The following is a 71,132-nucleotide window of genomic DNA, read 5'->3' on the forward strand; positions in this document are numbered from 1 at the left end:
TTGCAGATGGCCGCCTTCTTTGGGTGTCCTCACCTAGTGAGGAGAGAGAGAGGGTAATCTCATGTCTCTTCTCGTAAGGGCACTAACCCCATTCATAAGTGCTCCACCATTATGACTTAATCACCTCCCCAAAGCCCCACCTCCCAATTCCATCACACTGGGGATTAGACTTCAATGTATGAATTTCAGGGAACATAAACATTCAGTCCATAACAATCATTTACTATGGATAAGATCTGTTCCCATGTGTCTAAGTGCACTATATGTTGATTCTTAAAGAGCCCTGTGGATGGGAGGGACTGTTTTCCACAATTTAGAGATGAGAAAACTGAGGTTTCAAAAGGTTTGACAACTTGACCAAGGCCACTCAGCTGGCAAATGGCAGACCCAGGCACCCTCTGGGTTAATGCTTCACCAACATTACCAAGAATATCCATTCATTCATCATAATGCAAAAACATCTGATGTTGGTATAACCCTCATTGTTCTTACAGCTTGCACATTCATTTTCTTATTTCCTCACCAGGACACCCACTTGAGAAGGCATGATAGGTTCTATTGTTAGCCATAGTTTGTCAATTCCATTTCCTCTGGGATAAGGAAACTTGCTGCAGCAGGTTAGGGAAGAAAGGAAGGAGCAGAGAGAGACTGGGGAGAGACTGAGCTGAAGGGAAAGGGCACAAAATAGAGCTGAATTCATTATCAACAATAGGCAAACTATGGAGAAAACCCAAATGTCCATCGACTGATGAATGGATAAAGAAGAAGTCGTACATACATACAATGGAATATTACTCAGCCATCAAAAAGAATGAAATCTTGCCATTTGCAATGACATGGTTGGAGTTAGAATGTATTATGCTAAGTGAAATAAATCTATCAGAGAGAGACAAATACCATATGAATTCACTCATATGTGGAATCTAAGAAACAAAATAGATGAACATATGGGAGGAGCGAGGAAGAGACGAGAGGGAAACAAACCACAAGAGACTCTTAAGGATAGAGAACAAACTGAGGGTTGATGGAGGGAAGTGGGCGGGAGATGGGCTAGATGGGTGATAGATATTAAGGAGGGCACCTGTTGTGATGAGTACGGGGTGTTGTATGTAAGTGATGAACCACTGAATTCTACTCCTGAAACCAATATTGCACTATATGTTAACTAAAATTTAAATTAAAAAAAATTTTTTTAAATAAAGCTGAACTCATAGATACAGAGAACAGATTGGTGGTTGCCAGGGGCAGGAGGTGGGGGTAGACAAAATGAGTGAAGGAGTTCAAAAGGTACAAAATCCCAGTTATGAAGTAAGTCCTAGTGATGTAATGTACAGCATGGTGACTGTGGCTGACAATACTGGATTGTAGGTTTGAAAGTTGCTAAGAGAATACATCTTAAAAATTCTCATCACAAGGAAAAAATGTAACTATCTATGGGGATGGATATTGACTAGAATTGTTGTGGTGATCACCTTGCAGTACATACAACTATTGAATCACGTTATACACTGAAACTAATATAATGTTATATGTTGATTTCTCAGTAAAAGGAATGGAGCTGGGTCCTCTCTCTTCCTCCAGCACCTGCTCTGCTCACACAAAACACTGTCGTTATGTTTGGGTAACAAGTCCCCAAGGATGGTGTCCCACTTTGAGAAGGAAATCGGTAAAATAAAAAGCCACTGCAGAAACGAGAAATACACTCCCACTGAGATTCACAATGAATTAAACATAATCATAAGCAGAATAAGAGAGTATAGTGTTAAGGCTTTCACTGGACCTCCCTGAAGAGGAAGAAAAAACTCTTACTGGAGTTCCAGCTCGATTGTAGGTTTTAAGTTGATTAAGGGATGGGGCATCTGGGTGGCTCCACCAGTTGAGCAGTTAAGCAGCGTCCAACTTCAGCTCGGTTCATGATATCACGGTTTGTGAGATCAAGCCCCACATTGGGCTCTGCTTCAGATTCTCTGTCTCTGTCTCCATCTCTCTCAAAAATAAATAAACATTTAAAAATAAACAAATACTGGGGCGCCTAGGTGGCTCAGTCAGTTGGGTGTCCAACTTCAGGTCAGGTCATGATCTCACAGTCCGTGAATTTGAGCCCCACGTGGGCTCAGAGCCTGTGTTGACAGCTCAGAGCCTGAAGCCTGCTTCCGATTCTGTGTCTCCCTCTCTGCCCCTCCCCTCCTCACGCTCTGTCTCTCTCTCTCTCTCTCTCTCTCTCTCTCTCTCTCTCAAAAATAAAGATTAAAAATAATAAATAGGGGCGCCTGGGTGGCTCAGTCGGTTAAGCATCCGACTTCGGCTCAGGTCATGATCTCACGGTCTGTGAGTTCGAGCCTTGCGTCAGGCTCTGTGCTGACAGCTCAGAGCCTGGAGCCTGTTTCGGATTCTGTGTCTCCCTCTCTCTCTGCCCCTCCCCTGTTCATGCTCTGTCTCTCTCTGTCTCAAAAATAAATAAACGTTAAAAAAAATTAAAAATAAATATAAATAAATAAATAAATAAATAAATAAATAAATCAAATTGATTTAGAGAAATTTGCAATTCTAAGATATAGAAATCTAGGGCAATAAAGGAAGACAAGAACTATTTCAAATGTTATCAGCAAATTGGTGACTCATTGTCTACATTACCATCAGTTTCTCACAACAGCTTTACGAAGGAAGAATTATCAGCTTCATTTTCAGACCAGGATGCTGACATTCACAAAGTCTAACATATAGCTAGAAGTTTCTGTTATCAGAATTCGACACCAGGTTTGTCCTGCTTCAAAGGCTGTGCTCAGTATAATGAAGCTCCCAGATCAGTCCTACCTTATTTTTACATAGAAGAGAAAGCATAGACTGAGTCCACAATTCATGTGTCTCTAAGTTACCCCACGTACTGCCTCAAGGATCTTAAACTGCCTTGTTTAGGGATAGAGAAGCATGTCTACATACAAGGAAACCAAATTCCCTCGAAACACAATATCAGTTTTAGCTTTAGTCTGAATTTTTTTTTTTCTGAGAGTACAACAGTGGCTTTTGAACTTCTTTGAACTCGACCCACAGAATGAAAAGCCCTTTACGTTACACCCTAGTACCCACAAACACACGTGTATGTAACAGAAGGTTCACAGAATAATACTTATACACGTGAGAAGCACTCTGACATTTTCGATTCTAGTCTTTCTTTTCTCTCTTACTGTTTTCTTTTGTTCACGGTCTTCCTCATGATTCTTTTTTCAAAACAATGTGGTAAAAACATTTAACATGAGATCTACCCTCTAAACCAATTAAGTGCACAATACAGTGTTAACTGTAGACACAGTGTTGTTCAGATGTCTAGAATGCATTCGTCTTGTGTAACCGAAGCTTTCACGAGCCGTGAGATCATGACCTGAGCCGAAGTCGGACGCTCAACCGACTGAGCCACCCAGGCGCCCCGAAACAGACATTTTAAAGTCCAAAGGAAACCAAAACTCAAAGGTTAGTTCATCTTCTGTGTCTCAAATGATATTCATCAGCTCGCTTGCTAAAACTAGGGCAAGTCTACCTCGGAAGCAAACGCACCGAAAGAGCATGGGTATCACTATCCGCTAGATGGCGATATAGAACAGGCGTAGCCCCTACCTTAGCCTTGTTTACGCTGACCTGCGGGTTGATGTATGCTGCAAAAGAATTTAGAAACCCACGGTCGCCCAGCAATTCACTTGAATTCAGCCTGAAAGTTTACTCAGTGCTCCTGTTGTGTTTCTGCCTTTTCTTGGAACCTCCCAGATTTTAGCATCCTTCTTGATGACAGGCTAGCATTTACAATTAGCAATATCCAAATTAATTAATTGAAATTAAATTAGTAATATCCGTGGCTACTTCCTTGTGGCTGTATAGATGAACTGCTGCTGTATGAAGTCAAAGCCATCATAATGTCTGTACTTATTAATGATCTGCAAAGGTAGCATATGCCATTAAGCTTGCATTCCTTGCCTCTTCCATGTGACATTTAAGAAATACCATGGGTCCTCACATCACTTTCCTTGCTGACAATTTCTATATCTCTTAGTTGTTCTACATATGGTAAAGTCACTGGAAATATTTAATGGATATTTTCGTTCTTACTGTCCAACTGAAAAGGATGGTCTTCTCAAATATACATCGGCAAGCCATTTTCCTTGAAAGAACTAGTAGCCAGTAAGTTGAAAAATGTATCATAAACAAAAATGTGTGCTTTTTGCAAGGTAGAAGTAGTCTTTTGAAATAATCCCATGTATGAGAGATTTTTAAAATTCTCATCAAGTGCTGCCTGTGTATATGACTTGTTTACATTTACTTGGTGGTCTTACTTATTTTTATAGTCTTTTTGATGTAAGTAAAGAGAAGATATTTATAAATGATTTTCTCTTGCTACTTATTATAGTTATATATCATTTGCATTTTTATGAATGCATTTTATTTTTACAACTGGGGAAATAAAGATGTTTTTGTCATTAAAATAATAGGCAGCTATGAGGAAAAACATAGATTTTAGTACAGCATCACCCAGAAAGGTATTACCAATAGATGGGTCGGATGCTCGCACAATTTAAGCGCTTCATAAGTTAATCCCGACCGTGGATTGCTGATTTAGGAAATGATATTTCTGAATTTAGGTCGTGTCCACCATGTCCCACCTACAATTAAGTATTGAAAGTGGAAAGAATATCAAGTTGTTCATTATTCTAATTGTAAAACATTTAGTAAGAAACTGGTAGCAGAGCGGTCAGTTGTTAAAAACAGCAAATCAGTCTCTACTATTTTATTGTCTTTCAATAAAATAAAAATAAAATAAAATATAAATAAAATAAAATAAATATAAATATAAATATAAATATAAATATAAATAAAATAAAAATAAAAAATAAAATAAAATCAGTCTCTACTATTTTATTGTCTTTCAAGCTGCAGAGTAAGCCCTATGCTTGTGATAGTCTACAGGCAGAGATGGGAGAAACACTTTCATTTACATTAACCCATTAACTAATAGCTGTATGACATAGGTGGGGCATATCAAGTTTCTAAGATATAAATTCTCCATACGAGGTCCTATATCTAATAAGCGACAGAGCCAGGAACAGCCAACCATGTGCTTCTGAGTTCAAGTTACTTGCCTTTCATTTTTGTGGGCTTGAAGACTATGCCCACAAACGCTTCCCACATGAGGAAGAGGAAGAGGAAGTCTTTTTAACAGGCACTTAAAGCATTGCTCTTTCTTGCTTTTCCTTTACCCGCATGCAGGGAGTGAGTCAGGAGGCAAGACAGGAATGACTCAGAACAGACTGTGTGTTCCAGTCATCCTCACGCCCCGCGTTGAATGGGTTCTTGGTGACGCCTGTGGGGAGGGCTGCACACGTCCTAATGATGCTGAATCCTGATGCCCCGTTGATTTATGCCATTATACACGACTGTTCAAACTGTAACTCTGTGAGGCACACCTGTGTGTTCACTGAACTGATAAGTGGGTGTTGCTCACCTCCCCAGTGCCCAGGACTCATGATAGGGCCGGGGACACAGAGATGAGCACAGCAGACACGGTCCCTGCCCACACAGAGTTTGAAGTCTAGCAGGGGAGACAGACATCAGCAAATAAGTACACACACAAACATATAATCACTAATTCTACTGTGAGACAAAAAGTGAAAGCTTTATGACAGACAACAAGAGAATAAGGCATAATTTAGATGGGGGGGGGATGTGTCAGGAAGTTTCTCTCAAAGAGCATTATTTCAGCTAAGACCTAAACAATGAGTAGGGATTTACCAGGAAAGATTGTAGGAAACATTCCAAGAAGAGGGAGTGCCCTCTACAAAGGCCATGGGGTAGGAAAATACTCAGCTTGCTAGAGGACCCAAAGCTCATGTGACCCCAGTCGACTGAGCCAAGGGGAGGTGATGGGAGACAGGACAGAGAGGCAGGCAGAGGCCCCAACATTGGGACCTTGTTGTCCATATGAGGAATTGTGTATTTTAGCCTAACAGCAGTGGTAAGCCATTAATGAGGTTTTTTAAGTAGAGAAGAGACATAATCAGATTTGTGTTTTTAAGAGATGACATTGGTGGCTTTGATCCAATGAGAATGGAGTGAGGGTCTTGGACCAGCTGGCAGGGCAGATGACGGTCACTGCAGTGGGCAGGGCGGAAGGGGGATGCGCAGGAAGGTCAAGAGAAAGAGAAACACTGTAGCTGAGGATCGAATAGTGTGGAAAGGATGTGCATTTAAAAAAAAAATTTTTTTTTATGTTTATTCATTTTTGAGAGAGACAGCATGCAAGCAGGGGAGGGGCAGAGAGAGGGGGAGATACAGAATCCAAAGCAGGCTCCAGGCTCTGAGCTGTCAGCGCAGAGCCCAACATGGGGCCCGAACCCATGAACTGTGAGATCACAGCCTGAGCTGAAGTCGGGTGCTTAACCGACTGAGCCACTCAGTCACCCAAGGGTGTGCATTTTTTAGAGATGAGTTCATGGGGACATTCAAGTGGAGATATCAAGGAGGCAACTGGCTTTAAGAGTCCCTTGTTGAAAAGAGAAGATTAGTCTGGAGTTACGGCTTTGGTAGATGTCATCTCTGAGATGGTACCAAAACCCAGAGAGACCCTCTTGGGAGAAAGACTGCAAGGAAAAGAAAGGAAGGCCCAGAACTCACCCCAAAGAAACACCTATGTTAAAAAGTAGTTAAAGGAGCCTGTGAAGGAGCCAGCAGAGAAGTGGGAGAGAAACCAGGAGGGTGTTTTGAGGAGGAAGTGGCCAGTGATGCCAAATGCCGTGGAGAGGCCATCAAGGTAAGGACCATAACCTGTGTCTTGAGAACGCACCCAATGGCAGTTCACAGAGAAGAGCAGTGCATAGTAGAAATGCAATTTCAACTACAAGGAGCTGGTATCCTTCTATATTTTCAAGGAGGGCCTTTCCCCCACATAGCTCTAAAACTAGCCTAACCGGAATATTTTATTTCTGAGCATCCATATTTCTGGACTTTTCTGTAGCATCCAAAATTGGTATGAACTGTCAGCTCCACCTTTTTTCCCCTAACATTTAATTATGAAAAATTACAACCATACAGAGAAGTTGAAAGAATTATACAATGAACACTTGTGTATCTATCAGCTAGATTCTACACTTAACATTGTGTTCTACCTGCTTTACCACATATCTGTCCACTGAATCATCCCTCTATCCACCCACTAATTCATCTTATTTTTTGGATGCATTTCAAAGTGAGTTTTAGACATCAGAACATGTCATGGCCAAACAGTCTAGCCTGTATGTCATTAATAAGAGTTCGATATCTGTTTAGGGCTCTATTTCTTTTGATGTGTTAAAAGAATGAAAGGTTTAAACCTTTTTTTTTAAAGTAGGCTTCATGCCCAGCGCAGGGTTCAGACTCACGACACTGATCAAGACCCTGAGATCAAGATGTGAGCCAAGATCAAGAGTTGGACACTCAACGGACTGAGCCACCTAGGGGCCCTTGAAAGGTTTAAATCTTAAATGTGCCAGTGGATGCCTTTTGACAAACGCATTCCCTTGTGTATCCATGCTGTTAAGTTATAGAACGTTACATCACTCCAGAAAGTTTGTCCCTGCTGCCTTATCTTTCAGAAAAGTGCAGACAATATAGGTAAGGAATCCTAACGCGGGGCTCATGGTAAGAACACAGCAAGAGTGAATGCCCTTCTCCCTCTGCGAGGGGGCTCTGTAGCACTCCTATACATTCACCCACATTTTCACCAAGACAGAAATAGACACTGAACTCTTCCTAAAAGTGCTTTTGTAAACATTTCACAATAAACCTTTTGTAGAGAAGGACAATGGTGTCCAGTGAACCAAGCCCAACCCTGGAAATCATAATTCCTCACTCAGAAGCTTGCTCGGCTGGTGCTGAGCAAGCTTATGTCACAGTCCTCCTATTTGTAAAACAGGAACAATAACCATCCATATCATACAAGTGTGAAAATTACCTCGGTATTTTAATACAGTGGCTAATATAGGCCTGGGAAACCAGGTCAAAAGACTCTAGAGCCAGGTTGTAAATATTATGACTAACCTGCCACATTTTCACAGTTTGCCCCATTGGTGTCCTGTCCTCACTGCATGGCTAGAGTGAGAATAGGCTGAATCAGGGACTCTCTGGGTGCAGGGTTACCTCTGCTTAGAGTTGGGACCAGAATCAGGACTGGAGTTGCGAACCAGGACTGGAGTTGCTAACTTTGTCTTACCAGTTCAAATACCTGTTGTTAACAGCCCCTGAAAGAGACCATGGGGTGACTTTATTTGTTGATCTTCTTTATAACTCTGGGCTTCAGGAAGGTCATGCATGAGACTGATTTGTTGGAATGAGTAGAGGGTTTCTCAATCGCTCACCCTATGCTGGTTTTAAGGAACCCAGAGATAGAAGTTGAGGTGACAACAGTTTTTAAGATTTTTAAAAAACTTTTTTAATGTTTTTGAGAGAAAGAGAGAGACAGAGCATGAACAGGAGAGGGGCAGAGAGAGGGATGGAGACACAGAATCTGAAGTAGGCTCTAGGCTCTGAGCTGTCAGCAAAGAGCCCAATGCAGGGCTCAAGCCACAAGCCGTGAGATCATGACCAACTCAAGTCCAACACTTAACCAACTGAGCCACCTAGGCGCCCCAACAGTTTTTAAGGTTTAACCAAAATTTTCTAGGGACTCCTGGATGGCTCAGTTGGTCAAGCATCCAACTCTTGATCTCAGCTCAGGTCATGATCTCATGGGTTCATGGGTTTGAACCCGTGCATTGGGGTCTGCATGCATGGCACAGAGCCTGCTTGGGAATCTATCTCTCCCTCCCTCTCTGCCCCTCCCCCACTCATTCTCTTTCTTCCTCTCTCTCTCTCTCTCTCTCTCTCCGAAAATAAATAAATAAACTTAAAATTTTTTTGCTTGAGCTTTCCTCCCAAGCTCTATGAAAAGTCTAATGATCACCTCAGATTTACTCATTAATTATTGAGATTGCACAGGCTTGTGTTGACTTCTAGTTCCAAAGTCCTGTTTCAGCTGAACTCACATCTCTCTAGGGGTCCACTTCTTTTGTCCTGCTCTGGGCCAACCCCGACAAGGAATTCAGCCTCTTTTCTTTAGGGGTCCACTTCTTTTTTCCTGCTCTGGGCCAACCCCGACAAGGAATTCAGCCTCTTTTCTTTAATTTCCCCTATGACGACCTTCCTAAGCAAAGCCCTGTGGAGTCCCATCTCTCTTCAATCTCTCCCTTGTACTCTCTCAACTCCCAAATTCCTCTTGATGATTAGATTCAGATTGGTTTAGCTGTGACTTTATTTCCATATATTCTTCTATCTGTAGCCCCAGGGCCTTACTTTCCAACCATAAGTGGATAATCATGGTATTTTTCCAAACAAAGGTGGTTCTCTAAGAGGATCTCAGTGCGAATTCTTTAATGGACATACAGCTGACCCTGGCACAACACAGGGGATAGGTGCGCCCACTCCCTGGCACAGTCAAAAGTCTGTATAACTTTTGACTCCCCTAGAACTTAACTACCAGTAGTCTACTGCTGACCAGAAGCCTTACCAAATACATAAACAGTTGATTAACACATATTTTGTGTGTTGTATATTGTATGTACTGTATTCATACAATGAAGCAAGCTAGGGAAAAGAAAGTGTTTCTTCTTTTGAAAAATCATAAGCAAGAGAAAATACATTTACAGTACTGTACTGTCTTTATCAGAAAAGATCTGTGTATAAGTGGACTCGTGGTTCACACTGGTGGTGTTCAAGGGGCAACTGTATACATGCACACAAACACACACACATACTTGTCTCATATGTGTTTATATGTAAGTCATACACACGTAGATAACATACAACCGATAAAAATACATAATTACATGAATGCGTGAAACTAAAAACATAATACCTATCACATGTACATCCATGCAAACACCTCATTATACCCTATGACATCCATCCACATAGGTCTAAACCACCTTCACTGTGGAATTGTTGAACACTTCAGCTCCTGCCACATGCCCTTGGATTCTCATCTCATTTCTGCGTTGCCACAGATCCTCCTCTAGGACTGAAATGGATCCTATCCAGTTTGCCCAGTTTAGTTGAGAAAATGAGAGACAGGAAGTATCTGTTCAGTCACTCATTTGTTCAATCACACATTCACTCCACGTATGATGATTGAGCACCTACAATAGAATACCATATGGGATCCTCTAGAAGAGATGAGATGAGCAAAGAAAGGAGGGGTCCATGCCTTCAGAAACTTAAAATCCAGCTGGGTGTGCAACACGTCGCACACATGAGACAAAACATCCTCAAACGCACAATTCTCATCAGAAGAACAGCAAATTAGAGCAGAAAGCTGAAGCCTTGCAATGTACCCCAACGCTGCTGTTTCAGCAGAATGAGCAGGAGGAAAAAAAACCACTGTGGTCAAAAGAAACTGCTGGCTTATGGATTTTTTTTTTTAATTACAATTTGCATGCTCTTCTAACAGTGTTAGTTCTGCTTAGATGGCAGAGTGGCTTTCATGAAAGTATGAGCTCAGCCTTGTCTTACGCCTGTTGAAAAAAAAGAGGTCAGGTAAAATGACTGTAGTAACAGCACCAAGCTAGCTGAAAACCACAGTGTCTTTCAGATGAGATCAGAAGAAGAAAAAAAGAAGAAAAAAAAACCTGCACACTGGAAATTTTTTTGCTTGCTAAAAACCCCTTGAAGTTGTCTCAGAAACACGCACATAGGCAATTTCCTCTTTTCTTCTTAGGAGTGTCCTCAAGGAAAACAGCTTTCGAAATTCAAAGCATTGGAGCAGTAGAGCAGTTTGGCAGCCTGGGTTAATTTTGATGGAGCAGGAAGCACGTGGGCAGGAAGAACTTGGAGCTGGTCAGTGTCTGGATAAATCACACATGCTTGAAAAGAAGTCGTTCTGATTCACCCAGGTCTGCACACACTCAGAAATCACAAGTACCGGGAATCCAGTCCTGGGCTAACACACTAGCTATACTTTGGCTTGTTGCTTTCTTTTCTGACAATTTGGTTTTAGAATGTGGCAAAAGAGAAAGCTGTAGAATGGAGACGAGGTAAAGTTAGAACAGATGTATCTACATGGCTATATTTGGGAAGAGGGACTTAATCCTTATGTAGCTCTTCCAACTCTCTTCATATAGTACTGCAATTTATAACTGAACTCTACACTGCATATTCTTATCACTTAAAACATTTCAAATCCCTTTGGAACAGAAATGAGTAATGTCTGAATACGTTTTCAAAAACCCATGCCATATATACCAGAGGATGCCTACATAAAAACTGAATAACTTCATCAGTGTTCATTAGACATCAATGTGGGCACAAGGTCAAAAAACAGACTCTCATCCTACATGCTGATAGACATGGCCTATACGTGGTTCTGCTTATTTTTAATTAAAACATCAAATGTATTTTTAATGTGTGCCTCAAAGAATTTACTTACAAATTTTGTGAAGAATAGAAAATATTAAGATACTGAAGGGTGATATTTGTGTATGCAGAGGAAGGATACGGTCTTCTATTTCTTGGTGGTACTGAAATATGATAAATAACTTTTCATTGTCAACCAAAAAAAAAAAAAAACCAGGCAGAGCTAAAATAGAACAAAACATTTCTTTGGGGTCTCACAATTGCAATTTGGGGAACACAGATTTGGGCAGCAAGCCAAATAGCATCCTGTCGGAGAACAAAAGTCAAGTGTTTTTAAAGAGGAAAGGGAATGTTTGTATAAGTTGTTTACAAAGAATTTTGATTGGCGTCGGTTGTAGAACATGAATCGAGGCTGAACAGAATTGGTTGCTAAGACTACCACTAAGCAAAAGTCTGTTACTGCAGCAGGTTGTAGGTTTTCCAGCTGGGTCCTCAGAATATTTGCAGTTTGGCCCAGCTCAAAAGTTCACGGCTCCACCGGTGAGGATGAAGACGTGCACAAGGCCTACCTCCTTTATGGCCTCCTGGCTCCATTTTAAACCCTTTGACACAAGGTACTCCATTTCATTTCACCTTTTACACCCTAGAGCTTCCAAGATGGACTGATGCAAATTTTCACATTCTATCCAAGTTAGACAGTGCTTTTCTAGGAACTGGCTCTGTTTTTCCTTGTCTACTTCTGTGACAACATTTAAGATAAATTATTTATTAGAAGAAGTACTAATGGTCTTAATTTGAAAATATTTAGCAAGATGAACCTTGCATACTGGGCATGATACTAAGAAAAATTACGCTTTTGCTTCATAAATTTGTAGTCTTTGTTCTCATATGTCCTCAAACTGGAGGACAACAGAGCTGGTTGTCACTGGAAAATTCTTACTTTTCATGTGCTGCTCCTACTTATTCTGTTTACTTATTTACGCTGCTTAATGAAATCAGGCAATCATGTGATATACTCTAACTTGAAAACCCTTTACACGGATACTTCAAATTCTACAAATTATATCCAGATCTAGTGTTAATTCTCTAAGTTTGCCTGAATCCTAGAAAAGACCTCTTTCTGTATGACTGAGGTGGTACCATAATCAAGTGGAGGAGAGGACAGACTGTTGATTAAAGATGTTGAAAATATCAATGATGACTACCTTAGGGTAACAGGCTCTCAGGTGACTTTTAATGTATTTCTTCATATGTCAAATAATTATTCGAATTTTCACAGTGATCATGAGTTGTTTAGGTAATCAGAAAGCCATTTCCATTGTAAAAAAAAGACAGTATTGGAAAAATTGGCTTCTAGATATAAATAAGTAAAATTAGATTTTTACTACCTAACACCCTATGCACAGATAAGTTATAGAAAGAATAAAGATCAAAATATGTGGAGCACAACTTTTATACTATTAGAATGAAATATACAGATAATTGCGATGACCTTGAGTTAAGCAGAATTTCTCTTTTTTTAATTTAAAGTTTTTTTAATGCTTATTTTTTGATGGAGACAGAGGGTGAGCGGGGGAGGGGCAGAGAGAGAGAGAGGGAGACACAAAATCTGAAGTAGGCTCCAGACTCCGAGCTGTCAGCATAGAGCCCAATGCGGGGCTTGAGCTCACGAACTGCAAGATCATGACCTGAGCGAGCCGAAGTCAGATGCTTAACCCACTGAGCCACCCAGGTGACCCTAAGCAGAATTTCTTAAAACAAGGTAGAAAACACATGAATCATAAAAAAAAAATAAAAAAAATTATAAATTTGCTTGTAATTTTTAAATGATGCCAAAATTAAAGCTTAATTTTTAAAATCTGGTTAAAAACAAGCCATAGACTTGGAGAAGATATTCATACTATGTATTACAAAGTATTTAAGATATACAAGGAGTTAAGATTAATAAGAAAACAAAACCCCAAGTTTTGAAAATGGGCAAAAAATATGCACAGGAAACAGAAAAGGAAAACAAAACCAGCAAAATTTACAAAAATATGGTCTTCCTCACTATACTGGGAGAAATACAAATTAAATTAGATCCCACTTCATATCCCTCTGATTGTCTACAAATTGTTTGATCTGACGATATGAGATGTTGGAAAGATGAAAAATAGGAACTTACAAAATCTACTAATGGAAGTGAAAATAAATACAACTATTTTGACATCAGATTAACAACATCCAGTAAAAGGGTGCCTGGCTAGCTCAGTCAGTGGAATGCGTGACTCCTGAGGTACAACTCACAGGGTCGTGAGTTCAATCCCCAAGTTGGGCATAGAGCTTACTTAAAAAATAAAAAATAAACTAAAATGTCACTGTTAAAAAAAACACACACACACAAATTGAAAAACCTCCAACATACAGCAAAGCTAAAAATTATATTCCTTGTGCCCTAGAAAAGTCCTCCTGTAGAGAAACTTGCAAATATGTGCATAGGAAACAGCTATAAGAAGCTGGGAACAATCTGAAACCCATCAGAGGGGTTTGAAATGAAAGATAAAGTTTGTATTCCCAAGAACATTGGAATAGCAGATTAAAAAGTGAACTAGGTGTCCATGTATTCATGTTGTAAGTAGATCACAAAAATATACCACTGAGAGGGAATAAACCAGGTTGCAGAAATATCTAAACATATGATACAAATTATTTTAAAATAAAAAAAAAACTGTATAGATTGATGATGGACACACACACATACATGCACTGGAGACACTACCAGGGGAGGATCTGGGGAGGAAAATGAAGAAAGGTAATTGAGGAGGGGGGCAAAATGGATCTGAATTTTATCTGAATATCGTATTACTTTTACTAAAATATTTATAAAGCATACTGCAAGACATAAAAGCAATGAGCTTAGACTCTCGCTGCTTGTCACAGACCCTGACCAGATGAGCAGAATCGCAGTGTCTGGGCTGTAGGAAGACAAACTTTAGGGTCCTTGTGTGGAGCCACGCTATAGCAGTAAGGGCCCTGAGCAGTGTTCAGCCTCAATTTCTGTTTACAATCATGACTTCTGTTTACATTCAGTAGTGCTCTTACTGAATGCCCAGCATGAATCTAGATGATGCCACTCAAAGAAGACCCACTGTGAAGAGCCATCTCACTCACAGATACCACAAGATACTCACAGAGTTTCTGAAATACGCACCAATACCATTGGGTGGGGAGGGCAAAACAGCTCTCAGCCTGAAGATTACATTGAAAGAGGAAATCGAAAGCATTTTGAAGAAAAACTCAGATCAGACATGGGGCTGGTCAAGTTGGTCTGAAAAATCCCCCCTCCCCTCCAAAAGACCGTCTCTAAACATGGAAAGCACACAGCTTCTCTCAGCATGAGGAAGGAACACACATGTTTTGAAGAAAGGGCGGCATTTTCTCAGCAAAATTTCTAAAGGTTTTTCTTCCGTCTCTGGTACTCTCTCACATGTGCTGGCCATTGGATGCGGACCTTTGTCAGAAGATGTCCGATAACCTCTGTCAGCACCTTTTGATGAACACTTGGGATCTGACTTTGCTCATAAAGTGGAGGTTGTCTGTTAAAGACTATACTTAACCAGGCTATTTATTCTTGGAGAAGCAGGAACTCGAACACCAAGCGGCAAATGCAAACTCCACAATAGAGGTTCATACACTAAAATGTGTTTGCTTCCACATACAATGACTGAAACTTCCAATTGTGACTCACTTAAGTAACAGTTATTTGTTAGTTTTCTGTCTGAGGCAACTGTCCAATCTGTTTCAGACCTTTCCTCACTGTAGTTGTTGAGGCAACTGTCCAATCTGTTTCAGACCTTTCCTCACTGTAGTTGTTGTATTTAACCGTATCCTTTGTGCTGGACTTTTTTTTGGGGGGGGGGGGGCTCTTTGAATCCGTGTTAATCTGTGTGTACAATAAAAAACAGGAAATAGAAAAACACATACATCTTTGCCAAATCCTTCAGAGATTAGTGTGTTTGCGGATGGTTTAAAACCAAACTTTATAAAAGCTTTTGATTAAACCAGAAGAAAAGGAATTTATTTAAAAATAAACATCCGTACTTCTCCAGTGCTACTGGGGACCTTTAGGACTTGGTTTGGGTCATTATAACTGGAGCCAGGTGCAGCAATGGAAGTGATCCCATTTTTGGCTTTTGCCATTCAACAGCTGGAAGGGCTTAGGATGTCAAGAGGCCAAAGAAAGAGCATAACCAGTTCTGGGACCTTTCTGGACCTTGCTTGGGGCAGAGCTGGGGCCTGATGAGTTGACTTAGACATTCTCCCAGCTTTGCTGAAAGAAACCAAGCTCTGGGCTGATTGATAGCTATTGGTGACTTTTTTATTTTTTTATTTTTTTAAGTAGGCTTCATGCCCAGCATGGAGTCCAACAAAGGCTTGAACTTGTACAACCCTGAGATCAACACCTGAGCTGAGAGCAAGAGTCAGACGCTTAACCGACTGAGCCACTCAGGCACCTCTCTTAGTGACTATTTCATTTGTCAATATTCTAAAATTTATTGAAAGTCTGTGTCATTAAAAAAAAAAAAAATCTCTCAACTCAGTCCCCAGTGTTCACTCCAACCCCATGAGCAAGTCAGCTTCCAAGTACTGCCCTCCCTACCCAGGCTTCCCATTGGATCACACTTCACTAAAGTTAGGCCTAGTTCTTTCCTGAGATGTTTGAGCAAGACAGCTTCAGCAGGATTAATTCAACAAGATTCAAACTTAAGCATCCTATTTTAGTTTAACTGTTCATCACGTTTCCTCAGAAACCAACTTTGAGACAAAGATTTGAGTCCGAGCAGTTTATTTTGGAGTGACCCAAGAAAGTGCTATTGAGTAGGTTACCCCTGTGAATGCCTGGGAGTCAGTGCCACTGGGGGCTATGGGTGACAGCATAGAACACACCTCAGAGTCGTCCCATCAAAACAGGGCAAGGAAGATTGGGGATTTTTCCTCCCATTCAAATGTCAGCAGCTGAAGGTTGCATCTGCACTTCTGGCTGAAGCCTGCAAATGGAAAGTTGCAGGAGGGTGCTCTGGAATACACTGTGATGGCCAGTACCTAGGGGTTATAGGCAGAGCACAGGCAGCATCTGCTGTTGTCAATAAAAATAACCTTCAGGGCTCTTGTTTTCGTGATTCTGGAAAGCTTCTGGAGGAAGTATATAGTGTCATGGTGAATATCACCTGTGGAAGTCTTCTAAGGCTTCTTCTGTTTGGCTCATGAACTGTGCATCAGAGCCCTGTATACGACTGCTTTGGCACCTCCCCACCCCATCCTATTTCCAGTACATGTGCCAGAATTCTCAGGTCTTTCAGGAAATGAATGCATAAGTCTTCCACGTGTTTTTTGGTCTTTTCCTAATTGTGAGAATATAGTTCATCATTCATATTTGGTGAACCCTCCCCTTATATGAAAGGGCATGTGAAAAAGCACTAAGTGTAAAATACTCTTCCTACCCTCAAGGGCTGTGTAGGTCAGTTGGTCAATTACAGTGTGTATCATTATTCTTTTCAGGTGGAATACAGGGACAGAATACAGGGAATAAAGGGACAGAATTGCTCGAGAGCTTTTCCAGCTGGAAAACCTATAAAAACAGAAATCAAGTCAACTTGAGATTAGAACTGAAATGCCAGAATCACAGCATCCAGTCCTTGATTTAAACCTCTGCCAAGTTACTGAAGATGGCACTACTTTAAAAATTGGGCTATAGTGTTTTGTCTGACTTCAGCTATACTGTCAACTCCTCAAGTGTGAGGATAATTTCCATGTTAGTTATCTCCTGCTGCATAGCAAATTATCCCTAAACTTAAAACAAGATGGATTTATTATCTTACAGTTTCTGTGATCAAGAATCTGGGCACAGTTTACCTGGGTCTTCTTTCTCAGGGTCTTTCAACAAGGCTCATGTCTCATTTGAAGGCCCAAATGGGGAAGGATCTGCTTCCAAGCTCACGTGGTTGTTGGCAGGATTAAGTTCTTCACAGACTGGTAAACTAGGGACCTTGCTTGGAGGCCACCCTCAGTTCCTTCACAGGTAGGCCTCTCCAATGTGGCAGTTTGTTTCACCAAAATGTGCAAACCAAGAAAGCACTAGTGACTGAAGTCACAGTCTTTTCTAACCTAATTATAGAAGTGACATCCCATCACTTTTGCCATATTCTATTGGTGAGAAGCAGGTCATTCAGCCCAGCCCATACTTAACAGAAGGAGATTACATAAGACCATGAATACAAGGAAGCAGGGACCACTGGGGCCATCTTATGAGTCTGCCTGCCTTACCACTTGGTATAGTAGGTTCTCCATGATGTTTATTATTTTGAATGTTTATTGTTCCTAAAACAACAGGACAAGTTGCAAAACCGCATCACAGCAAAAGCACATTAGATTTCAGAGGGAGCAGAGAGAGTTTGGAGTTGTACATTCTCTTCAGTGGACAAATCCACCTAAGAACTCAATCATGTACTCATATCAAGACTGTGAGCTCCTTGGAGTGGGTCGGACTGTGTCCTTTATCTTGACATCTTCAACACTTACTGCCCTTTCCCTGACCCATGAAAGGAACTTGGCAAACATTGAATGGATCGAGGAATGGTTTAGTGAATGACAAGTTTTGTTCCTCTTAGTATTTTTCCCCTCAGGTTACACATTTAACAAAATGTTATGCCAATTTAGCAAGCAGTCATGGGGCCATGGGGAAGTTTACTATTGCAGAAATACTAAACAAATATTTGATTAAATGAATGTCAACAAGGCATTCCCCTATGTTGGCTCTGATTATCTTTTTTTTTTTTTTTTTAATTTTTTTTTCAACGTTTATTTATTTTTGGGACAGAGAGAGACAGAGCATGAACGGGGGAGGGGCAGAGAGAGAGGGAGACACAGAATCGGAAACAGGCTCCAGGCTCCGAGCCATCAGCCCAGAGCCCGACGCGGGGCTCGAACTCACGGACCGCGAGATCGTGACCTGGCTGAAGTCGGATGCTTAGCCGGCTGCGCCACCCAGGCGCCCCTGATTATCTTTTTTTTAATGATACCTTTCAAAATACTAATCTGGGAAAACCTATAATGTGGACACATAGAGACTGTCTCCAGTAAAAGCTCCACTTGCTAATACGTCTGACTGAATCTCTGTAGCACAGGCATTGTAAAGGTAGAATTTAGAATTTAGTTTCATTTAGAGGTTGACTAGCAAGGATTTGAGTGCTGGATGTATTCTGGGGAGTAGCGTCTCACAGAGATTTCAAGTTGGAGTTCAGCAGAAGAATGAATCCATGTAAAAATTAGTGCAAACCTTTGTCTACACAAGGTCAGCTACAAATTTTTTGTACGCCCTTAGAAGTCTAGGATTGCAGTAGTTTTTAAGAATGTGTCAGATGAAATGCTGGTTACAAAAGGAAGTGCTTTTATTCAGAGAAATTAATCCTTGGTCTCAGAACTGACGTACATGCTCTCATTCTTTCCTCTCTCTCTCTCTCACTCTGTCTCTCTCTCTCTCTGTCTCTCCTCTCTTCCTCTTCTTCCTCCTCCCTGCCACCCCCACCCCCGCCATGTCTATATCTCTATCTCTATCATTTCCTCTATCTCAAGGAAGAGTGATTTCCTGAGTCTATACACATAAGATATTTATGGAAAGTCACAAACATTACTAGCCAATTCAGCCTTCTTATTCTGTTTTGGGTGATTTAAACCATACATATTAATACTAACATTCCTTGGATGTTGATAGATGAGTAAGAATCAGATTGTGTACTTCATAAGAACGACAGGGGGGTTCCCAAGAGCTACAAATTCTGCAAAACAAATCCCTTAAGTAAATAATGGAAAATGATAGTTTATTTTAAGCCCTTTGAAAAGTTGAAAAATGATGTAAAAGGAAAGGGCTCATCTGTTCCTAGTCAGCTTTTGACCTTTGACTATATAAACACAAGACACACTTGAGCTAAAGCTCGGAAAACAGACCATTATTTCTCTGCTATTCAGATGGATGGAATGAGTCTTCCCATTAAGTTTTACAGAGATATACTCCAGCACTATTACACTGAACATTACATTTAATAATTTATTTTTAAAGAAGGCAATTAAGATCTTTGGCAAGCTCAGTAACTTTTTAAAAATCTGTACAGTGAGGTGATTGGACCAGATCTTTTCCAGTCTTTCCTGCTCTAAAATGCTAATACAAGGACCCACTGAATCAGGCTATCTCAGAATCCATGCATTAATTCCTGTCCTTCTACCACCTTAATACCACAACCTCTTCTAATTCTATCACCTGCCATCTTCTAATATTTATTTTTGACAGAGAGAGAGAGAGAGAGAGAGAGAGAGAGAGAGAGAGAGAGAGAGATTGGGCATGAGCAGGGGAAGTGTAGAGAGAGAGAGGGAGACACAGAATCAGAAGCAGACTCCAGACTCTGAGCTGTCAGCACAGAGCCCAAATGTGGGGCTCGAACCCATGAGCCGTGAGATCATGACCTGAGCCGAAGTCAGGCGCTTAACTGGCTGTGCCACCCTGGTGCCCCTATCACATGGCATCTTGACATTAACACACAACCATTAACACACAGTAGCGTGCAAGTCCCTGCCAAAAGCATCTCGCTTCTAGAAAGGACAATGAAGACCCCAGCACCAACATCAAGTGTCTTTGTTACTATGAACTGAAATTACCTGGTAGGAAGTGGGCTTCTGAAGAAGCAGGGAAATGTCTCCTCTAAGCTTTTTTATTAGCAGGATCAGTTTACAAGTTTAGTTATTTGCCACTTTGATCTTTCAGCTTCTTTCTAACAATACATATCTTTCACTTCTTTCAGGTGAAAACTTATCCCCAAGAAACTATTTATGGCAATTCCTATGTAGCCTTCCAGTCTCTGCCTGGCATGAACTGCCCCAGGAAGACTTTGGCACTCCTTCCTCCAAGCTCCCATTTCATCTTGCACACATACTCTGTATTATGCAGTGTGTTAGGTCTTCCCAAGAAGGGACTACGGTCTTCCATCTATGTATCTTCAGTGCTGAAGATAATTGGGGCTGAAAATATATTTGTACAGCACATGAATGAATGAAAGACTTTTCTAACCAATTTCACCCTGCTCGGGTTACTCTTTCATTACACAGCTCAGGCTGTTTATACCATACCACACAAGTACATGAAGCAAATGAACTACTTAGCTGCAATATAATATTTCTTAGTCAAGGAGTATTTTATATGAGCAAGGAGAATTGGCTATTTAAAGAAATTTTATATGAATCTTTTTGTGACTGGTCAAGGAAGAAATGAGTTCAGATTTGCACAGGAATTTTAAGGAACAGCTTTGTGGGAGAGTCCAGAGCTGTTTCTTCTGCCTAAAATTAAAACTGCCCAAAGATCCTAAGAACTGGCTCATTTCCCTCTTCCCAGTCCACACTCACTGATGCCCTAAATTAAAACTTGAATTAATAGCAGCATAAGGAATTCTACTCTGAAGAGTAGACCAACTCACTAAAAAGAAGTGAGTATAAAAGAGAGTTATCAATTTTTTCACTTTTATATTTCCTTTAGTACCCTGTTTCTAAAAATGAACACGGCTTTATTTTCTTGCAATAAAAATAACACGTTAATTGAAATAAATTGGTAATACAAAAGGTCTAAAAAATTAAAATTACCTTATATTTCAACACCCAGAGAGAACTCTTATTAACATTTTTTTTGTTTATTTATTTTTGAGAGAGAGGAGAGAGAGAGAGGACAAGTGGGGGGAGGGGTTGAGAAGGGGGGTTGGATAGAGGATTCTAAGGAGGCTCAGCAGAAAGCCTGACAGGGGGCTCCAACCCTCGAACTGTGAGATCTTGACCTGAGCCAAAGTTGGATGGTCAAGCAACTGAGCCACCCAGGAGCCCCTATTAACTTTTTTTTTTTTTTTTTTTTTTTTTAAAGCAGGCTTCACGCCCAGTACAGAGCCCAGCGCGGGGCTTGAACTCATGACACCAAGATCCAGATCTGAGCTAAGATTAAGAGTTGGACACTTAACTGACTGAGCCACCCAGGTGCCCCCTCTTGTTACCATTTTGATATGTAACTTTCCCATATTTTTTTCTATGCACATACAAAAAGTGTGGTCATGTTACACATGATGTTTTGTAAAATTTTAAAAATTTAAAAAATTAAACTTAACACATCATGGGCATCTTTCCTTTAAAATAAATACTGATCTTTGTTATTACTTTTAAATTTGTAGAGCGACATCCCATTGTATGGTTGTACTGTAATTTGTTTAATCAATTCTGTTGATGATGATCATTTACATGGCTTCCAAGATTTCAGTATTATGAATAACGCTGTGATGAACATATTTGTTTGTACAACTTTGTAGACTTTCCTAGTTATTTCCTTAGGATAAATTTCCTTAGTAACAAGCGACTTGAATCTGGTAATGGTTTAGGTGACATTCTGCTTATTATTTTTTTAGACAGTCTATTCTTGAGGTTTGTATAGCTAAGTTAGTGGCTGTTTTGATTTTCATTTTCCCTTTTGGTCCCACATATCCCAGATTAACTTGAGAAGAATTTGGAAAGATCATGAAGAAGTTGTTCATTATTCTAATATCCCCCCTCACCTCACAGTGCAACAGCATGAAGCAGGTCTAACACTTCAGTGTACGAATGTGACTATATCACACTTTTTGCACCCTCAAATTTCCTACTTGAAGGACCTTTATTCCTTTCTCTCTTGAAAACTCTTTCTTATTCATCCAGCAATAGTCTTATCTCTTTTTCCTCCTTCCTTTGAGTTTTGACTCAGTCCCTCTTCTTCCCTCAAAACAAGACTGGACCTACGCTTCATGTTATGTTAGAAAACCTAAGGCCAGTCAATATGGTTAGAGTAGGCCATGTGGGAGGCAGAACATACTATAAAGTGCCTGAGGCTGCTTTAATAAGTATGATGTGACCTAAGAGAATGATTTAATGTTCTAATTATACTTGAAGAAATTGAGGACCAAAGCTTCGCAGAATCTAGTAAGAGATGAAGTCAGAATTGCAATCCTAAGTCCCTCTGACTACAAAGCTCATGGTTTTCATCATACTATGTCCTCACTAGAGCCTGTTTATGTTGGTTTAAATGGAGAAGAAATCATAGAAATGGCAGAGCACAAGTTCCCACTTTTGGTCATTCCCCTCAACTTTATCCCAGTCCTCCTAGCTCCCAGTCCCTCATTTCCCCTTACCCACCACCTCCCCACCCCAAACCCACACACATTTTTTACTCAAATGGTTGATCACTATAGTTAGGGCCAACTTCCCTGGGCTTAAGGTAGTAGCACTAACTTAGAATCATGGGATATGTCTAACCAGGCAGCCATAATATTCATTACAGTATGTAATCAAGCCAATTTCAATCAAGCCTATGGGGTTAGGTAACTAACATTTAACATCACTGGCATCCATGTTGGTCTGTGCCTAGAAACGATGGCTTTGAGAGTAGCGATTTTTCAAAGAGCCCCCACAATTCTATCCTAAAGACTCTGGGAAGAATAGTTGTGCATTAGATTACTTTATGAGTGGGGTGGCTCTAGAAATGAACTCACATTACCAGGTGTGAAGAAGATTAATCCTAATGTTTTCACTTGAGAATTATTTGGGTTAAGGATAAGCCAAAATCATGCTGGACATTAACAGACTTTTTGGATGGTTGAACAAAGCGGTATTACACTTACTGGCAGTGGAATGACTGTTGAAAGCATTTACTTTCTGTATCATCTTCAAGGAAGTGTTAACAGGCTAGACTAACTCCTTTAGCTCTGATCCCTAATGTTTTAAACATTACTCTTTGCACTCTTGGCCTGTAGGTAACAGAAATTAGGGATATCTGCTAAGTCCTTGCTGGGACTATTAGACGCCAATGAGATATATACCTTCTCTGTGAACTGTGAACTCCACAGATGTTATTCCATTACGGAAGACATCCAAGCTAACATTTACTGAGCACTTACTCCATGCTCAGTACTTTAAAAAGAATTTCATAGTTATTAACTCATTTTATTCCCAGCATAAAGCAATGAGGACGGTACTATTACTAAACAGAACACTGGAGAGACTCACTTGCCCAAAGTCACATAGCTAGAAAGCAGTAGAGATAGGGTCTGAACCAGCAGTCTCATTCTAGAGCCTGTTCTCTTAACTACCATGATGGGTATGCCAATGAGATAAAAGAAGTCTTCTGGAGGAACATCTGAGACCCCTGAAAGGAAAGAGTTCTTTTTCTTCCTGGGAAGGTTGTAATCTGCACATGATATTTGGAACTGCTACAGCCACCTTGTGACCATAACAGGAGTCACAGCTCCTGAATGGTTGAGTAGAAAGATGGGAAGGCTCTCAAGTTTTTAAGGACATCCTTGAGTAACTGAATTACCTAATCTTGGAACTGTTCTACCTTTGGAATTATTTTCATGTGACATAATGAACTCATTACTGTTTAATTTCCTTCAGTTAGGTTTCCTGTTACTCGTATCCAAAAGCGCTCTCACAGATACACATGTTTATAAAAGCATAATCCAACCAGAGACATACAACCCCTTCAGAGTCCAAATATTTGTACTATGTGCAACATTTTCATTCAGTTTCCAAGTATTGAATGCCTTCCATATATCAGCGAAAGCTGTCGAATCAAACAAGTTGGGAAGGGCAGGTTTCTACATCTATGGAGGTTATAATCTGGTGGTAAATGTGATAATGAAAATGGAGGCAGGCATCTATAAGGAAGGTATCATGGAGACTTAACCTAGGGTCAGAGAAGGCCCTAATGGAATCAAGAGAAAGCATGTATACCAGATTCAGACTCCATGTCTTACTAGTATCATCCATTTGTAATAAGTTTGTTATGTATTTAATTTGTGATATATTTTGGTTTTAGTTGTATGAGGCCTACAAGAACAGCTTATGTGCATAGTAGTGTCACGTACATATATATATAGGTAAATTTATAATACCATAATTTAATTTTTTAAACAAATTTTTTATTTTTAAGTTTATTTTTTAGTAATCCCTACATCCACTATGGGGCCCAAACTCATGATCAAGAGTCACGTGCTCCCCTGATTGAACCAGCAAAGTGCCCCTGTGAAACAATAATTTAAATCAACATGGAGATCCAGAATAGTTTTCCTTTTGAGAGGTAAATAGTGAACCAGTTTAGGAGAAGCAAGCTAATATAAAAGGTAAGCAATGAAATGGGAACCAAAGCACTTCTAGCTCACTGGCTGTCAGCCTTCTTGTGACTTACATTTCATAATTTGTACAATATGACTCATAAGTGGTTATAATGCAATATTTTATTAAAAAATTTTTTTAATGTTTATTTATTTGGAGAGAGAGAGAGAGGAGTATGAGCAGGAAAGGGGCAGAGAGAGAGGGGGACACAGAATCCGAAGCAGGCTCCAGGCTCTGACCTGTCAGCACAGAGTTCCTCCTGGTGCTCAAACTGGGAACCCAGAGATCTTGACCTGAGTCAAAGTCAGGGGCTTAACCAACTGAGCCACGCAGGCGCCCCTAGAGTTTCCACATGAAGAATAAATATTTAAAATCCTTATACTGCTGTGAAAGTTCCAGAAATCATTCACAAGTTTAGCAGGGAAAATGGGCAAAATGAAGGGGTCTACAGGACATGACACGCAAGAAAAGAAGGCAGTGAAGGGAAAAATCAAGAGGCAGTAAAGTGCCTGGTAAACGCTACACAGCAGGAAATTGCGCTGTGCATATTACGGCTGTTGCTGAATAAAAATACCTGGAATTTCCAAAGATGACCAAACAAACATCAAAAAGGAAGTGGCCTTTTTTTTTTTTTTAAGTTTTATTATTATGGAAGATTTCTAACATGTACAAAAGTACCGAGAATAGCCATGAGAACTACCACAGCTTCGACAGTCACTATTCATGGCCAATAATGTTTCATTTCTCTATGTCCATTATTCTGAATCTCCTTTGTTCTGAAGCAAATTCCGGGTTTATCATTTCACCCTTAAATATGTCGGCACACATCTCTAAATCAAAAGAATGCGAAACAGGGCATTTGGTGTCTAGCTCACTGGGGAGCAGTCTTTTCCATCTTCAATCCTTTAACTTGTAAAATATGATTTATGGGGGGGGGGGGGCGCAACGGAATTTTTTTTTTTTTTAAGTAACTACAATAAAAAAAGGAGGTGGTAATTCCCATAAAGCTCTCCAGGAGGTAAGCTCACCCCATAAATCCAGATCGGCGTTTCATTCCCTAGAGGCCCAAGGTACAGCTCACTGACGCTTCCTTTCAAGGTCGGGACCCCACCGGCGGCCTGCAGGACCCAGCCTTTTACGGGCCTGGCTGGTCTTCGCCGGGCCCCGCCGCGAGGAAGTCTCCGCCCACTGGGCCCCAGCAGCCCCCGCGCACCTCCGCGCGCCCCCGCCGCCTCCTAGCAGGGAGGGGCGCGCCACCCTGGACTCGCTAGGCCTCGGCTCGGGAGCGCGCACGCCGTGCGTCCCAGGCTCGCTCGGGATTCTCGCCTGGTGCCGCAGGGAAAGGCCAACTGTTTGGTCCGCCATGTTCTTCTCCGCGGCGCTCCGGGCCAAGGCGGCAGGCCTCATCGCCCAGTGGGTAAGGAGGTTCGGAATGAGCCCCGGCACTGCCGCCACTCTCCCCTATTTTTCGGTGTCTCCTTTTGTGGTGGGCACACGAGAACCCTGGGCTCTGGACGACCTGCAGGCGGCGGCAAGGACACTGCGGCCTTCGTCCTCTCTCAGGGAGGCCGCTGCAGCTCCACCGCCGGCGAGGAGCTCCGAGGGAGGGTCGCAGACGTAGCTGCTGCGGGTGCGTGGCCTCCCCCACAGGACTGGGAAGTTTACGCCTAGTGTGGTCAAGGAGAGGAAGAAGGAGGGGCCGCCGGTGGTCTGTTGCTGTTTCGCCCCAGCGCGGAACGTAGGCCTGGCCTCGTCGGCCAGATAGGTTTCTAAGATCCCCCGCCCACGAAGGAGGCACCTTACCTTGCATATCAAGCCTGGTGACCTTGTTGCCGGCCTGTAGTAGCGCACTGGAAATAGGCTCTGGCTTGCTGGTTGAAAGCTTAAAGAGCGTTTCCTTAGGGCACGGTGTTTGATTTACTGCAGTTGTGTTTTGCATATCGGAAAAGTTCGATAAATAATCGTGTCACATTAACCCTATGAAAGAACACCATCAGAAAAACTGCACCCAGAAGGATTTAGAACTTGAATGGGCTTCTGAGATCCAAGTACATGCTCTTATTTTAGGCAAGGACGTTGAATCGAAACACGCATTCAAGTTAACTTAATGGTGATTTCCAGGAATGGCGATTTTTACAGCATTTACTGGAAGGAAGCCTTTTTTTTCCCCTAGCAGTAAAATAGAGAGGTTGAGTCAGTTTTTAGCAGAAGAGTGGGAGATAGTGCATAGTAGAATTGAATAGGGCTTGAGAATTGGACCTGAGTTTAGATAGTGGCTTCACCGCCTTTTCTAGCTTTGTGACATTGGGCTGTAATTTCTTGCACTTAGTTTTCTTGGTCGTAAAACGGGAGGAATATTCCAATTTGCAGAGTTTAGTCGTTCAATAAACATTTGAGGTTCGACTTCACTGCTGGGCTGCAGGAACAACGTGGATAATAGTGATAAGTAACATTTGGTGATTACTTTTCATGTGCCAAGCACTGTTAAATGTTCACATTCTGAATCTAATAGTTGGTACTATTTCTTTATATTACGGATAAACAGACTTAGTCCCTGTTCTTGCGGAGTTGAAACTTTAAGGTAAATATCGTACAGTGTTAAGAGATATGAATAAAGTCAATTTGGTTTGAAGGTGGTATAAGATTTTTTCTAGAGGCAATACTAACATCGGTGAGGAGATATTCTAGATGGAAAGGACAACATCAGAAAAAACTATTGATAGTTGGCAAGAAAAAACTTGGTGCCTATAGGAAGCCTCAAGCAGTGTTGCTGGACTCCATTGTTGGAAGTAAGGTGAATCCAGAGATGAAATAAGAGGTGGATAGGGCCCAGGTGTTGGAGCTCCTTGCATGCCGTGCCATAGAATTTGGCTTTATGTTGGAAGCAGTGTGGAGTCAGTGAAGGATTTTAGAGAAGCAGAGGGTCATGGCCAGGTTTCCCCGTATTGGATAGATGACTGGATGGAGTGAGGGAATACATTTGCCAGGAGCCAGAGGCAGGGAGGTGAAATAGATAAACAGGCTCTTGCAGAACCCCAGGTGAGAGGTGATGAAGTAGACCTTGTCTACTAGTAGAAAGGCTAGAATTAAGAGTACAGATAGATTTTCTCCAGGTTTTGAGGGAAAGGGCTATAGGTGAAAATTGAAGAATATCTTCAGGTAGTGGAAGAAATTTCAATCAAATTTTATGTTTCTGCAACAGTTTTTTATTTGTACAAATATTACCTGGCATGTAGTATGTGCACAATAAATATTTGTTGACTTGATGAATCAGTAAGTTTTTCTTTTTTTCCCCAGTTTTACTGAACAATAATTGACACATCTCTGTGTAAGTTTAAGGTGTATAGCCTGATGATTTGATTTATGTTTGATTTCATTACACAAGTAATACATCGTAGGGAAAACATGATTTTGGGAACAGCAAACAGAATAAGCTCAAAAAATAAAAATTACCCATAATCTCATCAACCTGGAAATAACCAAAATGTGAACATTTTTGTGTCTAGAATTGAGAGACCTTACAGTAAAAATTGATGGTATTGTTCACATTGTTATGTAGCCTGTTTTTTTCCCATAAAAACATTGTTGATCCACTTTCCTTACCAGTAGACATTTCTATACTGTCATTTTTTTTTTAATGTTTGTTTATTTTTGAGACAGAGAGAGACAGAGCATGAACAGGGGAGGAGCAGAGAGAGGGAGACACAGAATCCGAAACAGGCTCCAGCCTCCGAGCTGTCAGCACAGAGCCCGATGCGGGGCTCGAACTCACAGACCGTGAGATCCTGACCTGAGCCAAAGTTGGCCGCTTAACCAAGTGAGCCACCCAGGCGCCCCTATACTGTCATTTTTAATGCTGCATAGCATTCCATTGTGAGGATGTTCTATAACTTATATAACCAGGTCCTTTTCCAAATAGTGTAATATCAGAATGACCTAGGAAATGTGTGAGTAAAGAGGTGCCTTTTAATAAAGGTTGTTTCTTAAAAAAGAAACCATTAAGGAAACTCTTTACATTTTCAAAGAAATTGCTTATTGTTACAATTTCTGCTGCATTAATTTCTTCAGCCACAGACTTGAGTTCATCATTGATTTAAAAATACCCATAACAGTACTGTCTAGAAGTGCCTACAAGACCATAGTTGTGTGACCATGAATCATATTTCTTAATCTCTTGAAGTCTTCTGTAAAAAGTACAGTAACACTTTGATTATCAAGAATTGCCTAAAAAATGTGAATTATGGAGTAGTAAATAGTCAGAATAGGCTTATTCTCTTCAGTAATTTTCCATGGCTTTTGAGTTGTTGACACCACTTTGGAGCTCATCGCTGCTTCATTTCCAAGCCACCACTTCAGTAGGAGTGAGTGGCATTTTCAAGGATTGTATTTTCAGTTTTAGAAATTTTTTTTCAATTTCAGAATTTTCATTTGGTTCTTTTTTATAGTGTCTATTCGATTTTTTTGTTCATTGAAGTGTTTTTTTTTTTTCAAACATGGGTGTAACAGTTTTGAAATTGTTGTGTGGTAATCTCCATTTACTGCCTTCTCTTTTAAAAATGGGCTGTTGAGTAATTTTGAATTGTATCCTGGACATTGTGAACAATAAATCATAGAGACTCTCAATTTTTCTAATTTCTCCATAAGTGTTTGTTGTGCAGGCTGTTAACTCAATTGAACTTGAACTATAATCCAGCTCCCTTGTAGGCAGCACCTCAAATACTGGTTCAGTTCTTTTAGCTGGGCTGCCTGGAGTTGGCCCCATGTGCATGCAGGCCTTGGGGTCAGCCAACGGAATGGGGCTTCTCTCTGGCTTACTTTTCTGGGATTTCGCACTTTCCCATGCCTGTTGTCCCATACTGTTCTGTGGGTCTTCAAGTCATTAAGACTGCAGGTTTTCTCTTTTGGTTTTAGTTGCCCAGCACAGGCCTGTGGGCCTGCTTTTAGGCTAAAAGATATAGAGTGTAAAGCAAAAAAACCTTCATTGGCTTCTTCTAAGTATAGACTCCCTTTGGTGTCTTCCTGCACTTGGTTGTTTTCCAGTGCCTTCAGAAAGTGTTTTGGTTTTTTAAAAATAATTTGCCCAGTGTTTATAGTTGTTAGTGGTTTGGCCTGATAACATCTACTCAGCCACTCTAGAAGTAGAACCTCCTTCTACTAGTGGCATTTTTCTTTCTAAACTTTAAGTTTTGTAGAATGGACTGTTTTCTCATTTCATTAGAGATCATTAAACCTGATTTTGCAGTGTCCCAGGGTATCTCCATTTTGACTCAAGGACTCTAAAGGAGTTCTTTAACAACAACAACAAAAAAGGCATTTGTATTAGTGTTTTTATTGCTACTATTACAAATTACCATAAACTTAGTGACATAACACAGATTTATTGTCTTATGATTGTGTAAATTAAAAGTTTGACATGGATCTCACTGGGCTAAAATCAAGGTGTTGGCAGAGCTATTGGAATACTGTAGGGGACAAGCCATTATTTTGACTTTTCTAGCTCCTAGAAAAAGCTGCCCTTATTTGTTGGCTCATGGCTCCTTTCTTCCATCTTCAAAGCCAGCAAAGGCAGGTTAAGCTGTTGCATCAGTGACCCTGCTTCCATCATTTGTGACATATCCTTCTCTAACTTTGTTCCCTCTTTCACATTTAAAGGGCCCTGATAATCCAGAATAGGAATCTCCCTATTTTTAGGTCAACTAATTAGTAATCTTAATTCCATCTGCAACCATATTTCTCTCTTGCTATGCATACTAATACATTCACAGCTTTCCAGGATTAGGAAATGGGTATTTTGGGGGGCACTATTACTCTGCCTGCCATGGCCTTAAACACTTCAGGGGAAAGAGAAAATAGGCAAAATTTTTGTTTATTCAGTGAGGTTTAATAGACCACTACTGCATACTACAAATTCAGATCTTTTATATTGGAGATGTAAACTCAGTCTCCATTTCAAAGATATAAATAGCTGTACTTCCCTTATCTTTGCATACTGTTTAATAACAGCTCAGTACATTGGGTAATAAATAATAGGTTCATTGACCATGTCAGTCTGGTTTTCCATTGAGAAACCTTGACTCACCCACTACTTTTTGAGTCAGATCAGGAAACCTGTTATAAATTGGTTGCAGGAGATTTTTTTCATTCAACAAGCACTAAAGATTTAACATTTAAACACACTTTTTCTTTGCCTTGTTGGTGGAGAGGGAAAATGCCTTATACGTGGGATACTTTTCTGGGTGTTATCCCATTTTGTACATGAGACAGCTGATGATTCCCAGACAAATATGCCCCAAATTACACAGTAGTAGGAGCCTGAACTGGGTTTGTTTGCAAGTCCTATTTTTTGTTTCTTCTTTTAAATTTATTTTTCTTAAGTTGCTCAAATTTACCAAGGGAAATTGGCGTGTTTGGTGAAGATTTAAGTTTTATAGATGCTATAATAGTAGAATAGTTTGTCAGTGTGATCAGAAACCAGGGGTGATTTCACTGTACTTAAAGGAAGAGAGTGGAGGGGATAAGAAGAACAGGTTAACTTTGGTCATGATGGGTGCAATTTTGTTCCTAAGGAGATACCATGATAGTTCCTTATCATCACTGACTAAAATATTCCTTAATATCCCTCAGTACTTCCAGAGATTCTGGGTTGGAAAAGATAGCCTAGCATTTCTTGTTCTTGGCATCCTTAAATTTTGAAGACCATTCAGAAAATCCATCATCTGCATGTTAGGATATAGATGCCATATACTCTAAAGCAGTAAATCCCAAACTTGATTAAAGGAATCGTCTCTATACTCTGTCTCTCTGTCTCAAAAATAAATAAACGTTAAAAAAAAAAAAAAAAAGAATCGTCTATGATGCTTTAAAAATAAACATACTTGTGGCACCTGCATGCTCAGTCAGTTAAGCGTCCAACTTGATTTCGGCTCAGGTCATGATCTCAAGGTTCAAGAATTGGAGCCCCATATTGGGCTCTGTGCTGACAGTGTGGAGCCTGCTTGAGATTCTCTCTCCCTGTCTGTCTCTCTCTGCTCTTCTGCTTGCTCTCAATCTCTTTCTCTAAAATAAATAAATACACCTACTTTGGGGGCACCTGGGTAGCTCAGTTGGTTGAGTATCCGTCATTGGTTCACGTCAAGATCTCATGGTCATGAGATGGAGCCCTGTGTGGAGTCTGCTTGGGACTCTGTCTGCCTCTCTCTCTGCCCCTCCACTGCTCTCATGCATGCACTTGCTCTCTCAAAATAAATAAATAAAAGTGTAAAAAAAAAAAAAATACATACTTGAGCTCCACCCGGTCATAGGTTTACTAAATTTTAAACAATATATGCTTGTCTGAGTATTAGTCCCTAAGACTAGAAAATAAGACAACTTATATTTACAGAGCATTTGTTCATGTTTATTTGATTTTCAAATTAAACAAAAAAAAAATTGTGCTTAGGTTTTACCAATTCTTTTTTTTTTAATGTTTATTTATTTATTTTGAGAGAGAGAAGGAGAGAGGGCAGAGAGAGGGGGAGAGAGAGAATCCCAAGCAGGTCTGAGCTGTCCGCACAAAGCTGGACAGGGGCCCCTAACTTGCGAACCATTGAGATCATGACCTGAGCCGAAATCAAGAGTTGTACGCTTAACCGACTGAGCCACCTAGGCACCCCTTACCAGTTAATTCTTTAGGCCCAAAGCTCTTCAAATCACTTAACCTTTTGAAAATGAATGTTTGCTCCTACAGTCAACTTGTAATTATTTAGGGTCTTATTTGTTTTTGTAATTATTGAGGCCTATAGCTTGGCCATTTTATTTCCTTCATTTTAATGGAGCACAAGAAGAAAAGATAATGGGAAATTGGGAGTGTTACTGTTTAATTAAAGTTCCAGTAATAATAATAATGATAATAATGATAGTGGCCAGTACACGAGTACTTATAATGATACTTTGCTAAATATTTCATCTCATTTCATCTTTAACAGTTTAAGATAGGTATTGCTGTGATTTTATAGGTAAGCACGCTTAGTTATGGAGAGGTAGAGTGACTTGCCCAAAGTTACCATACTAGAATTGGCAAAGGTGTGACTGAACCTAGGTCTGCTGGCTAAAATGATACTTGGATATTTCATTTCTAGGAAGTATCCCTATTGTTAGAATATTTGAGTGTTGCTTATATCCACATTGGATTTTACATGTTTAAAGAGTGCTTTGTTTAATTTATGGTCAGGATAGATAGTATTGTTGCTATTGATATGGTTATTTTTTTAAATGGTTTTTTTTTTTTTTCAACGTTTATTTATTTTTGGGACAGAGAGAGACAGAGCATGAACGGGGGAGGGGCAGAGAGAGAGGGAGACACAGAATCGGAAACAGGCTCCAGGCTCCGAGCCATCAGCCCAGAGCCTGACGCGGGGCTCGAACTCACGGACCGCGAGATCGTGACCTGGCTGAAGTCGGACGCTTAACCGACTGCGCCACCCAGGCGCCCCTGATATGGTTATTTTAATCTGTAATGCTCCTGTAATACCTGGGCTTTTTGGGTAGCTTTTCTGTTACATAATTTGGCCAAATTTTGCTTGTTAATTCTCTTATACAGTGCTAGAAAAATCCGATTTCTTTAATCTGAATTAACATTTTTAAATTATTGATGGAATTTTATTTGGAAGACATTTGTAAGAGCCCTCCCATGTATAGTTGAAAATATTAACAAAACTTAATTTTAGTAGTCAGGAAAACTTATGTTTGGCTTTTCATTTATTTAGCTGTGTGATCTAGGAAAAGTTTTTTCTTTTGTTCTTTGCACCTTAGTTTCCACATCTGTAAAACTGGGGATGATAATAATACCTATATGGTAGGGGTTGCTGGGAGAAGTAAATGAATTACAGCATTTGTGAAGTTTGTAGCACGTATTTGATGCAGAGTTAGCACTTGTATTTATTATCACTATCCTTGAAATAGATTTCACAGTTACTATTAGCTCATCCATCATCTACTTTATTAAACCCAAATGGATTGAAAACTTTAAAATGTAGGGAATTCCTACTCTGAGTATATTATATATAAAGCTCTTGGGAGCTTTTTGTTTTCTCTGCATGTCTTTGCTCTAGACAGCTGAAAGAAATGGCTTTTGCTTAAGCTGGCAGTGAGGGAGGCTGTAGGTAATAGGTGAGTAGATAATCGGTGAACAATGGGAAGAAAGTACATTGGGAGCCAATATCACTTTCCCTTTACCAGATGTTTCACATGTGAGTTGTTACCCCCCCCCCCCCCCCGCTGGTGCACACATATATTGTGGATTTAATCTAAATATTCAGGGTAGTGTGAAACGTATATTCCTTGCCTGAATTGGTTGCTAATAAAGGAAAACATTTTTTCTATTGCCTGACCTTAGTCCTGTCTTTCTAACTAATTAGGTTACTGATTCTGTCAGTTTTGTCTTGCAGCTTCCTTGTCCTTTATTAAGTTCCTCTGGCTGGATGTGGCCTTTTAAAGTGCAAATGTCTGATAGAACTGAAAAGTGAACAGAGTGGATATTGTTAATGTTTGAGCAACAGGAGAAACTAAAAAGACAAATGTAGGGCCCATGAAAGATTCTGTTCTTGGGGAGTGGGTGGAAGAGTGTCAAATTTAAATTACCGTCATTTTGAGCTACAAATAGTGATTAAAAAGGGAAGGGCTAATCAAGCTGAGGACTTAAATCCAAAAGGCTTGGGCTCAAACTCCAAGGCAGGTTACGGTTTCTGAGCCTAAGTTTCTTTAAAAGTAAAAAGGAAATAATAATAACTAACCATAGATTTTTGAGGAGTCAGTGAAAAAAAGTGTGTTGAAGTATACTTAACACAAAGCCACTTGAGTTGAATTCAAGGAAAACACTGCCACTATTTGCTGTAAATCCTCTCTGTTCCTTCTTCAGAAGTGTTTCAACACTCTGAAAAAAGAATAAGCTAGAATCGAAGTCCACTATTAATTCTGAGCTATATGTCAAATTATGTTCTTGTCTATTTTAAAAAAAGTTACTTGAATTTTCAACTGGTGTTCACTGTATTCAAATGGAATTCATTGAAGCATAGATACTTCAGAGTTCAGTGAGAAGCCAGACTCTAGTCTGGTGAAAAGAGTAGACTCTAAGGGGGAATCTCTGCTTACTCTTCAAATCAGTCCAGCCTCGCTAAGTCTAGTTTTAAGACCGATAATGGGTCCTGGAATACCTCTTCATTCCAAGGTGAAACTAAAATCAAATGGTTTATTAACTAGTGCAAAGATGTTAATTCAGACTTTTCATATCTTACTTATTCCTTTATTGCAAGTGTCTGATGTGGATGTTATAATGAATATAAAATAGATGAAGCTTTTAAACATCTCAAAAAACAGGGTAGCTTTGAAAATGGCCACTTGCTAACTTGATAAGGGCTAATATTTATCAGTTTACCCTATTTCACTTGGTTTATTGTTTTATAAACAAATTATCTGAGCCTTTTTTCTACTACCTTGAAGTTGGCTTCAGACATCGAAATTAAGTTGCTCAGATGCTATGCTAATACACACACACACACATATTTAGGTTTTTTATAGGAACAGAAGAGTGGCATTTACTGTTTTTTTTTCAAAAAAGGCTTTTAAAAAAACAGTAAATAGCTTGTTTAAAATTTTTTTTTTTTTCCCAACGTTTATTTATTTTTGGGACAGAGAGAGACAGAGCATGAACGGGGGAGGGGCAGAGAGAGAGGGAGACACAGAATCGGAAACAGGCTCCAGGCTCTGAGCCATCAGCCCAGAGCCTGACGCGGGGCTCGAACTCCCGGACCGCGAGATCGTGACCTGGCTGAAGTCGGACGCTTAACCGACTGCGCCACCCAGGCGCCCCTAAATAGCTTGTTTTAAATAAAGAACATACATATATCCCTCAGTCTCTAAATGGGAACGTGGTGAGCCAATGGAAGAGGCAGGTCTTTTCATTTCTAATCTGTCTCCCTGTGTATGGATGCATTCCTGGTTTTCTTAAACTCTTTGATTTCCTAGATTTACTCTGTTCTTCTAGAGCTCTGATTTCATCAAATAGTTCCATTCAAGTGGCTGATAATAAGGCCATAACCTTGTAGGCATTAGACCTAAGATTTAATGCTTGTTCTACCAATAATTAGTTATGAGAAGTTTTCATAACTCATTTAAATCTGTATTTTCTTGAAATAATACCCATCTTGCATGAAAGTTGTAAGAATTAAATGTGTAAAAAAGCTTAGTGCCTGACATATAGTACTACTATAAAAATAGCTAATGATAGGTAACACTAACATAGTACTTACTATATGTAGGAAGCATATTAAGCACTTTGCATGGATTATCTCTTTTAATCATTACAATAATCCTATGAAGTATGTACTGTTATTCCCTTTTTACAGAAGAGGAAAGTGGCTGTGGAGTTGGGCTTTTAACCAGTTGGCTATTGTCTCTCTGTATGTGGTATATTTATAGAATATTAAGTACCAGTGATGATCCCAATTCCTGAGATGTTAGAATGTGGAAAATGTGGCTTTTAGAAACAATGGAATTGATACTTCCTGTTTGTATTTGTCCTTTTTTCATATCCTGACCACCATAAGGAAGTGGTATTTTAACGATTAGTTTGATGACGTTAAGCAGGTTGATTAGGGGAAGAGTCAGCTAGAAAGCTATTAGAGTAATGCACAGACCTGAAATAATGTCTGAAATAGAGTGGTGAAAGTAAGAGAGAAAAAAGGACTAAAGACTTTATTCATTTTTAAAAGTTGAAATGTATATGAAAATATGAAATATATGAAATATATACATGGCAAAAAATTCAAATGGTATGCAAGGATATATATATTATAGTAAGTATAAAATATATATTAAAGAATAGAGGTACAAGGATATATATTGTGAATGTATAAAATACATTGTGTATATTAAAGGGTAAATTTCCTTCCCTACTCCACATCCTTGATCCCCCTCTTCAGAGACAGCCACTGTTACTGGTTTCTTTTGTAATACCACTGTATTCATTCTCTCTTTTATAATATTTTCTATATTTTGAAAAATTAGTGGGACATGCAGACTGGCATATTTGTATATTTTGATTTTTCTTGTCAAGAACTGTGAAGGCTCTTGAGATTTTACCGTATCTGCTAGCTAACAAGTTAACCTGCCTCAGTTTAATGGATCTGACTGAGACTCTTGGGTCAGAGACAGGACTTTAATACTCGGCATAGCAGCCAGCATAAGCTTCGTGTTAGAATTGGTTTTCCTTCACCCTCACATCCCATGGGAGTGACATGGAACAGCCTGGGCGAATGCTGTACCTCACAACTGAGGAACCCAACCCCAGTTACAAGAGCACTTGCCCAACCTTTGCCCAAGAGGGAGATATTCTCTACAAAAATCCTTGAAAAGATAGCGTGGAATGAAAGCTGTTAATGGCTAGTGCCTCTGCTCATGTGCAGAGATGTGCAGAAAAACCCACACCCATGAAAAATTGTCTACCAGTACTACTGCTTCTTCCTCCTTCCACTTAGGAAAAAAAAAAGATTTTTATATTAATTTCAGTCATGAGGGAGGAGATAGTGTTTTTCAAGCATTTATATTTTCACTAGAAAAATTGATAGTCTTATGTGGCTATAAATAATAAAAATAATTATGTGGATATTCAGGAAGCTCTCAGTAATCTGTCCTTTTGTGACAGTGCCTCTTGAGTTAGAGTCAGCTAACCAAGTGCAATTTTAAAATCTGTTTAGTTCTTAAAATGCAGTTGTATTTAAATCTTCCATTCCTCACTTATTAAATGTTTTATCCCCATATCAGCTAAGCAGATGTGATAATGCTTTAAGAGGTTATATAGTGCTTTCAGAGAAACTATTATTTGAACCTCAAAACATTCCTGTTTTATATAGGTGCAGAAATTGAGGCTTAAAAATATCAAGCGATTTGTGTAAAGTCACATGTTAGTAAGTGACAGAGTGGTGATTTAAACCCAAATTTAAAAAAATTTAAAAAAATGTTTTTTAATCTTTATTTTTGAGAGAGAGAGAGAGAGAGAGAGTGCGAGTGGGAGAGGAACAGAGAGAGAGAGGGAGACACAGAATCTGAAGCAGGCTCCAGGCTCTGAGCTGTCAGCACAGAGCCCGACACGGGGCTTGAACTCATGAACCGTGAGATCATGACCTGAGCCAAAGTCAGACGCTTAACCAACTGAGCCACCCAGGCGCCCCTAAAAAAAATTTCTTTTTAATCTGAAACTCCAGTGGTTTTTTTCTTTAAAGTAGCTCCTTTTTTCCTGACCTCAATCAGTAGTCTGCTTTCAATGATTTGGACTTTAAAACACGTAATTTTGGGTAGAAGTGTCTGTGTGTGTGTTTGTGTATAAACTCATGTGCAAATCCAGAATTACAGGTCAGCCAGACAGTGCCTCAAAATAGATTTTCCAATATATAGCTACATAGCCCCAGATTTTCCAGTATGTAGCTACATAGCCCCAGAGACCAGACTGATTTTCAAGATTATCTCTGCATTTTTCTTTTCTTTTTTTTCCTCTGTATTATTCATTTTAAGTAAAGTTGTGTGGCAGATCCTGGAGTAATGAGGAAGGGATCAAATATTGACCCCAAACTGAAGCTATTTTAACTTAGAGATTGGTGGTGTTTAATTTGGTAATATATAGGGAAGTTGGAAAGATAAATAGGATTAATGGTAGAGGTGTTAAGTTTCATTTTATACTTGATGAATGTTTTGTTTTTAGTAAGATATTTTGTTTGTCAATCCATACTGAATAGGAAGCATGGAAAATGGAGAAAAATATAAAAAATAGAATATGAAAGTAAGAGTTTCTTATAATCTTGTTATAATAATGACAGATAAGCACTTTAAATTGTTATGGCCTTCCAGTCTTTTAGTGTCTATATTGAATATAATTGGGATGGTAGTTTATGCTTTTTTATTTCATTTAACTCTGATGTTTTCTAGTTACGATTGTGGCACAAATACATCTTTCAGTGTCATTATTTTTAGGAAATATGATTTTTGGTAGCAACATAATATGATTTGGGGGGGGCACCTGGGTGGCTTAGTAGGTTGAGTGTCTTGATTTGGCTCAGGTCATGATACCCCCTCCTCCCCCCGCCCCCCAGCGTTGGTCTCTGTGCTGAGCATGGAGCCTGCTTGGGATAGTCTCTCTCTGTCTGTCTCTGTCTGTCTGTCTGTCTCTCTCTCTCTCTCTCTCTCTCTCTCTCTCTCTCTCTCTCACCCTCTCCCCTGCTCATGCTCACGTGTGCATTCTCTCAAATAGGAAACAAATTTTTTTAAATAATATTTTTGTTGGAATTATTAATATTTATTTAAAAGATCTCTATGTTGGCCTTTTTGGTGTTTGTATTTTCCTGTAACAATACAGAGAATATATTTCTCTATAAACTTTTATCCTCATTTTATACTATTTTTTAGGATAAAATTCTAAAAGTAGAATTACTAAGTTAAAAGATGGAAACTTTCTTTAGTCTGTCCATATACTATGTCAATTTGTTCTCCTAAAAGACTGTTACCAATTTTTACCTAATGTATAAGCATGCCCATTCCTCCATGTGCTCAACAGAATTATTATCTTTGAAAAAAAATCATTGCTAATTTGATAGCTGCAAATATTCTCTCATTTAAAAATGCATGTTTTAGATTACTAGTTCATTAAAATTATGTTGACATTTCTGTTCATGTATACTCATTTTTCTCATTGGTTTATATGTGTTTATGATCTCTTCAGGCTGTTAATATTTTGCCAAGAATGATTCAAGAATCATCAGCATGGAGTTCATAGATGAGAATAAATAAGCTCTTCAGGGGCAAAAGATCTATGGAGAACAGAACCTAGGACAGAGCTGAGCCCTGAGGACAACCTACCCTGAGGGAGTGGGTAAAGAGACAGTAAAATAGTTCGGAAGTTAGGAAAAGAGGGGACTGGATGCTTTCCATTCTCTTAAGCATTTTTAAAATTTTTTTTAATTAATTTATTTTTTTTTTTTGAGAGAGAACACAAGTGGGGGAAGGACAGGGGGAGAGAGGGAGAGAATCTTAAGCAGGCAGCACACCCAGCTCAGAGCCTACTCCATTTCAGAACCCTCAGGACTGTGAGATCATGACCTGAGCTGAAATCAAGAGTCAAGAGTTGATGGCTTAACTAACTGAGCCACCCAGGTGCCCCTCCATTCTCTTAATCCTTCCTTACTTTATTATGAAATCCTTTGTTTTCCCTCCAAATTTAGTTAAGTAATTCACTAATGTTACTCCGTAAAAATTGTTCTTTGATTTAAAAAAATCTCAGCTAGGGGCGCCTGGGTGGCGCAGTCGGTTAAGCGTCCGACTTCAGCCAGGTCACGATCTCGCGGTCCATGAGTTCGAGCCCCGCGTCAGGCTCTGGGCTGATGGCTCAGAGCCTGGAGCCTGTTTCGGATTCTGTGTCTCCCTCTCTCTCTGCCCCTCCCCCGTTCATGCTCCGTCTCTCTCTGTCCCAAAAATAAAATAAACGTTGAAAAAAAAAATTAGAAAAAAAAAATCTCAGCTAAAGTGACGGCAGGTTCTATTTCCTAAACTTTAGTTTCAGTTAATTTTTTAAAGCCTTATGTTGATGTTGTTTTTAACAGTATTGCTTGGGAATGTGACCTTGGTTTTATGTTTATCTATCTCAGTTTTATGGACAGGCAAATTAGGGATATAAGCATAACCTTGTGTGTAATTCACAGGTTGACCCTGGAGCAGTTGAGGAGAATTTGAATAAAAGTATAAGAACCTAAACTATCTCCTTGATTTTTTTTTTTCAAGTTGTATGTGTTTAAGACACAAAAAAGAATAAACACTGTGTATCCATTTACTGCCTAAGAAAGAAAACAAAAACAAGAGTTGAAGCCCCCTTGTATACCATTTAGCCAATCAAATTCTCCCCTTCTTCTCCCATTACCCTGAAACTGGTATTCACCCCTGTATTTTATACCTGTGTCTCACATTCTGTACTTGGATCTTTTGTTAATTAAACAAGTGTTTACATAAACATTTCTTCAACTTCAATATTTGGACCTAGGATAGTTTAAATACATGATTGTGTTATACATCACTGCTTTTACTTCTTTTGTATTTGCTTTCTTTGAATTGTTCAACTCTTCGCTAGTTCCATGCTTGATTTAATCCAGTGTTCTACCATCTTTGTGATAAGTAGAACTCAGAAATCAGAGGATTCCTGAATAGTTGTTGAATTGCTTTTGGTGGCTGTGGGGAGGGTAGGGGTGTTGTGGGGAGCAATAGGGCAAAGAGAAATGAAATGCAACAGAAAGTAATCAAATGGATTTCTTCTAAAACAATTGACTATGGTCACTGCATAGCATCATAAGCAGCTCTCTGAAACTTTATGGCTAGAGTTTGTAAACTAATTCAGCAAAGAATCGAAAAAGGGGGACACACTTGACTCATTTGTGCATAGTATATGACTCATTTGTACAGAATGAAAACATGTTTATTAAAGCTGGCACCCAACTTGATTCAGACAAAAGTGAAAGGCTGTAAGTTAATGGAACACTAACTTTCTCAATGCATGCCAAAAAGAGTCCAGTAGAAAGGATACATGACTCCAAGAGATACGGGTTGTGGACCTAGTTCTTCCATGGACGCATGTGTGACCTTAGGCAAGTTAATAACCTTTCCTTGGATCTCCGTTTCCTTGTACTTCTGAGATAGAGATAGGCAGGGTGTAGCACAGTAGGCCATATCTCCTAAGATCTTTTACTTATATAAGTTGATTCTATTTTTAATTATGGATCTTAAAGTATTTACTCCTGAAAATTTATTAAGGCTTATGACTTACGAAACTTTCTTGAAATTTTAGGGAAGACATATAAGGAATTTACATAAGACAGCTGTGCAAAATGGAGCTGGAGGAGCCTTATTTGTTGTAAGTAATTACTCTGATTTCTTCAGAATGGAAAGACTTTTGGAAATTTGGGTAAATCTATTGTGATAATCAGAAGTATCTTAAACACCAGTGTCTTTGGTATATGCTGGCCAAGGTGGTGATTTAAATATAGCTAATTGAATTCATTACATCTCAAAAGTTGTGTGATTGCAGTTGAACCTCTCAAGTTTAAATTGACACCAGGGCAACTCTGGGAATAAGAATGTAGATTATTTTTTGATGAAATTACTATGAGCCCTAACAAGATTTCTAGTCTCACTTCGGGTTCTTAAAAATCAGTCATATTGGCTGAATAAAGATTGTATGGCTGCAACTTGGGGAATCCCAAAGTGGTTCCAGTTTGAAACTCACAGACTTTAGTAATACAGTGAATACATTAGTGGTTGCCTTTATATTTTTGCTTTACAGGGTTTAACTCCAGGTAGAGGCCAGTGAACTCCCCAGCTTAGTTGTACAAGTAAAAGAGAGATGTTTCTCCTTTCTGTGACAAGGCATGATTTTCAGGGATTTTGTGTTGTTTAAAGGCAATTTGGTGGATTTGTAGGATGATTTTGAGTTAGTGGTATAGTTTTATTAACTGAGTTATTTCCAGGCTGAATCCTAGTAAGTGAGTTAGCCATACCATTGAGTTGATTCCTGCTTTATATTTTGTTTGTCTAGAAACATAAAATTTGCCACATATTTGAGATCATTGTCCAAAGTTTCCATTTTCTTTCTTCTTTTATATCCTTAAAAAAGCAGAACTTTGAGAGTTAGCATAAGGGATACAGTTCTTTGTTCACTGTACATACTAAACATTAATTGATGTAAGTGTTAATCTCAGTGTGACTCATTTGATTTCCTGTTGACATGCCATTTCTTGTCAGTTTTTGAAGAGGGCCTGCTCTTTTTACGGAGAAGAAATAAAGCTGCTTGCCACTGGCTAGTTTCTGTTATGTGGGGAAGAGATGGTGCTTTTGTACCTTCCCTGAAGTAGTGGGTCCTTTTGATAATCTGATAAATTCTTTTGGAACAATGCAAGTTATGTTCACACTAAGAATTTTGTGTCTTAATTTTATAAGCGTTCCAGCACTTTGTTTGTTTTGGTAATTACATTAGAAGATTCTATTCTCGGGTTGCCTATGTGGCTCAGTCAGTTGAATGCACAACTCTTGGTTTCAGCTCTGGTCATGATCTCATAGTTTGTGAGTTCAAGCCCCACGTTGGGCTCTGCACTGACAGTGTGGAGCCTGCGTGGGATTCATTCTCTCTCTCTTTCTCAAAATAAATAAGTCAACTTAAAAAGATTATATTCTCTAATCAAGTTGGATAACACTTGTTTTTTGTTTTGTTTTTTTTTTTGATTTTGGTTCTAAAGCTAGTTCTCTTAAATTGTTAACATTACTTTTATTAATCATACTCCTCAAATGCATATTTAATAATTAGCCATTCTTTTTGATGCAAGGATAGATTGATATATGTTATAGTGGAATTAAAGCAAAGAGATTAAAGGTTTTTTTGTTGTTGTTTTTTTGTTTTGTTTTGGGTTTTTTGTTTTTGTTTTTGAGAGAGGGAGCATCAGGGAGGGGCAGAAAGAGAGAATCCCAAGCAGGCTCTGCACAGTCAGTGCAAAGCCCATTGCGGGGCTTGAATGCATGAGCTGTGAGATCATGACCTGAGCCGAAATCAAGAGTCAGACACTTAACTGACTGACCAACCCAGATGCCACTAAAGTGAAGAGATTAAATGATCAGTAGTAGCATAGTAATAAAGCTGTTAACACTTTTGAGGTAATTTTGAAAAACTTTTTTTTCCTTTGTATAGCACAGAGATACTCCTGAGAATAACCCAGATACTCCATTTGATTTCACACCAGAAAACTATAAGGTATGACAAAATTAACATTATGATTAATTTACAAAATATTTAGTATCTTCCAAATGTATGAAAACAGGTGCTTTTTCTTTGATACAGAGGATAGAGGCAATTGTAGGAAACTATCCAGAAGGACATAAAGCAGCAGCTGTGCTTCCAGTCCTGGATTTAGCCCAAAGACAGAATGGATGGCTGCCCATCTCTGCCATGAACAAGGTACTGAATTCATTTTTGCCTTAGTTTGAAAAGAGAAGAGACTGTGTAAGAATTTCTTCCTTATGTAGAAATTCCTCTGATGATTATTAGTGTCAGAATCTAGGAGTTTGAAGCCTTTTTAATCATTTGTTTCCTCAAATTTGTGGTTTTGTTGGTTCTCTTAATAACATGGAGAGCTTTTTATCCTTGCAAGAAATAGTAGAGGCATTATGGTCACAGTAGCTTTCTCTTTTTTCTCTTAAATGACCATAATAAAGATAAAAAGATCCCACATGTGTATAATTTGCTCTCAAGGTATTCTGAAAATCAATGTATTAAACACTAAAATTGTAGAGAAAAAGAGAAAAAGATCTGATCTTTCATACCTAATATGAATCTTTTTATTAGTTTTTATCTTTGGCTGTAGGCTCTAATAAAGATTTATATCAGTGTTTATGACATCGTATTTATGACACTTGATGGCACCCTATGCTTAATAATCAGCAACTTACAAAAATGCTATGGGTGACCCATTTAAAGGAAGTTAATCTGTTCATACATATTTTAAGATTAATTTTTTTCTGATGAGCTGTTTCAACAGTTATCCACATTTTACACTTACACTGTATTAATTAAATTTTTGTGGTATTATGCTACAGTGTATAGTTTATGAAGTACCATACAAAATCATATATTATTTGATTCTTACGAGAATCTCACAAATAATAAGCCAGTGTAATATAATGGAAAATATATTTGACTTCGAGCTAAGAGATCTGACTTTTCTGTAGACTTACTTCCTTATGTACAGTGAAGATTTTGAACTAGGGTAGATCTCTTTAAATTATTATGTTATGATTCCTAAGTGATAGAGTTGGGACTGAACATTTCCAGTTCATTGCATTTTCTGCTTGACTGAGTATTGGCAGAGATTCTGCTATACTTCATTCCTCTTTTCACCTTCTAAATTTTATTTGGTCTATTAGAATAGACCATTATCATCTTTCTTAGAGAACAGGAATGTCTTCAGTGATTTGTTGGAATCCCATATGCAAATTTTAGATTCAGTTCATATTGCTTATTTGCTTTGTACAGTACTCTAACATGGTTATGGACCTTTAGTTTTATATTTTTTTGTTTTTTTTGACTATGAAAAATGTTACAAAGCAAGTTTGGTTGGTACTGTACTTAGTAAAATATAGTCAGGTGGGTTTTTTCCCCAATAAATCACATGCCTCTTTGGGTATTTTTTAAATTACTTAACACTGTTTTGTATTATAGCCAACATTCTAAATAATGATTTAGGTGTGTTTCTAACCATAGATGATGCTTTTTTTTTTTTTTGCAAAAAATTCACATTGTTAAAGATTATGTTTTTTCAAGTAATCTCTACATCACTGTGGGGCTCAAACTTAACCACCCTGAGATCAAGACTTGCATGTTCTACCAACTGAGCCTTCCAGGCACCCCCAAAATTCACATTTTTAATAATAGGAGTTGTGTTGGAAGTCTTGCTGAATGGCAAGCTTAGCAGAGTAAAATAAATGAGAACTAATGTGAGAACATCTCACAAATATTGTCCTGTTCTATTTAGAATTGAATGTGTATGTGTGAGAGGCAGGAAAGTGTACAGAGGATAGAATCAAATTCCATTTTACATTTGAGACTTTTAATATTGTTGTTTCTTTACTCTCTTACCCCCTAGCCCCCAAAGAAAAAGCCCAATCTTAGAACCAAAACAAAATCCAGAAGCTCACATGTTAGTTCTTTAACCATCACTAGAGTGTAGGGAGATGCACAGCAGTCTTCCCAGGGGAGCTCTTTCAAGTTAGCATCAGTGGTAGGGTTCCAGGAACACTGTGTATTTTCAGGCTCTAGCATGTGTGTTCTGAGAGAGCTCCCAGTTTCAGAGGTACATACCTGGTTTAGTATCCCCAAATTAAATTTAGCACAGCTACTTATCTTTCACTAGTGAGCCATGATTATATGTCTTTTGAGAATACATATCCTTTAGATTTTCTAATATGAGAAAGTTCAACATATTTGTCATCTGAAATGCTATTTAACAAACTCCTCTTTCATGTCAAAACATGGATATATGCGTAATTTTTTTAAGAATGCCAGATGGCAAATCTTAAGACCTGATAGATTAAATGATATTAGATCACCTGGAAAGTTGTAACCAGGATGGTAGTCATGACAGACTGTATGTAGACTATCCCTAGCAAACAACTAAAACAACCTTGTTTTCATTAACAGACTTGCTCTGACCAAGAGAGTTGTGCTTAGACAATGAATCCCTTGGTCCTGAACCTCACTGTGTCAATACATATTTGCTAAATACCTTGATGTGAAGAGTTGGGAAGTACTAGTCCATAAGATTTTTGTAAAGAGTGTCTTGATTAGAAGTAGAAGTTGTGTTTTAGATTTTCTGGAGACTTAACATATGTGTATGTATGTGAGCTTTGTGTGTATATAAGCGTGTAGATATATAAATCAAGATAGGCTAATAGGTGAGCTTTGATTCTTGCCCTTTTTTGTGTTGCCATACCATTTGCATGCATTGTACATCACCAGTAACATCAAGACTTTTTGAAAAAATTGGTGAAAATATATAAGTTTATATATATATAAGTTTCTTCTGCCTCAGAAGAACTTTCGTGTTTTTAGCAAATTGAAGCAATAGTGACTTTATGTGCTTTACAACATACCTAAGGTTCAATTAATAAACATTGTAATTATACCATCTTAAAATTTCCTAATATTTTAGGTTGCGGAAGTTTTACAGGTACCTCCAATGAGAGTATATGAAGTAGCAACTTTTTATACGATGTATAATCGAAAGCCAGTTGGAAAGTATCACATTCAGGTCTGCACTACTACACCTTGCATGCTTCGAAACTCTGACAGCATACTGGAGGCCATCCAGAAAAAGCTTGGTATGGGACACATAACTTTAATGAAAAATAGAATTGTCTTTCTAGATTTGACCCATTTCTACTTAAGTTTTCCAGTGTTTGCCATCGTACTGGATGTGTACTTTTCATCAGTAAATTTTTGTCTTACTGTGGTTGCCCACCTTTATTTATTCTTATTTTATATTTTTCCTTAGTTCTCGGCCTCAAAGTTGAGTTTTCTTCTTTTCCTGTAATCATTAAGCATGTTGGAAAAGCTTGTGGGGAGTTTAAAGTTTTCATTGTTAAAAATTAAATTTCAGTCATTGTGTAATAATAGCATGTGGTACATAAAAAAGTGACTGCATTGTCCTTGTATTCTTCCAAATGAGTCTTGGAACAAATAAGATAAGAAAATAGTAAGAATGTCTTGGGAAGGGAAATTTTTTTTTTTTTTAATTTTTTTTTTTTCTTTCAACGTTTATTTATTTTTTGGGAAGGGAAATTTGAAGTATTTTCTGCTTGGAAGTACTTGAAGTATTATTATGATAGCATTTACAAAATTAAAAGGGCATTTTTCCATACAAAACTGCCATTGCTGCATTAATAACTGAAAATCAAAGGAAGTAAAAGGAGGGATACTTTTATCTTGTTACTGAATATAAAGTAACAGTTTAGTTACTTTAGTTGGGTTGTATTGAAGTATGTAACACAGAAAGCTGAAGTCTGCTCAAAATCCCACCCTCTAATGTACAAATTCTACTGTACAAATTCTTTTTTTTTTTTTTAACGTTTATTTATTTTTTTGAGACAGAGAGAGACAGAGCATGGACAGGGGAGGGGCAGAGAGAGAGGGAGACACAGAATCGGAAACAGGCTCCAGGCTCTGAGCTGTCAGCACAGAGCCCGACGCGGGGCTTGAACTCACGGACCGTGAGATCATGACCTGAGCCGAAGTCGGACACTTAACCGACCAAGCCACCCAGGCGCCCCCTCTAATGTACAAATTCTGATAATAGTTGTGTATATTAGTTTTAGATTTTGTTTTACTTATTTTCATTATTAAAAACATAAATATGTCTTTGTCTTTTGTACTTTATTTTGGCTATAACATATGTATGTCTGCCTCATTTCTCTATTATAAGTTATTCTGCAATTACTTTCATGCATACATATCTTTGCATACTTGTCCTATTATATATACTGAGGTTGTTTACCAGAAGTAGAATTGCTGGGTCAGATTTTACTATATTTTGCCAAAATGCCTTCCCTAAAGATATGAGAGTACCTGTTTTCCTTTTAGGTTTTTTTTGTTTTTGTTTTTGTTTTTGTTTTGAGACAGAGAGAGGCAGAGCATGAGTGGGGAGGGGCAGAGAGAGAGGGAGACACAGAATCTGAAGCAGGCTCCAGGCTCTGAGCTGTCAGCACAAAGCCCGACGCAGGGCTCGAACTCACGACTTGAGCCGAAGTCGGATGCTCAACCAACTGAGCCACCCAGGTGCCCCTCCTTTTAGTTTTAATGGTCTTTGACATTAGCAATTTTCTGAGTCTTTGCCAATCTGACAGTGTGACTGATTTTGGTAGGTTAATTATCACAATCAAAATGAAAATAATATATTCTGATACTCTGCTGTATAACAACAGACAGTAGAGATGAGTCCCCTGAAATTTGATTGTTTTTAAAGGAACAAGTCCATTTAAATCCTTGAATGTTCTGGGGCGCCTGCGTGGCCCCGTCAATTAAGCATCCAATATCCGCTCAGGTCATGATCTCCTGGGTAACAGCTCGCTGGAAGCCTGTAGCCTGCTTCCTGCTTCAGATTCTATGTCTCCCTCTCTTTCTTCACTTCCCCCAGTCATACTCTCTGTCTCAAAAATAGACATTATAAAAAAGATAAAAAAAAAAAAGAAATCCTTGCATATTCTAGTATAATTATATAGAGTTGTTTTAAGAAACTTAATGTTCTTAAATACTTTTTGTATGCCGCTGTAATTTGTTGTTTTTTTATTAAGCTATATTGCTATTAAAGGGTAACCTGGTCCTTAACAGCAATCATTTATATTTTTAGGAATAAAGGTTGGGGAGACGACACCTGATAAACTTTTCACTCTTATAGAGGTGGAATGTTTAGGAGCCTGTGTAAATGCACCAATGGTTCAAATAAATGACAACTACTATGTAAGTATTCCATTTAATATAAATTAACGTTGTATGATACCATATTTTAAATTTTAAGTATTTGATTTCCTATCCTGTGGATATTATTTTCTGAATTATTCATTTAGAAGAAACTGGTGGCATAATTATCCAGAAGGGTTTTTTTTTCTTTTTTTCCAAGTTTATTAAAAAGCAAAGAATAGAGGAGGCGCCTGGGTGGCTCAGTCAGTTAAGCGTCCAACTCAATTTTGGCTCAGGTAATGAGTCTCACACCAGGCAGAGCTTGGGATTCTCTCTTTCCCTTTCTTTCTGCCCCTCACCCGCTCACACACTCTCTCTTTCTCAAAATAAATAAACATGAAAAAAAACACATCTTAAAAAAAAAGCAAAGACTAGAAAAACTTTGCACAAAATATGTCAGTTTTAACTTCCACATTGTTGTCTACTAGAAGGTTCTTAAAAATTATTATTTTTAAACATTTTTGCATTTAACTCTAGGAGAGAATGCCAAATTTTAAAAAATTATAAATTATGAAAAATAATTTACATAGAAATACAGAAAATAACCACCAAAACATAACATAATATTTTACCACTCTAATATTAGGTACTATTATTTTTATCCTCATCATTATTATTTGTAGAAATAAGTTCCAGATGCAGATAAGCCACTCCTAAGCCCCCCAAATCCTATATTCCCTTTCATTCTGAGGTAACCAGTTTCATAAATTGTGTATATTTTTCCTGTACATGTTTGTTTTTTTTTTTTTTTTTTTTAATTTTTTTTTTCAACATTTTTTTATTTATTTTTGGGACAGAGAGAGACAGAGCATGAATGGGGGAGGGGCAGAGAGAGAGAGAGACACAGAATCGGAAACAGGCTCCAGGCTCCGAGCCATCAGCCCAGAGCCTGACGCGGGGCTCGAACTCACGGACCGCGAGATCGTGACCTGGCTGAAGTCGGACGCTTAACCGACTGCGCCACCCAGGCGCCCCTCCTGTACATGTTTTTAAACTGTTTGAGGAATGTATCCAGCCATACTAATGTATAATACTATATTGCTTATTTTTTTTTTAATTTTTAAAAATGTTTTATTTATTTTTGAAAGAGAAAGAGTGAGCGAGCAAGCAGGTGAGGGGCAGAGAGAGAGGGAGACACAGAATCCGAAGGAGGCTCCAGGCTCTGAGCTGTCAGCACAAAGCCCAGCGTGGGGCTCAAGCTCACAAACTGTGAGATCATGACCTGAGCCGAAGTTGGACACTTAACCGACTGAGCCACCCAGGCGGCCCAATACTATATTGCTTTTTAAAAATTTTACAGAAATGGTATCAGACCTCTAAGTACTGCTGGATCTCACAAGTTTTGATAAGTAATATTTTTATTATTTAGTTCTAAATATTTTAAAATATATGTTCTGATTTCTTCTTGGGCCTGTGTCTTTTAGAAGTACAGTATTAATCTCCATGTGGAATTTTCTAGTTACCTTTTTAAAAGATTGCTTGCTATCTAATTATATTTAATGGTTTTCATACATAATATTTTGTTAGTTCCTACTTCTTAGAAACTTGTTAATGGGAATTCTTTTAGTCCTGCACTGAGTGAGTATGGATTCTTCAAGAAGGTATTTGCCTTGGTTTTCTCTTGCTCCTAGAAATTCTACTATTGCAAAAGAAAGCTCCTCTGTATACCCTCCACTATTACCCAAAGTGTAAGGTTCTAGACTAGGAGTTCTTCTTGAGAGACAGTTTAATTTCTAGTTTACCCTTGAGGGAATAGCTTTTTAGGGTCTTAACTTTGTGTGGTTGACATGTCTCTTGTGGCTTGGGGCTTTGTCTCTTGCCCCTCTGGACTGTGAAACCCTGAAGCCAAGTTTGCTTGGTGTTCCACTTGGCTGCCTGGGTTTTCACTGAGTTTTTGGCTCTGGGTATTTCTTTCTTGTCAGCATATTGATGACATTTACAATTTTTTGTTTTTTTAATTTTATCTAGCATTTTTAGTTGTTACAGTTGGGGGGGTGGGTCATTCAGGATAGCTAATCTGCTTTAGTCCCTGCAATAGAAATCTGCAATTTTATTTTTTAATGGAGATAAAATTTGTTTAGATTTCTAGAGTGGTCTCATTCTCTATTGTGATTTTCTTCATTTTAATGATCAGAGATTCAAATTTCTTACCTTCTTTATCCCCTATACTTAAAAAAAAGTCATTGGAGTGCCTGGCTGGCTCAGTCAGAAGAGTGTGTGACTCCGGCTCTCAAAGTCGTGAGTTTGAGCCCCACATGGGGTGTGGAAATAGATTATTTAAATAAATAAAACTTAAAGTCCTTTAAAAATATGGCAACAGTTTTTCCTTCTCCCACATTTCTGTAATTTACTTAAAATAAAGAGGATCTTGATTTGCAGGAATCAGTCAAGGCTTTGTGTGAAGCACTCTAAGTTTAAATATAATAGCCTGTGGGTTTATCCAAAAGATAAAGATTCTTTCACTTAGTAGTGGTATGGTCTTTGGCAAGATAAATTCTTTTTTTTTTTTTAATTTTAAGTAGACTGCATACCTGACGTGGGGCTTGAAGTCATGACCCTGAGATCAAGAGCTGCATGCTTTGGGTAGCTATGTTGGTTAAGTGTCTGACTCTTGGTTTCGGCTAAGGTCATGATCTTACCATTGGTGGGTTCAAGCTGAAAGCATGGAGACTGCTTGGTATTCTCTCTCTCCCTCTCTTTCTCTCAAAAATAAATAAACAAAATAAAACAAAAAAATAACTGTAGGCTCTACCAACTGAGCCAGCCAGGTGCCCCCAGGGCAGTTAACTTTTCTGGAACTCGTTTGACTGGTGGATAAAATGAAATAGTCACATAAACTTTGATTGGCTCCTGCTTAGGAAAAAAAACAGCTGTGAAGTACATTTTGAGGATAGTTGGGTAGATTTTCAATATGGACTTGACATTTGATTAAAGAATTATTGTCAGTTAGGTGTGGTGACATTGTGTTATGTAGAAGATGTTCTTATTCTTAGATGTCTGCTGAAGTATCAAGAGTGAAATGCCATCATGTTTGCAATTGCTTTCAAAATGGTGCAGCGCAAGGGTGCCTGGGTGGCTCAGTCAGTTAAGCATCAGACTCTTGGTGTTGGCTTAGGTCATTATCTCACAGTTTGTAGGTTCGAGCCCCCCTTCAGGCTCTATGCTGACAGCTTGGAGCCTGGAGTCTGCTTGGGATTCTGTTTTTCCCTCTCTTTCTCTTTCTCTCTTCTTTCTTTCTCTCTCTTTCTCTCTCTCTCTGCCTCTCCCCCCCACTTGCTCACACTTGCAAGCTCTCTTTCTCTCAAAATAAACATTAAAAAAAATTTTTTTTTAATGCCATCTTTAAAAAAAACCAAACACCTCAAAATGGTGCAGCCCACAGCAGGTGGGGGGGGGCAGGTTATGTGCATTAAAATGCAAATATGACAAATTAAAAATTGTTGAATATAGGTGGTAAGAATATGGGTATTCATGCATAGTTTTCAGATTTTCATAATAAATAGTTGGGGGACATAAAATCATTAGATGAGTTAAAGATTCCTTCTGGCTTTGAAGTTTTGAACATTTGTTGAACCCTAAGCAATTTGAAAGCAGTGTTTTATTTTTATAAAAGTTTAATCATTGAACAAATATTAAAGAACTTCGATGTGGCTGGGCACTAGAGATGCAGTACTGAATCATGATTTCTCCAGCACAGTGTCATAAAACATTTTCCTAAGTAATTAAACAGTTTTCCGGGGGGGTGGTGGGGGGTGGTGGGAATGGGAGTATAGTTTAGGCATTTCTCTTTAATCTTTCCCATTCTGTTTTGAGCGTCTTTTGGTTAAACCTAGGGTATAGCTAGGCACATGGGCATATGTGTCTATGTGTTTTAATTGTATTTGTTATTTTATTATTTAAAATTTACACAGATTTCAGTAGTAGGAAATAATTTTAATATGACTTTTATTTATTTATTTTTTTAGGAGGATCTGACACCTAAGGATATTGAAGAAATTATTGACGAGCTCAAAGCTGGCAAAATTCCAAAACCTGGGCCAAGGTATGCTTTTATTTCTATAAAATAAATTTTAATGGCTTAACCTAATGTAAACTTCATTTAAAAATTTTATTCCATGTGTTCATAGGAGTTGTCAGGTGCTTTGGATAGTATCAAAACCAACTTGTCATCTAAACAAGTTTTGTTTTTTTTCCCCCCCTCTAAAACTCTATCAGATAATCCTCTGGTATCTACTTGAATATTTAGAGAGAAGGGAAATTTACTAACAAATAGAAATCTATTCCATTGTATCAGAAAACAAACTTTTCTTTTCCTTCCTCAAGTTAATTTCTTGCATATATAGTATAATGAAAGAGACTGCAGTGATAGTAATAACCAAAATATAGTTATTCTTTAAATTGACCAAAGCTGGCTAGTTCTTTTTTTATTAGTATTTTTATAATAAAGCTCTCTGCTCAGATACATAAAACAGGTGCTCATTGTGAGTCATTGAGTAACCAGAACAATTAAACTGGTTCAACAGTACCTGATTTTGGAGTACCATTACCAGGTCTGCCCTAGCCAAAATCAATAAAAGATTCAGGTCTATAAGTGGTTTGGAACTGCTTTTTTATATTTTTAGTAAATGATCGCTAGAAAGGAAATATTAAACTGATGGTAAGACAGTATTTTGACATTAAATTTTTGTGCTAAGATTGTTATTTTCATTTTTCTTAAAAATTTTTTTAATGTTTATTCATTTTTGAGAGAAAGAGAGTGTGAGAGTCAGGGAGGGGCAGAGAGAGAGGGAGACATAGGATCTGAAGCAGGCTCCAGGCTCTGAGCTGTCAGCATAGAGCCCCAACGCGGGGCTTGCACCCACAAACTGCGAGATCATGACCTGAGATGAGGTTGGATGCCACCCACGCGCTCTGTTATTTTCATTTTTCTTTAAGTACTGAAAATAACTTCTAAACCTGCTCTCAATTATTAATTACTAATTAAGATGGGGTGCCAGGTGGCTCAATTGATTAAGCATTCGACTTCGGTTCAGGTCATGGTTTCACAGTCTGTGAGTTCGAGCCCTGCGTTGGGGCTCTGTGCAGACAGCTCAAGAGACGAGCCTGCTCCACATCCTGTGTCCCCCCCCCCCCCACCCCTCCTCCACTTGCACTCTGTTTCTCTATCAAAAATAAATAAAAAATTTTAAAAAATAGAAAAAAAATTACTAATTAAGAGAAGTTGTTTTTTGGTATGGGTTAGCTAAAATTAATTTTAAATCCAGGGCGCCTGGGTGGCTCAGTCAGTTAAGCATCCGACTTCAGTTCAGGTTATGATCTCGCAGTTTGTGAGTTCGAACCCCGCATCGATCGGGCTCTGTGCTGACAGCTTGGAGCCTGGAGCCTACTTCAGATTCTGTTTCTCCCTCTTTCTCTGGCCTTTCCCCTCTTGAGCTCTGTCTCTCTCTCTCTCTCTCTCTCAAAAATAAATAAACATTAAAAAAAATTTTTAATAAAATTAATTTTAAGTCCAATTTGAATTCTTCATAGTTTTCTAAAGATATCTTAAAATTTGCAGAATTCTATGGGATGCAGATATTATGAGATGTAAAAATATATAGGTAGGCTACAATGCATATATAAAAAAGCATAGGTCATTGCTGACAGATAAGTCTAGAATGTAAAGTCATTTTTGTTGTTTTAAAAAAATTTTTTTAATGTTTTTATTTATTTTTGAGACAGAAAGAGACAGAGCATGAGTGGGGAGGGGCAGAGAGAGAGGGAGACACAGAATCTGAAGCAGGCTCCAGGTTCTGAGCTGTCAGCACAGAGCCTGACTTGGGGCCCGAACTCACGGACTGTAAGATCATGACCTGAGCTGAAGTTGGACGCTTAACTGACTGAGCCACCCAGGCGCCCCCATTTTTGTTGTTTTATACCAAAAGTAGTGGGCATTGGTGGATATATCTCAGCATTATTAAAAAGATAAGCATTAAACTTTCATTAAGTACCTTTTCTTTAAAAAGTACCTTTTTAAAAAAAATGTTTATTTTTGAGAGAGAGAGCACAAGCGGGGGAGGGGCAGAGAGAAAGGGAGTCAGAGGATCCAAAGCAGGTCCCAGGCTGACAGCAGAGAGCCTGATGTGGGGCTCAAACCCACAACTTGAGGTGAAGTCGGACACTAAAGCAGCTGAGCCATCCAGGAGCCCCTAAAAAGTACTTTTAAGCCATAAACAATGTACAGAAAGGTCAAGTTTTCTAGAAGATAAATGAGTTTAAAATGATGAATTACAAATCGTGTTGGGATGGCTGAAAAACCAGATTTACCTTTTAAGTTGTAATGAGAACAAAGTAATTAATAGATGGCATTTTAAGTATAATGCATAAAGCAGATGTTTTTTTTATGAAGTGAAAGCCCTAAAGATATCTTAAGTGTAAATCGTGAATGGAAGGGCTAGATTGCTGCCTGTCTGGTGTTCTGAGGCATATTTACAGATAAAATGAGGGGAGAGATGAGATTAGTAGATTAAAGACAATTTGTGGGCTTTACCAGAGGTTGTAACAGCCTTGATAGCGTATTTTTTGTGCATTTTGTGAAGGGTGAGGGAAGGAGAAAGTTGGCAGGTATAACAGACCATTGAAACCTTTTCTCCCCCTTAAGTATGTCATAGGACTATAATTTACGGAACAACTAGGAAAATGGACCAGATTACTCTTGAAATTACTTTCTTATATAAAAATCCATAATTTCTTGAAGAGTTCAGACAGTGTGCATGATTAATTCTCTCATTTATTGTTCTCAAAAACCTCAGTTTTTATAATCTTCCTAATTGGTCCTTTGTGTTGGTAAAGAAGGTAGATGAGCTTAAACCGTAGAGGGGACTTAGTAAAGGGAAGAAAGTTTTCCAGAATAATTATTTCATTGGCAGTTAAAGAGCAGCAGGTATACCTGTGTTACTAGTTAACGTAAAAAATTTACAAAGCCAAATACTGTTTTTTATTAAAGTTTGATCTCATTTTGCCACTTACCCTACATTAGTTTTAGGTTCTGTCAGTTCACAGTGATGTTTTGTTTTTATGTTTATTTATTTATTTTGAGAGAGAGGCACGAGTGGGGGAAGGGCAGAGGGAGAGGGAGAGAGAGAATCCCAAGCTGGTTCTGTGCACTGTCAGCAGAGAGACCAACATGGGGCCCGATCTCATGAACTGTGAGATTATGACCTGAGCCTAAATCAAGAATTGAACACTTAACTGACTGAGCCACTCACACGACCCAATAGTGACTGTTTTTTTATCTCATTTTCACAGTGAACTTGTAATGCAAATAATACTTAATTTCTGACTTTGTAGGCACTCTTCATTACAATATACTACTTAGTTACTTGCACTGTGTAATGTAATATCTTAAAAGATCATAACATTATTAACGTGGTATCATTGTCCTGTCCCCTGAACAAAAAATAATTTCCTGTGGCTGTAAAAAGACCCTTGTAAGATTGATGACAGAATTTAAAGGGCAAAGCAAGGAGTAAAAAGATATAAATTGAACAGTTCTTTAGCTAAAATATATGGCAGGAACAAGGTAAATTGACAAAGCTAGGGAATAGGAAGGGTGAAGTAGGAGGAGGTGCTGAGCTGGGCTCTAGCAGTGGAGGTCAGACAGGGGCAGAGTTGAGTGATTACTTGCGAAAGTATGTGTGGGGGTGAAAAAAAGACAGGTTCTTCTACCTCTGTGCTGCATTAAGGACCTGTTCTTGTTTTCTTTGTGGCTGTGGTAGCCACCCTAGTCTGGAACCTGTTTTTGAAAAGTTACTACTACTGATAGAGCTTTTAAAAACATGAATAGAAATATACTTTGTTTTCACTGCCCCTAAAGGATACCCTCCTAAATCTTCAGATTCCCATTTCCTTCCAATTCCTCTGTTGACTTCCAAACATATGTATAAATTTGTTTTCCCTTCTGTTCACTATGGTAGATCTCAATTTAAAATAAAATTCAGTTTAAATAAAATTCAAATATAAAAAGAATAAAATGTCCTCTGGGTTTGTTATGTTGCAGTTCTTAGCTCTGATCCTTGGGCAGATGCTGATCTCCTCTAAGCCTTGGTTTCTATGTCTGTAAAATAAGGCCAGTATCATTTGACTCATGGCATTGTTCTAAAGATTAAATGAGCTAATAATATATGTACGCTCTTCAATAAATGAGAACTACTAGTAATGTGTTACTTTTATATCTTTCATATTTATAGTGAGTTTTGGATATGTCCATTTTCATACTTAAGTTTAGAAAATCTTGCAGCAGTTGAAATGTTTGAATTAAATAATCCATGCTAATTCTTGGGTGAAAAATAGTTCCCTAACTGGGCTTTGTAAGGTAACAGTTATTTTCTTAAGTAAAGATTTATAAATGGTAGTTATTAATAGTCAACTTAATGTTACTTTTCTTTTCAGGAGTGGACGCTTCTCTTGTGAGCCAGCTGGAGGTCTTACCTCTTTGACTGAACCACCCAAAGGACCTGGCTTTGGTGTGCAAGCAGGACTTTAATTTATATTCAACTGTAAATATGTTCCAGGAGGAATAAAACATGAATCTTCTACCTACATAAACTTTTTATATTATTTGTTCATTTCATGGTGTATACCTAGCAACTAGCTGCTATGAGTGTCATGTTAATAGTACCATTTTAAAGTCTTTTGCTATCTATGGCTAACTCTGAAGACAGTATCTCATAATGTAGTTAACAGTCATTCCAGGGGCGCCTGGGTGGCGCAGTCGGTTAAGCATCGACTTCAGCCAGGTCACGATCTCGCGGTCCGTGAGTTCGAGCCCCGCGTCAGGCTCTGGGCTGATGGCTCAGAGCCTGGAGCCTGTTTCCGATTCTGTGTCTCCCTCTCTCTCTGCCCCTCCCCCGTTCATGCTCTGTCTCTCTCTGTCCCAAAAATAAATAAACGTTGAAAAAAAATTTAAAAAAAAAAAAAAAAAAAAAAAAAACAGTCATTCCAGTATTTCCATTTTCAAATGCCAGGTCACTTTTATCAATAATATTAGGTTATTGTGAATTTCACATATATTTTGCTTTTCCATCTTTAGCTATAGCCAAGTTTTAAAATGGTTGTTCTACAGAAAACATTTTTATATTTACAGCATACAGTTTTTACTGTATTTCCAACTGGTAAGTGACACCTCAAGCAGACTGTAGGTGTAAGGAGGATAAAGTAGTTGTCTCTAGAAGTACTGTTTATCATTTTTATAAAAGGAAGGTAGAAAATACTTTGATATTATTGTATACTGCACATACAGTCTGAGTTGGAAAGAGCAGTCAATAAACAAAATAGACTCTGGTTGAATGCATATTTCAACGTAGAACAAAGGATAAAACCTTTTGTGTATTATTATATCCAGTTCAAGAAACTAGCTATTGTACATTAGTTGCAAGTTGAAAAAAAATGTTTATAGCTTGTTTCAGAATTTCTCAAAGTCATTGTTTGGCTGCTCTTATGACAGATTAATCAGTCACTAATAGTAATTATGATGCTTAAAAATATCATTATTTTCAAGAAGATCTTTAAAAATTTGTTTTTATTTTTACCTGAGAGGGTAAACAATAACAGTAGTTACACAAATGGCATAGAAAGGTAACACAATGAAAATACCTCTCTTCTATCCTCTTGATTTTCTACTGACTTTTGTAAAAATGCCTTCTATGTTGACATTTTTTGTTTTGTTTTGTTTTTACTCGGAAAAAAGTTAGGAGTGGGGAAGCTTCAGATACTGGGTGAAAAAACAAAGACATATTAAGGATATGCACTGATTATCAATCTTTATGTAATATTTTAGAACTAGAAAATTAACTTTCAGTCATTATAATTACATAATATTATACCATTATCAAAACATATTCTGTAGTTCTTACATCATCAGTTACATTGTATTGTATCAGTATATATTAGGATTTTGAGTCTTGCTTAATCTTTTTGCCTATTTCTCTTAAAAATTGTATCAATTTTAATATAAGAATACCGGTTTAAATGATAGTTTCCTGATTAGCTTTTAAAAACACCTGCCTGGGGCGCCTGGGTGGCGCAGTCGGTTAAGCGTCCGACTTCAGCCAGGTCACGATCTCACGGTCCGTGAGTTCGAGCCCCGCGTCAGGCTCTGGGCTGATGGCTCAGAGCCTGGAGCCTGTTTCCGATTCTGTGTCTCCCTCTCTCTCTGCCCCTCCCCCGTTCATGCTCTGTCTCTCTCTGTCTCAAAAATAAATAAACGTTGAAAAAAAAAATTAAAAAAAAAAAAACAAAACACCTGCCAGGTAAAATTTTATTACAGTAATCCAACATGGTTTCAAAATGTATATGAACACACTGATTAAAATTTCCTTGCCAGTTTTCAGAGATGACTGCTGTATCCTGGCCTATTTCTCAAACCTGTCGGGAGAGTTAGGCATCATTTGTGTGTTTACTATCACTTGCTCCCTCATTTCCTCTTCTCAGTTCCTAGCTCTGCTTTTTTTTAAAAAGGGTATTTGAGGAGGAAATCTTACTATTGTTTAATAATAAAAATAAATCAATGTATCATTCTCCCTAATGACAAAGGATCTAGTACCAGTTTTTTTGTAGCAACTACTGAAAGTTGGTAGTGAAAGCTACTGATTGTTCAGAACTACTTGCTGTAACTGGATGGGGTCACTGCTCCAGAAAATCCTACAGCACATAATAACAGTTATGTAAGAGTTTTCACTGCAAAGGTATTACATATAGACTAAGTCATATGATAAGCTATGATCTGAGATTATACTTTTATTACATTCATCTTCCTGAAATACGGCAGGAGTTTTTGAATGATCTGATATATCTGGATGTAATGTAGCAAAACATAACGATAGTTGATTCTAAAGTTGTGAAGAACTAAGTACGTTGGTGGGAAGGTAAGTTTTGCAGAATGGCTTCTGATACAGATACCAAATACAGTTGACTCTTGAACAGTGCGAGGGAGTGGAAGGAAGTTGGAGCACCAACCCACCTCTCTCCAAATTGAAAATCCTCATGTAACTTTTGACTCCCCCAAAACTTAATAGCCTACTGTTGAGTGGTAACATAGTTGATTAACACATATTTTCTATGTTATATGTATTATATATACTGTATTATAATAAAGTTACAGAAAAGGTTAAAAATAAAATACATTTTAATACGGAACTTCTCAAAAAAAGTTCTATATGAGTAGACCCATGCAGTTCAAACCCATGTTGTTCGAGAGTCAACTGTGGAGAGCCTGGGTGGCTCAGTGGGTTAAGCATCTGACTCTTGGTTCATGATCTCACGATTTGGTTTGGTGGGTTGGGCCCCCCAGCAGGCTCCGTGTTGACAGTCCCTCTGCCCCTTCCCCACGCGTGGTGTCTCTCTCTCTCTCTGTCAAATAAACTTAAAAAAAAAAAAAGTCAATTGTATGCACACTTTAAGTGCCTGCTTAACTTTGGCTAAGACTGAGGTTTAATGCTTGCAGTCCTTGACTGTTTGGTCCTATTCTGAAAATAGGTATTTTACCCATTTGCTGAAGATGGATTCCAGGACTTGAGCCAACAAAAGACAGGGATATACAATTAAAAGTCTTAATTAGCAGCTTACTAACCTACTAGCTTGTAGATATGGTTTTCTTCAGACTTTTCTTGAGACCATTATCCGTAATATCTATAATGATTATGTCTTGATTTACATTTCTAGTTTCACACTGAAAAGGAAAATAAGTTATAGCTAATATGTCATTTACCACGTATAAATAGGGGCTTCATTAAGAAATGTTTTTGCAGCTGAATTCTACAATGAGCTCTTCTACAGGTAGTGTCCCATCGAGTGTAGCCAATGCCTTATGAATCTTTCATATATTCAGTGATTTTAATAAGGTTGTACGTGTAGTTGCCACAAATTATGGTTAATTTGCTTGAGCAAATTAAAGATTAGCTACGTTTCAATTTTGAAGTGAGGCACTATAGAAACTGCTATAGAAATAGCAATTGCCATTACCATCAATACTAATGGACTTTATTTGACAGTAAAATGAGAACTCAATGACTTGAAGAGATGGCAGAGTTGGTGAAATTTTTAGTGGATCTCTGTATTTCATGCCGTAAATAACGCCCTTTAAAGGTAACAGTATTCCACCTACAGCCATAAAGTGCTCTTTTACTATTCATATTGAACCTAATGTTTTATAGGTGGGAGAAATCAGGAACCTAGGAAGGGAAAAGTGCAAGTTTATGCTTTATATAATTTGTTGAGATTTAATGTTTAATGTGTCAAGTCTAAAGTGTCAAAACTGTGATTAGTGACATAAACCTGTAACTCCATTAAGTCACAAATACGTGCTGTAGTTGTAAATGACAGCTTACTATGGCAAGGCCAATATTAACAATGAGGAAGGTGGTTTCCGTCCAATGCGTAAACCCCCTTTAGTGGTTAAAGGCATTCCTAAACTGTCGCAGATTAGCCTCGATGTAAATAAAAAGCGCCCAGAAGTTTAGTCAATAAAATGGTTTCCCTCTGATTATGTAACCCCCTTGGTGGTTAAACAGAGGCATGTTACAACCGTCGCAGACTAACCTCGATGTAAGTAAAAAGCATCCGAAGTAAGTTCCCGCTGCTGGTAAGCCAAGACCGTAAAATTTCCTCACGCACTCTACTCCTGTATCTGACTAGTTCCCCCTCAAATACTATCTCAGATATGGAGAAAGGTACTTGTTTCTCTAAAATGGTTACTCGAAAGTGTGAATGGGAGAGAGTATATCCTGGGGTTCGCCATATCCCCGCTGCAGGTGCACGTGAAGGTGCTTTCAAAACTGGCACTGGGGCCCCAGCTGGCGCAGGTGAGGGCGGGCGCGTCGCTGCCCGGCCGAACTCCGGCTAGCGTCCCAGTCCCGCGGGCTCCGACGCAGGTGCTGCCCAGCCGGCGCGCAAGCGCACTGCGGCGTGGACGTGGGCGCCCAGCCGCGCCCCGCGTCTCCGAACACGTTGGGGCTGGCCGTTCGCAGCTAGGAGTTTAGGGGGCTGACTCCCCGCCTCTGCCTTTAGACCTATCTTCCTGGGTTCGACCTCACAAACTCTCCCACCCGATCTGCAAAAAAATAACAGAGTATGTGAATACTCCATGTCCAGCTTCTTCGCCGCCGCCGCCATTTCCAGAAGTTTCCAGTCACATCCACTGCCATGGTCGCCACAAAAAGCGACCGCAGAACCCGTCGTCCTGGCAGCGTCAGCGGAGCCTATTCTGCTTTCTAGCTCACCCCCAGATTTTCCCCTCTTTTCGGGCCGGTGACGGCGGAGGAAGACGGTAACACCTGGGTGAGGTGGAAGGAGGTACGAGCACGTAGAGGAGTTCCGGCCTACACCCCCGCCGCCTCCCACTTGGTACCTTCCGACTGCCCCCGCCCCGCGGCTCGGGAAGCTTCTCCGTAGAACTGAAAGAGCGGCGGGGTAGCGGGGAGGGGCTGGCGGAAGGGGCGGGCGGGCGCCGGGGGCGGGGCGGTCACGCCGCCCGTCCCGTGCCCGTGGAGTCACGTGCCTACGTCGCAGCCAATCGCCGGGCGGCGCTGTCCTGGGAGCGAGGAGGCTGTGGTGAGAGACGGACGGAGACCGGAGATGTTTTCAAGCCCGGCCTCCGCGGCGTTCGTGGCGGTTGCAGCGGCGACGAAGACAACGACAGCGACGGCAACACCGAGGCACTCATTCAGGGGGTAAACCCTCCTGCGCCGTTAGTGCCTTGGGTCCGTGAGGGTGAGGGGGGCGTGGCGACAGGCGAGGAGGAAGGAGGGGCGCGGTTTCGAGCCCCGTACCCGGCGCCTGGGAGGAGACCCCTCAGTTCTGCGCTGCTCCCGTCTCCCCTCATCAGAGCAAGGTAGGGGACGCGCCCTGCCCACCCTGTCTCGTGCCGCCAGGCCAGGCCAGGCCCAGCCCAAGGCGCCGCCGGCCTGACAGTGACAGGCCGTTAGTGGCCCCGGCGCGGGTCCGCTCCGCCCGCCGCCGCCCCTCCAGGAGTCCTGAGAAGCTGCGGCGCGGCCGGGAGCCGCCAGCAGGGCGGTGGTGCGGGGCGATTCGGCGGGGCACCCCCCCCCCCCGCCGCCGCTCCCGGGGCTGGGCTGCCGCCGCCTCCCGGAACATGGCGGGGCCGGGAGGAGCGTGTGCGTGCGAGTGTGCGAGTGTGCGCGGCCCGAGAGGGCGCCGCCGGCGTGCTGCGGCCGGACCCGGCGGGGCGGGGCTGGGCGGGGGTGGGGGCGCGCCCGGCCCGTCGCGCGCGCCCGCCGGCCCGCCGTGAGCCAGGGTGCGGGCGCGGCCGCGGGAGACCGCTGCGGCCCCTCCTGGAGAGAGCATCGGAGGTACCGGGGTCAGGGGGAGAGGAAGATGAAAGGGAGAAGGGAAATTGCCGCTTTGATAGTCTCAAGGGAAAGGAGAGCGGCACGCTGCAGTTCTGTCTTAAATGCCAGTGTACTCTGTCCTTGCCGCATTGGGTAATGGGTTCTCTTCATCGTTCTGCAAGTGCCCATTCGAACGGTGTTCGTAGACCCTTGGAGCACGTCAGATTCTTAGATCTCATTTTGAGGGGTAATATGGTGTGACGCATCCTCAAGGATCCCAAAGCGTTGAATAAACGGTTGTACAAAGAGGTTACCGAAGCCCAGCTGACAGCTGTTTTAATAATAACAGTAAGAAACAGTTTGGGATGGGAAGTTAACACTATTGCACCAGTTGAAACCGTAGGAAACATTTTAAGCTGTGTACTCTTTGACATTGTAATTTCCACCGGACACCCGCGGGTGAAATGGCTTGCAGATTCAGTGATGTGTAAAGCCTTGGAATTATCTGTAATCCCGAAGTTGAAATGAACCTGTGTTCTTAGTCATGTGCTCCTTTTTAATTGTAAAATTTGTTTACGTAAATTATGAAGGAAGGTGAACTGGTAAAATAGCTATTCTAAAATAAATTGACTGTTTATTAAAAACATATGCTCAAGTAGGCTGTTCAAAATCTCGGGCACTGATCTGTTTCAGTTTCTTCAATCATTGTACAAAGGCTTTCCTGGAGATTAGCTCAGAACTGGCAGAACATATGCTCTATTGGTGCCAAGTGGCTTAAAAACAAAATGAGATAGTGTTGACTGTATAAGATCAAGTCACTATATTTGAGCTAAACGCAAAAAATAAAGATTCATGTCTCTCCAGGAGATGATAGGCAAGAGGAAAAGGTTTTACTTCTTAAAGATCTTTTATAGTTAACACAAGTACCAATTAAATGTTTTTTAGAGGAAGGTATGCAGCCACCTTGACTAAAGTCAAGCTATTCAGGGATGTGTTCTATTTTAGGGGCATGCAAGGTGTTAAAGAGAACTAAAATCTGAGAATTAAGGGGTATTCATGGAAGGTAAAGAGTTAAAAAAAAAAAAAAAGAAACAGGGTACCTTTAATGTTTTTTGTCTCTGTGATTTCCATAGTTGTTTAGTATGGTTTAATGAGCAAGCAGAGCTGGGAAAGTGAAAATCTTGGGGTGTGTATTCCATGAGGAGTATTTGAGATAGAATAGAGAGAACTAAAATATTCTGATGAGGAAAGAACTTAGGTAGGTGAAAAAATATGTTCAGTCTCTGGTTTTAGTTCTTGAATATCAAGGGAAGGGGAAAACAGTTGAATTTTGTTTGGAGACAAGTGCCTACTCAGTGGAATGAATTTAAAAAGAAGATGTTTTTATCAAGGTGTTTATATATGTGTGTGTGTATATGTGTGTGTGTGTGTGTGTGTGTGTGTGTGTGTGTGTGTATAATCCTATAGAAGTTTTTGGAAAGTGTGATATTCTTTTGAGGTAGATTGTAGAAAATGGTAGTCATTGGGCTATTTGAAAAACACTTTGTTGGAAAAGAGGTTTTTATTCTAAGGAATAAGAATAATAGTAAAAATGTTCAATTTGTTGGTATTGACTGGTAGTTAAATTTTTTCATTCTCCTGTTTTAAGAGCATTATTTCAGTCTAAAAAGAGAATGATTTATGAGATTGCTTCCATCATAGTCCATAAGAGGTTTAGACTGTTTTCTGTATATAAACTTGATACTGAAGCAACATTTATCAGAAAGGCATGAAGAATTTGTTTAATAATTGCAATAGTTTGTTTAAGAGCTGTTCACACACTACTTTGTTACTTGGAGTTTCTAAAATTAACATCAAAATGTATTTGTAAAATGTATTGTGTAAAGGGTAGAGTCATGGTGATTTGTCCTTAGAACTGGAAGGGACTTCAGATTTTCTCATTTTACGGATGAGAAAATAAAGTCCTACTAAAGTGAACTAACTTACATAAGTCAGTACAACCTAGTTCAAAAAGTCTGTGGTTTGGGCCTAGAGATTCCTTTCTGTGAAAATGCTAATTTGCTCCTTTAAGAAATAGTTTTTTGGAGTACTGGAAAGAATATTGAAATATAAGCAAGAAAGCCTCAGTTAAAATTTTTGATTTAAAAGTAAAAATTCTTGATTTATTACTTCCTAACTGTGGTTTTTGACAAATTGCATTAACTTTCAGGACCTTCTTAATCTACAAAAAGTCATTTTCCTACATAATTTACAGGGATGGAATAAATGTGATTACATATGAAAAGCACATGGTATATTGTAAACTTTTATACATATAAAAAGTGGTGATATTTTAAAATATCTGTGTAACAAGGTGTCTAGATCCCTAGGTTTTTGCTTAGCCTTAGCTTTATTGTTTCCAGCACCTGCTGTTTTACAGATTATAACTCCCTGTAGATACATTTTCTGATCCCCACTTAGATCTAATCTTAGTAAAGCCTCTTATGAACATTTTAAATATTGCAGTTGTTAGAGCCTGACTTCCTCTGGAGAATATGAAGTTTCTCCATATAGCATTTGAAAATATTCTCATTTACACTCATGCATGCATAATCTGTTTCTTTAACAGTGGCTTTTTAAAAGTAATAGTGAAAGTGTCTTAGTTGCAATGTTAATTTGTCTGTTGCTAGTTTCCACATATGGTAATAACAGGAGATAATTTCCTTTGTAAACTCAGCTTTGAATGGTTGGTGTTAAGGTTATCTTGTAGATCTAAATATGTAGAAATGTTAATGTTAAATATGTAAAAGTTAGTTTTTGTTTGTTGGCTTTTGCTGTTATGTTTAAAGATCTTGCTTCTAGTGCTTTGAGTTGATAATACTGGAAACCAATATAGTAATATTGTTTATTGTAGTATTACATATTTTACCTGTAATCGTGAGTTTGAAGATTATGATAAATACTTCTTAAGCACTTAGAATGTTCAAAGTTCTAAGTGAAATATTTAAGATAATTTTCAAAATAATCTTGTTAAACAGATACTACTATTATTCTAACATATGGCCAGGATAATAAGGCTTTGAACTATTATGCGATGTGTATAATATATTCATAGACCTGAAAAAAGTGACAGACCGTATTGTTCCCATTCTTAATCATTTGTTTGTGCTCTGCCTCTAATTAAGAGTGTTTAACTGATTTTGAAAAGTTTTGAGGCAGAGTTTCTTTAATTTCAGATTTTGTGAAAATATCTGGAGGCCAGCTATTCTACCTTCTACTGTGTTGGTCAAAAAAAAAAAAAGAAAGTAAATACCTTATGAGATTCTTGGAAGGTAGGCAGAAAGCCTTTTTGTGAGATGCTGAGGTAACTGTTGGGTTTTTTTTTATGTTGTCAGAAGCAAATTAATCTCCCCAGCTACAGAAGGACTACAGTTTTTAACGTTACAAGAGGTGATTTTAACAAACTCCACCTTGATATTGATGCCATTTTTCTAAAGAAACATTTTAATCATAGTTACTATAAGGAAAAAGATCACCAACCAAACTCATTTAGGACTTTTGTAAAGGAATAGATCCAGCAATAGAAAATTTGTGCAGGTTAGAAAATAGCACCCAATAGGTTTTCCAATTAGTGACAGCCTCCAAAATTCTAAGAAGTTCAGACTCTTAAGTTCTTAGAAAATTAAGGTAAACACAGAAATGCTTCCAAATTGAGATAAGTAGAAAAGATAAATTATGGAGCTGCAAGTTAGAGAGTGGAGGTAATTTCTTTTTCTTTGGCATTTAAAAAATTGTCTCTTCGGGGCGCCTGGGTGGCGCAGTCGGTTAAGCGTCCGACTTCAGCCAGGTCGCGATCTCGCGGTCCGTGAGTTCAAGCCCGCATCGGGCTCTGTGCTGATGGCTCGGAGCCTGGAGCCTGTTTCCGATTCTGTGTCTCCCTCTCTCTCTGCCCCTCCCCCCCTTCATGCTCTGTCTCTCTCTGTCCCAAAAATAAATAAACGTTGAAAAATAAAATAAAATGCAACAAAAGTTTTTAAAAAATAAATAAATAAATAAATAAATAAATAAATAAAAAATTGTCTCTTTGGCCGTTGACTTTATGTTTGCTATTGCACTAAAATTGTTTCAAATATGTAATAGTCTACTCTTCTGGTTTTCGGTTTGTATTTGGGCCATAATTGGGGGAAATACCAGAAATATTAGTGATATCATATTTTCCCCATTTTTAAAGCTTTATTTTTATTTTTAAGTAATATCTGAACCCAGTGTGGGGCTGGAACTTAGAACCCTGAGATCAAGAGTCGCATGCTGTACCAACTGAGCCAGCCAGACTCCCTGAATATCATATTTTTAAACTACTTTGTTGCTTGAAAGAGGTGTGTGAGAGAATCTTGTAGCTTCTCAGATTTCAGATTGTTCTTCTCCTACATGGGAGTTTTGTCTGCCTCCTGAATTCTAATGGAGAACAGAAACCACGTATGTGTGGTTCTCTCTCCCTAGAAGTATCTATTTTGACTCAGGATACAGTAGTACGTAAGAATTACGATGCTTTGTAGTTCATGAAATACTTTTTTTGTGAGATCCTTTGAATTTCACAACTACTCTGAGATCAGCAAAACATTAGGTAAGCTGATGATGTTGAACCATGGATAGGATCCAGGTTAAAATTCCCTGGCAAAATGCTAGACTTTTGAAATTCACTCACTAAAGAGAAGTATTAGTACATCTAAAGGAAGAGAGGAGAAACACACCTACCGTACTTTTTATTTTCTTTTCCACCAAAGGCACATCGTATACAGCTTTCTTTCTGTTTTGTTATACCTCTTCTGAAACTTAAGCAGGGTAGAAGTAAATACTAAAACATTCTTTATACCACTTTACTAACTTGTGGTGATAATGATGTTGAAGACAAATGAGAAAATTAAAATTTTACAAAATGTTTCCTACCTTAATTTGAACAAAAGTATTACAATTAGGAAGAAAGCCTTGTTACATTCTCTTGTTCTAAATGCTAAATTGTTCTAAATACTAAGTCTTGCAACCTCTGAGTTACAGTCCTTTTTTATCAGAGTTTGAGTATTTGAAAGTTACTTGGTGATGAAGGAAAAGAACTTTTATTTGAGCTTCTGTACTTGAGGCACTGTTAGATACTTGCGTATGTTATTTTAATCAGTGATGAGAGGAGATACTATCTACTTATGAAAATACTTCAAAAAGTTGTCATTAGAGTATCTCTAACTTTAGATATTTAGATATCTTGAGTACTAGACTCAAAAACTAACTTGAAATTTATAAGTGCTGTATAAATGTAAGTTACTTAGAGAAGAATTTTCTTATGATCAACCTAATTCATAGATTTATAATGAGGCGGATCATCCTGTGGTGGTTATTCAACCTTCAGAAGTTAACCCTGTCTTCCAGATTTCATTAAAACATCCCAAGAATAATGATGAGTGTTCTCTTTAAGCTGAATTTGAACAGAACAAAAAATACCTTTTTACTGAGTTTCTGTTTGTCCTCTTATCATTGAAAGTAAACAGGAATGTTTGACAGCAGATTGGCTTACTCATTCTTCCTTTCTTTTGTCCTTTTTCCTCCTTGTGGCTCCTCCTTCCCCTTCATACACTGATGTTCCCCTGCTTTTGCAAACACCCAGTGAAGAAAACGTTACCTATCTATTGTTGGTTGACAATTTAAATTTGTGTTAGTTGATTTAAGTATACCACTTCAATTTCAAGGCTTTTGTCTTTAATTATGGTATGAATACTGATTTTAGCTACAGGAATTTGGATCATTAGCTAATACATCATTTGCATTTTCCCTTGTGTGAATTAACACTTCATATCCTTGGCCATTTTTCTCTTTGTTCCTTCTTACTGAAAACTTCTAGAAATGGCAATCAAGAATTTAAACAGTTTTTATTTAATTTATTTTTTATTTTTTTTAAACAATTTTTTTTAATGTTCATTTTTGACAGAGAAAGACAGAGCATTAGTGGGGGAGGGGCAGAGAGAGAGGGAGACACAGAATCTGAAGCAGGCTCCAAGCTCTGAGCTGTCAGCACAGAGCCCGACGTGGGGCTCGAACTCACAAACCGTGAGATCATGACCTGGGCCGAAGTCGGACGCTCAACCAACTGAGCCATACAGGCACCCCATTTAAACAATTTTTAAAACACTTTCATTAGTGTTTTTAAATTACAGAATTAACATATGCTTATTATTAAAGTAAAAAACTTACAATAAAAGTTAACGATTCTCTAATCTCTCTTTATGGATATTTGTATATTAGAGATTGTTAATCTATATGTTACAAATATTTTTTCTAATTTATCATTTGAATGAAAACTTGCATTTTACATCCTTTTGGCAAACCCCAGAAGAAACCGACTCTCTCCATACTATTAATTTTAAGTTTGGTATTTGAAAGTTATTGAGATGATAACTTATTGAGATGATAATTCTCTGGGCTCTTTAATTATTCCTAATCCAAGAATTTCTTCTGCCTATAGCTTTTGTGAACTCAGTAGTTAGGGAGGAAGCACCAGAAAACAGTGAGAATTCTTGGAGCATAGGGGAAAACTAGAGTCTCACATTTAAATCCTAATTCATTATGAAGTACCATTTGACTGATACAGGCATAATTACAAGTGTTTTACAGTTGATAACAGGCTCTCCACTTAACTTTTCATGCACTCCTTACAGTGACCTTGTGAAGTTTATCACATTCCGATTTTTATTTAAAAAATTTTTTTTTAATGTTTATTTTTGAGAGAGAGAGCCAGAGCCAGAGCATGAGCGAGGGAGGGACGGAGAAGGAGACACAGTATCTGAAGCAGGTTCCAGGCTATGAGCTGTCAGCACAGAGCCAGATGCAGGGCTCGAACCCACGAGTTGTGATTGTGAGATCATGACCTGAGCCGAGGACGCTCAACTGACTGAGCCACCCAGGTGCCCCTAATTTTTTTATTTTCAAGTAATCTTTACACCCAACATGGGACTCATGCTCTACAGACTAAGCCAGCTAGGTGCCCCATATCTTACTCCTGTTTTAGAGATGAGATTTGATTTAAATCTGTGATTGTGTTGCTTCCTCACAGAACTACACCTTCAAAAAATTTGGTGATGTTAAGAGAAAAAAGGATAAAATAATAAGTAAATTTTTAGCCTTTTGGTAAAAAATAATTATTTTGCATTACAGACTATGGATTTTTACGAGGAATGAAAGGTCTTGAATGGTCCAGTCTGAAGTGTGATAGTTTATCTCTGGATATTGAATTTGAAAATAACTGAAATTTTTATCTTTTTACTTCTCAATTTTCAAGTTGAGCAGAGAAGGTTTTAAACTTTTCATAGTTAATACGTTTTATTTTTTTTATTAAAAGTTTTTTTTTAATGTTTTTATTTATTTTTGAGACAGAGCATGAGCAGGGGAGGGGCAGAGACAGGGGGAGACACAGAATCTGAAGCGGGCACCAGGCTCTGAGCTGTCAGCATAGAGCCCGACGCGGGGCTCAAACTCACAGAATGTGAGATCATGATCTGAGCTGAAGTTGGACGCTCAACCGACTGAGCCACCCAGGCGCCCCACAGTTAATACATTTTAAATAAATGTTTCTGTGAACAGCATTGCATTTGTCATTGTTGAGGCAGATGTTTGGGAAAATATAAGCAAAGACAGTATTATAGTCTTTGTCTTTTTTAAGAGTTTACACTGAATGAGCGGAACATAAATGTGTGAAATAGGAAGACGTTATTCTTAAACATCCAGATTGCTTTCTGGTTGTTATGAAAAGGAATATACCAAACTCTGCAAGGATGTATATCGTGTCTGTCTTGTTCAGTGTTGTACACCCAAATTTCATCACACGGTAGAGTCATCACATATTTATGGAATGACCAAGAATCACCCCAAAGCCAGTGACAGGAGAATGGTCTGATTAGTATAAGAGGACTCAGGGAGAAGGGTAGTGCAGGAGTTTACTAGGATGAGGGGCTTAATAAAAATGAATTTGCGGGACACCTGGGTAGCTCAGTCAGTTAAGCGTCCAACTCTTGGTTTTGGCTCTGGTCATGGTCTCACGGTTAACGAAATTGAGCACCAGATTGGGCTCTACATTGACAGCAGGAGCCTGCTTGGGATTCTGTCTCTCTTTCTCT

At 38.9% G+C, this 71,132-nt stretch overlaps 2 protein-coding genes across 8 annotated transcripts in view; both read left to right on the plus strand.

Moving 5' to 3' along the window:
• Positions 1-25,927: 25,927 nt before the first annotated feature.
• On the plus strand, positions 25,928-57,256 carry NDUFV2 (NADH:ubiquinone oxidoreductase core subunit V2). The gene is made up of 8 exons (XM_030292569.2): positions 25,928-26,023; positions 41,462-41,527; positions 43,352-43,414; positions 43,502-43,618; positions 46,368-46,536; positions 48,561-48,670; positions 52,636-52,712; positions 57,101-57,256. The coding sequence occupies exons 1-8, from the start codon at positions 25,970-25,972 to the stop codon at positions 57,192-57,194; spliced, it is 750 nt and encodes a 249-aa protein (XP_030148429.1). The 5' UTR covers positions 25,928-25,969; the 3' UTR covers positions 57,195-57,256.
• A 4,994-nt stretch (positions 57,257-62,250) lies between these two features.
• Positions 62,251-71,132, plus strand: part of ANKRD12 (ankyrin repeat domain 12) — a 127,556-nt gene continuing 118,674 nt past the window's right edge. For 4 of the 7 annotated variants that reach the window (XM_030292562.1, XM_030292564.1, XM_030292567.1 and 1 more), the window contains exon 1: positions 62,453-62,537. The gene's annotated coding sequence lies outside the window, so the exon portion shown is untranslated. Of the gene's footprint in view, positions 62,538-62,997; positions 63,016-71,132 lie in introns of those variants that run through there. The other 3 variants (XM_030292565.2, XM_030292566.2, XM_030292563.1) reach the window with 2 other exon arrangements.

This window comes from Lynx canadensis, chromosome D3 (genome assembly GCF_007474595.2).
Source record: "Lynx canadensis isolate LIC74 chromosome D3, mLynCan4.pri.v2, whole genome shotgun sequence".
Lineage (NCBI taxonomy): Eukaryota > Metazoa > Chordata > Mammalia > Carnivora > Felidae > Lynx > Lynx canadensis.

Coding starts and splice junctions, on each gene's coding strand:
- NDUFV2 (XM_030292569.2), top strand. CDS start 25,970: ATGTTCTTCTCCGCGGCGCTCCGGGCCAAGGCGGCAGGCCTCATCGCC. Junction 41,528..43,351: donor CTGGAGGAGCCTTATTTGTT/GTAAGTAATTAC, acceptor TCCTTTGTATAG/CACAGAGATACTCCTGAGAA. Junction 52,713..57,100: donor ATTCCAAAACCTGGGCCAAG/GTATGCTTTTAT, acceptor TTTTCTTTTCAG/GAGTGGACGCTTCTCTTGTG.